Below are 72089 nucleotides of genomic sequence, written 5' to 3' on the forward strand. Positions count from 1 at the left end.
TCAAGGGTGGCTGTAGCTCAGGTGGTAGAGCAGGTCATCTACTGATTTGAAGTTTGTTGGTTTGATTACTGGCTTCTCCTAGTCTGCATACCAAAAATCCAAGATACTAACCATAAATTGCTCTCCAGTGCATCCATCGATTGTGTGTGAATGTTACTTAGAACACACTTAGAAAAATCTGCTTGGGTGAATGCACAAGTTGTGTAAATCGCTTTGAATGCTCAGAAGAGTAGAAAAGTGCTTTATAAGAACCAGTTCATTTACCATTCAAGACTTGGAGTGATACATTTTGAATGAATTTTACAAAGACATATTGTTAATAACAGTCCATAAACTTTTGTTAGAAATAACAAAATCATGTTCAATAGCTGGTAAGATCGTATGTTAAGTGTGTTTTTCTTGAATGAGGAGGTCCTGTCTTTGTGGAAGAAAAGAGACACAGAGGTTGTGGTTTCTGTGCTTCCCTCAACAAACCATGGTACGTCCATAATTATCCGCCACAGTGATCTGCGAACCCTTCGACCACACCTGTGGCTAACAGGCGAGGTATATCAATGATTAATTTAAGCACTCATAACCACAATAATTCGAATGTGTAATGTAATTAAATTAAAAGGACATTATCATGTAATTATTTATCATTAACACAATTTAAAGTATATAAATTACATAGCTTTGTGTTTATGAAAATTCTTTACGTAGGTAATTGAAGGGCTTTTTCATTGTCTGGCAAAAAAGGAGCAAAAAGGGATCTACATTATGAACCATTACACAGCGGGATTGATTCTGTTTGGTGATCGGACACAGCTTTCTCGCCAAAGCTTGCGGAACGTAAGATGACTGTCCAATGTCCATATAATTATGTCCAAATACATTTAGAAAGAATTACTGATTGAATGCTAATAGAATTCCACAAACTGTAAGAAATACATAAATTTTTTCTGACAGGTAAACTTCGATCAGTACCAGGCCATTGTCACGTTTGTTAACATTAAAAATGTACACTGGAAGTTTCTGGTAAGCAACAATATTATAACTTTAAAGTCTGTGTATTTTTTTAATGACGATATATTAATATTGTTTTAATTATTTATCTTTGCTACAGTTCATCAATGCAGTGAATCACACTGTTTATCTCCTTGATCCTTCCCCAAGTTCATCAGAGGAGGAAGACTCTAAACTCGCTGCACGTAAATTCAGGTACTTAGGCTTCAACACATTTTGTTATATGCAAATAGGCTTTACAAGTTAGTTTACTACAACTGCATTTTTGTAGAAGCTTTTTGTACCTGGCCCCACAATGCGTGTTTCTCTGTTGGCATCCTCTTGGCCAGGTCTCATTTGCAAAATAAATCAGTACGGTTAAATAAAAATTATCAGGTGAACAAATTATTAAGACAATAATTCTGATGGCAAAAGAGCCAAAAGAGACAGGCCAAAAAATAAATCAATAAAAAATAAATAAAATTCTCTTTAATTCTGTAAAATATGTTTTTTTTAAAATTAGGAAATATGACATATACCAAATTGTATAATGCTTTGTAAAATTTTGTGCAGTGATTACTTAAAAATGAGGAGAACCTGCCACGCAAAAACAGAATGGGTGGACATTAAATGGAAGGGAGGTGTCTTGACCCATCCAGTGCAGAAGGATGGCTTCAGCTGTGGAGTATTGGTGGTGATGGTAAGTGATGATAATATACATTTGTATATAATTTCTTACTTGTTTGCCATACCATCATGCCATGTTCAGAAGAATATCCACATCCATAACAGTAGCTGTAATATATATGAATACATCTAATTCTAAATTTCACATGATACTGCACAAATTAAGTATATGGTTAATACTTTGGTGCCCTAAGTCATGCAGATTTTGGGACATACTCTTTTTAGGATTTGCAAATATTAAGGCTGCACAGCGATTGCAGATAGTACTTATACTTTAAAGAGAGCAAGTCACCGTCTGGAATTATTTCCTGTGTCATAATGGTGCATTATCAGTAATCTCATTCTCTCACTGAGCACGCTCTGGTGAATGGCTAGCACATCATGATGCAGGTGGTATGTATTGTCCAGCATTGTGGTTAACTTGGAAAACATCCACATCTCTGACAGCACCTTACGAGACTTATGGGACACCCTGTGGACTCACTTTATTGAGTCTCTGTGGCACTAGCATAACACAGGTTGCGACTCTCCACACCATTTTTATAGAATATACTGAGTATTGCCCAACAGATGTTAAAAGAAGTCAGCTGCCCACACATTGGAAGCAGACTATATCTAATAACTAGTAACTAGAGATGTTCCCTATTTCAGTTATTCATCAGCATCTAAGAATATACTGGCCCTCTGGCCCTTACTGTAGAGTGGAGTGTTATTTTTAACCCTGTCCATTTTGTTCTCTATGTTTACAAGGTATATCACATAGTTATTCATCCACGATGTCCATTTCAACAACTGAGTGTTAGAAGTTACCTGGTGTTCATAAAGACTTAAATCTATTTATTGCTCTTTGTTTTTCATACTGTTTATGCAAGATTATAAACATCAGAAATTTTATATTGAGCAGAATTGTGGGGTTTTTTTTCACAATTAAAATTTTGAGTATTTCTCGGTAGATGGCACGGGCAGTGATGAAAGTATTTCCAGATTTGCCCGTCATGAAATTTAAAACATCAAAAGAGAAAATGGCAGAGGAAAGAAAATTGATGGCTGTGGAGATACTACAAGCATCAGGTTGGTTTGGGGGTGAATAAGAGAGAAAATGTGTGTGTGTATATATATATGTATTTGAATGTATATGTGTGTGTGTGTAGATTGAAATGTATTATTCTGTTAGTAGTATTATTATAGTGCACAATGGCACTTTATGCTGTGGTCTAATCGATAGAAATTTTTAAGTACACTGTTTAACATATGCATAAATTGGCCTTCAAACGAATGTCTATATAATGTGTTTTGATCCTGTATTTTAGTTTTTGACACTAACAGCAACTGTGCCATGTGTTCGCTGACCAAGCCACCTGGATCAGGACCTTCAATGATGAACTGGGTGAGTTGGAGGGAATTTGAATTTCTCAAAAATGTGTAAAAGACTTTGACTATAAATGGGTTTTTTTGCTTTGTCTGTTTAACTTTAAATAGATACAATGTGACGCCTGTCAAAGATGGTACCATGAACAGTGCCTTGACATGACCAACAATGACTTTCAAAAAGCAAAGGAAGAACCGTGGAATTGTCTCCTGTGCTGTTAAACCACAGACTTATTGGATGCTTGTGTCAAAATATTTGAAGACGTACTCTGTTGTCTCCACCAAAGTGATAATTTGAGCAACATAATACGGTGAAACGTTTTCATACATATTTCATTCACATTTCCGTGATGTTCTCATTTACATTTAAAGCACATTTAATGTTATCATGACTGCACCTTTTGTAATTTACAATTTATTCTCCTTGTATCGAGCTGTTCCCTTTTTCTGGGTTTTGTTTTCCAAGATAAACAGATTTACCTATGTTACTTTTATGAAAATAGTTATATTTCATAACATTACAAATACAAAGAAAAGATTGTGTCATTAATATGTAAAGAAAAGAAATCCACTTCAGTAAATTTTAATAAATAAAATCAGAATGACTTGATATTGATATGGTGTCACTGTGGGGTTGTATACTGTTGATCTAAGGTGGAATTACCCTGTGGAAACAAGAATTTTTCATTTTAGAGCATTTTGAATCGTTAGAAGATTAAGTCAAATATCGGCAATTTCAAAGGGCCATTACTATGAAAAGCAAAATCAGAATGACTTGATATTGATATGGTATCACTGTGGGGTTGTATACTGTTGATCTAAGGTGGAATTATCCTGTGGAAACAGGAATTTTCCATTTTAGAGCATTTTGAAATCACAGAAAGTTAGGTCAATTATGGACAATTTGAAAAGTCTTTTATTTTTGAAAACAAAATCAGAATGACTTGATATTGATATGGTATCACTGCGGGGTTGTATACTGTTGATCGAAAGTGGAATTACCCTGTGGAAACAGGAATTTTCCATTTTAGAGCATTTTGAAATTACTGAAAGGTAGGTCAATTATGGACAATTTGAAAGGGCTTTTATTTTTGAAAGCAAAATCAGAATGACTTGATATTGATATGGTGTCACTGTGGGGTTGTATACTGTTGATCTAAAGTGGAATTACCCTGTGGAAACAGCAAAATTCTATTTAAGAGCATTTTGAAATCACTGAAAGTTAGGTCAATTATGGACAATTTGAAAAATCTTTTATTTTGGAAGGCATAATCAGAATGACTTGATATTGATATGGTATCACCGTGGGGTTGTATACTGTTGATCTGGAGTGGAATTACCCTGTGGAAACAAGAATTTTTCATTTTAGAGCATTTTGAAATCACTGAAAGGTAGGTCAATTATGGACAATTTGAAAAGGCTTTTATTTTTGAAAGCAAAATCAGAATGACTTGATATTGATATGGTATCACTGTGAGGTTGTATACTATTGATCTAAAGTGGAATTACCCTGTGGAAACAAGAATTTTTCATTTTAGAGCATTTTGAAATCACAGAAAGTTAGGTCAATTGTGGACAATTTGAAAGGGCTTTTATTTTTGAAAGCAAAATCAGAATGACTTGATATTGATATGGTATCACTGTGAGGTTGTATACTGTTGATCTAAGGTGGAATTACCCTGTGGAAACAGGAATTTTCCATTTTAGAGCATTTTGAAATCACTGAAAGTTAGGTCAATTGTGGACAATTTGAAAGGGCTTTTATTTTTGAAAGCAAAATCAGAATGACTTGATATTGATATGGTATCACTATGGGGCTTTATACTGTAAATACAGAGTGGAATTATCCTGTGGAAACAGGAATTTTCCATTTTAGAGCATTTTGAAATCACTGAAAGTTAGGTCAATTATGGACAATTTGAAAGGGCTTTTATTTTTGAAAACAAAATCAGAATGACTTGATATTGATATGGTATCACTGTGAGGTTGTATACTGTTGATCTAAGGTGGAATTACCCTGTGGAAACAAGAATTTTTCATTTTAGAGCATTTTGAAATCACTGAAAGGTAGGTCAATTATGGACAATTTGAAAAGGCTTTTATTTTTGAAAGCAAAATCAGAATGACTTGATATTGATATGGTATCACTGTGAGGTTGTATACTATTGATCTAAAGTGGAATTACCCTGTGGAAACAAGAATTTTTCATTTTAGAGCATTTTGAAATCACTGAAAGGTAGGTCAATTATGGACAATTTGAAAAGGCTTTTATTTTTGAAAGCAAAATCAGAATGACTTGATATTGATATGGTATCACTGTGAGGTTGTATACTATTGATCTAAAGTGGAATTACCCTGTGGAAACAAGAATTTTTCATTTTAGAGCATTTTGAAATCACAGAAAGTTAGGTCAATTGTGGACAATTTGAAAGGGCTTTTATTTTTGAAAGCAAAATCAGAATGACTTGATATTGATATGGTATCACTGTGAGGTTGTATACTGTTGATCTAAGGTGGAATTACCCTGTGGAAACAGGAATTTTCCATTTTAGAGCATTTTGAAATCACTGAAAGTTAGGTCAATTGTGGACAATTTGAAAGGGCTTTTATTTTTGAAAGCAAAATCAGAATGACTTGATATTGATATGGTATCACTATGGGGCTTTATACTGTAAATACAGAGTGGAATTATCCTGTGGAAACAGGAATTTTCCATTTTAGAGCATTTTGAAATCACTGAAAGTTAGGTCAATTATGGACAATTTGAAAGGGCTTTTATTTTTGAAAACAAAATCAGAATGACTTGATATTGATATGGTATCACTGTGAGGTTGTATACTGTTGATCTAAGGTGGAATTACCCTGTGGAAACAAGAATTTTTCATTTTAGAGCATTTTGAAATCACTGAAAGGTAGGTCAATTATGGACAATTTGAAAAGGCTTTTATTTTTGAAAGCAAAATCAGAATGACTTGATATTGATATGGTATCACTGTGAGGTTGTATACTATTGATCTAAAGTGGAATTACCCTGTGGAAACAAGAATTTTTCATTTTAGAGCATTTTGAAATCACAGAAAGTTAGGTCAATTGTGGACAATTTGAAAGGGCTTTTATTTTTGAAAGCAAAATCAGAATGACTTGATATTGATATGGTATCACTGTGAGGTTGTATACTGTTGATCTAAGGTGGAATTACCCTGTGGAAACAGGAATTTTCCATTTTAGAGCATTTTGAAATCACTGAAAGTTAGGTCAATTGTGGACAATTTGAAAGGGCTTTTATTTTTGAAAGCAAAATCAGAATGACTTGATATTGATATGGTATCACTATGGGGCTTTATACTGTAAATACAGAGTGGAATTATCCTGTGGAAACAGGAATTTTCCATTTTAGAGCATTTTGAAATCACTGAAAGTTAGGTCAATTATGGACAATTTGAAAGGGCTTTTATTTTTGAAAACAAAATCAGAATGACTTGATATTGATATGGTATCACTGTGAGGTTGTATACTGTTGATCTAAGGTGGAATTACCCTGTGGAAACAAGAATTTTTCATTTTAGAGCATTTTGAAATCACTGAAAGGTAGGTCAATTATGGACAATTTGAAAAGGCTTTTATTTTTGAAAGCAAAATCAGAATGACTTGATATTGATATGGTATCACTGTGAGGTTGTATACTATTGATCTAAAGTGGAATTACCCTGTGGAAACAAGAATTTTTCATTTTAGAGCATTTTGAAATCACAGAAAGTTAGGTCAATTGTGGACAATTTGAAAGGGCTTTTATTTTTGAAAGCAAAATCAGAATGACTTGATATTGATATGGTATCACTGTGAGGTTGTATACTGTTGATCTAAGGTGGAATTACCCTGTGGAAACAAGAATTTTCCATTTTAGAGCATTTTGAAATCACTGAAAGGTAGGTCAATTATGGACAATTTGAAAAGGCTTTTATTTTTGAAAGCAAAATCAGAATGACTTGATATTGATATGGTATCACTGTGGGGCTGTATACTGTAAATACAGAGTGGAATTACCCTGTGGAAACAAGAATTTTTCATTTTAGAGCATTTTGAAATCACAGAAAGTTAGGTCAATTGTGGACAATTTGAAAGGGCTTTTATTTTTGAAAGCAAAATCAGAATGACTTGATATTGATATGGTATCACTGTGAGGTTGTATACTGTTGATCTAAAGTGGAATTACCCTGTGGAAACAAGAATTTTTCATTTTAGAGCATTTTGAATCGTTAGAAGATTAAGTCACATATCGGCAATTTCAAAGGGCCATTACTATGAAAAGCAAAATCAGAATGACTTGATATTGATATGGTATCACTGTGGGGCTGTATACTGTTGATCTAAAGTGGAATTGCCCTGTGGAAACAAGAATTTTTCATTTTAGAGCATTTTGAAATCACAGAAAGTTAGGTCAATTATGGACAATTTGAAAGGGCTTTTATTTTTGAAAGCAAAATCAGAATGACTTGATATTGATATGGTATCACCGTGGGGTTGTATACTGTTGATCTAAAGTGGAATTACCCTGTGGAAACAGCAAAATTCTATTTAAGAGCATTTTGAAATCACTGAAAGTTAGGTCAATTATGGACAATTTGAAAAGGCTTTTATTTTTGAAAGCAAAATCAGAATGACTTGATATTGATATGGTATCACCGTGGGGTTGTATACTGTTGATCTAAAGTGGAATTACCCTGTGGAAACAGGAATTTTCCATTTTAGAGCATTTTGAAATCACTGAAAGGTAGGTCAACTATGGACAATTTGAAAAGTCTTTTATTTTGGAAGGCATAATCAGAATGACTTGATATTGATATGGTATCACCGTGGGGTTGTATACTATTGATCTAAAGTGGAATTACCCTGTGGAAACAAGAATTTTTCATTTTAGAGCATTTTGAAATCACTGAAAGTTAGGTCAATTATGGACAATTTGAAAAGTCTTTTATTTTGGAAGGCATAATCAGAATGACTTGATATTGATATGGTAACATCATGAGGTTGTATACTGTTGATCTAAAGTGGAATTACCCTGTGGAAACAGGAATTTTCCATTTTAGAGCATTTTGAAATCACTGAAAGGTAGGTCAACTATGGACAATTTGAAAAGGCTTTTATTTTTGAAAGCAAAATCAGAATGACTTGATATTGATATGGTAACATCGTGAGGTTGTATACTGTTGATCTAAAGTGGAATTACCCTGTGGAAACAGGAATTTTCCATTTTAGAGCATTTTGAAATCACTGAAAGGTAGGTCAACTATGGACAATTTGAAAAGGCTTTTATTTTTGAAAGCAAAATCAGAATGACTTGATATTGATATGGTATCACTGCGGGGTTGTATACTGTTGATCTAAAGTGGAATTACCCTGTGGAAACAAGAATTTTTCATTTTAGAGCATTTTGAATCGTTAGGAGATTAAGTCAAATATCGGCAATTTCAAAGGGCCATTACTATGAAAAGCAAAATCAGACTGACTTGATATTGATATGGTATTACTGTGAAAAAGACTGCGGTTGGAAAGTGTTGATACAAAGTTCAAATAGTATTTGGAAATACGACTTTTGCTTTTAAGAGCATTATGAATTCATTGAAAGAGTAGTTCAAAAATGAAGATTCACAGGGCTTTTACTTTGAAATCCAAAATAAGATGGCCTTGATAGTGACAGGGCACAATTAGGGTACAAGGCTGTGTCATGTAGATGTAACATTAGAGTTTCTAAAAAAAAAAAAAAGGCCTAAATTATATGTTATTATGTTCTTAACATATCTGTTAATTCACTCGAAGTTGGCTTTTATTTTGAAATCCGGTTTCCACATCCATTCCCGTAATACTTTGAATACACAGGGAACGTAAAATCAACTGGAGGCTGGCTTGACTGCAAGTCTCGAATTGGAGGCTGGCTTGACACAAGTAAAGTGGGGGATGGTTCTTGTGAGAGTTTAGAAGCATCATGGACGAGGAACTTGAAAGTACCAGCTCTCAGGTATGAAGCCTAAAGTTCAAAAATTCCATGAATTAAGGTCTATCCGATTGTTAAGTGATGACGTGATATGGCTTTTGTGTTGTTAACATGTTTAATGTTATGTATTTTCTTCTATTTAATCTCAAAAAGCTCCTAAAACAGTCAGTGATCACTGTTGACCTCCCTCGGCTTTTATTACTGCTAATCATTTATTTAAGCTCAGTTTTTAAAACCTTACGATGTAACTACAGCCCAGCCCATGCAGCAGTATATGAATGACTAACCTCGTATTGTGGATGGATTATCTCAGTTGTTCTCCTGGCTGAAGTTTGGTCCTTTTACAGCATCCTGCCATGCGATTACATTTGTTCCTGACCACCGAGAACACTCACGTTAACTTTTATCGAGTGGAAAAAAGTTAGCTTGTTTATATTATGCTAACATAGCTGTGTCGCTAGCGGTCACGTAGCACATCATTATATACCAGCTAGCCAAACTTCAGTAACCCTACAAACGTCACTGCTGTTTAGCTTTCTGTCTTCATTCATGTTGGAAGTGATAGCGGAGCTGTACGTTTTCATTTGTTTCCAAAACCCCGCAGTCAGGACATGCTATATTGTATTTAGATAGAAGCTAGCGAGCTAACTTCCTGCTAACTTCTAACTCCGTTAAATGTCATAAATTCCGTTTTCATGGATGCCTGGATGTTAAACTCAATTGTTACACCTGGTAGAGCAGAACGCTGATCATTTTATTAAAGATGAAAGACTATAGACAGTTTTTCAACTCTCAGTAATGCCATAGTGATCATTTGATATCCGGTTGTTCAGTGATGACGCGACGAATCCTACTTCCGGGTCTAAAGTAGTCTGCGTTTAATATGGCTTTTGTGTTGTTAACATGTTTAATGTTATGTATTTTCTTCTATTTGATCTCAAAAAGCTCCTAAAACAGTCAGTGATCACTGTTGACCTCCCTCGGCTTTTATTACCGCTAATCATTTATTTAAGCTCAGTTTTTAAAACCTTACGATGTAACTACAGCCCAGCCCATGCAGCAGTATATGAATGACTAACCTCGTATTGTGGATGGATTATCTCAGTTGTTCTCCTGGCTGAAGTTTGGTCCTTTTACAGCATCCTGCCATGCGATTACATTTGTTCCTGACCACCGAGAACACTCACATTAACTTTTATCGAGTGGAAAAAAAGTTAGCTTGTTTATATTATGCTAACATAGCTGTGTCGCTAGCGGTCACGTAGCACATCATTATATACCAGCTAGCCCAACTTCAGTAACCCTACAAACGTCACTGCTGTTTAGTTTTCTGTCTTCATTTATGCTGGAAGTGATAGCAGAGCTGTACGTTTTAATTTGTTTCCAAAACCCCGCAGTCAGGACATGCTATATTGTATTTAGATAGAAGCTAGCGAGCTAACTCCCTGCTAACTTCTAACTCCGTTAAATGTCATAAATTCCGTTTTCATGGATGCCTGGATGTTAAACTCAATTGTTACACCTGGTAGAGCAGAACGCTGATCATTTTATTAAAGATGAAAGACTTTAGACAGTTTTTCAACTCTCAGTAATCCCATAGTGATCGTTTGATATATGGACCTGCAGCGGAGTTTAGACCCAGACACGGCTAGTGACGTCAGACTGAACAACCGGATAGGGCTTTGGAGTTGACGTCATACAGAAATGCATTGTGGGAGCGCAGCGCCATTTTCGGGGTCTACGAATCAAAACAAACACACTGTGTTGGAACAACGACTACAAGTTCATTTAAAGACAAGAACTATGAGCCAAGGCCGACACAAATGTGTTTTATCTACTTTATCATAAATGTAACAAAGTGTTTAGAAAGTTAGCACATACATGTGATTTTTCATTTCTTTATGTGTCCATCTATAGAACGCTGCAGGTTATATTCTAAATCTGCCCGTTCTGTCAGAAACCTGCCTGCAGAAAATGAACCTAAAGTATGTAATCAGAATCAGAATCAGAATGCAAGGATGTAATCACTTTCAAGATGGAGAAAGCATAAAGTGACAATTATGAATCACTTAAGGAGATTCTGCAGGTCATTAACGTATAAAAGTAAAATAAAATGTATTTTTAGTGACACAGGACACAAACAAGTGTCCTGTGTCCTGTTTCCTTTTTTCTAAAGCATATAGTTAGGGCTGGACCAGGTGACCCTGAATCCTCCCTTTGTTATGCTGCAATAGATGTAGGCTGCCGGGGGATTCCCATGATGCATTGAGTTTTTCCTTTCCAGTCACCTTTCTCACTCACTATGTATTAATAGACCTCTCTGCATTGAATCATATCTGTTATTAACCTCTGTCTCTCTTCCACAGCATGTCTTTATCCTGTCTTCCTTCTCTCACCCCAACCGGTCGCAGCAGATGGCCGCCCCTCCCTGAGCCTGGTTCTGCCGGAGGTTTCTTCCTGTTAAAAGGGAGTTTTTCCTTCCCACTGTCGCCAAAGTGCTTGCTCATAGGGGGTCATATGATTGTTGGGTTTTTCTCTGTATCTATGAAGCGCCTTGAGGCGACTTTTGTTGTGATTTGGCGCTATATAAATAAAATTGAATTGAATTGAATTGAAACATGGAAGCAAGATGTATAATTAGGATTATTTATAATAAATATGAATAAATTAGTGCAATTTCTTTAACCATAAAGAATAACTAAATCCTTTAGGACAGTGTCTCATCAATGCACTGAACTCACTATGTTATCCACCTAACAGTCTCCACATGTTCTCACTGTAATTTCCCCTCATGAATGAAGTTATGCTGCACTAATCTGAATGTTTGCAGGGAAATCAAACGCATTTCACACGCAGTACTCGAGCTGACTTACCTTTGTTTGAATGGCTGACTCCACAGACAAGGCATGAAAATATGTCAGGCTACGTCAATAGCGGTTGGTCTTCTGGGTTTCTACTCCACGGCCGTATTTCATACGGGTCCACATTTCCAATGCACACTATTTTCTGCAAGTACCGCTGCTTCGCCTCTGGACGCAATCGGTCTCTATACAGTTCATTCTCTTTTGAGAGGCTCTTAAGAATCTTTCTTGTAGTCGTTGTTCCAACACAGTGTGTTTGTTTTGATTCGTAGACCACGAAAATGGCGCTGCGCTCCCACAATGCATTGCGGCGTGACGTCAACTCCAAAGCCCTATATGGACCTGCAGCGGAGTTTAGGTACAGACACGGCTAGTGACGTCAGACTGAACAACCGGATACAGACACGTATACATGTGTGTGTTGATAGGCCACGTAAAACCAGAATTATGATAAAAAAAAAAAAAAATACACCCCATGTTTTTTTTTCTCTTAATAAAACGGTGGTATTTACAGCGGGAAGAAACGGCGTTTTCTGAGGACAGCACGAGCAAACACTCTGCTCTTGCCTTTCCTGTTTGTGTTATGCTCCAGTTTGCATAACTATCTTTAAATCCCAGCAGAAGTGCAACCACATAAGCTAGCGCTTTTTCTTTTTTTTTTTACACAGGAAACCAGAGGAGTTGTACTTACATCTTATGCCATCAGCTTGTCCTAGGTCACGGTTATCTTCCACATATGGTTTAGCAAAAATTGCAGAAAAAGCACTTGCAGCAACAAAAACATAAAATTGCAGAAACACGCTTTGCTAATCCGATCAGCTGTTCATAATACTTCCTATGCTAGCTCAAGCGTTCACGGTCTGCAGCCCTAAAGTACGCAGCCTTAACGGCCGGAAGTGCGAGGCTTGTAGGCTTGTGAAATGGGACGGTCTAGCTTCCGTTGCACTGCCCAGGTTGCCTAGCAACCATGATACCAACCGCTGGAAACGTTTCATACAGCTTTGTTTGACAGAAATGAAGGAGAAATTTTGTTCATTTATTTGTTTGTTCATTTGTTTCTACATGAGCTCTGTGTGATTTAATAAGTATCTGAGGCTGAGGCCACAGGATTGTAAAACATGATTATTGGGCTTCATTTCTGTACTGAAGAGTCATTTAAGATTAGCTAGTAAATAATAATTAGCTAATGTTGTTCATGAGACTAAAGTCATCTCACCTTGGTAATGTAACTATAATATGGCCAATATTATAGTTATTATATTAATCATTATTAGTTATTACAGCAGTGAGTTTGAACTCTGTGTCAAACACTGAGCTTCAGTAAAGATTCAAGTTGCAGTCATTTATATTTCCTATCACCTTAAATCTTCACTCAAATACAAGTATCTTTGACAGTGTATATAGATGTATTACAGCAGTGAGACAAATATTGCTCTTTCAGTATGTTGGCATTACTAAATTTGGCTCAATGCTTACATATATGTGTAAAAAGAAAATGTACAAGCTGTAATAACTGTCTGATAGAATGAAGAGTAGACTGATATATGAAATATTCCTTTATTGGGTGAGAAAATCAAACCATGTCATAACTGCTTTAAGTCATACAGAATAGATATCAGAGCCTTAGACAGGCTGACTTGTGCTAAATGGGTCAAACTGGGCAGAAAGTATACAAACACATAACATCCTTATAGAATATGATGTAACACTATAGATCAACTTACCTCAGAATATATAAAGCATATAAACAATTACAGCAATATGATGCAACAAACACAGCAGTACTACTAATCCAAAATACCCCAAGCTTCATAGAACTGAAACAAACATTTATTTTTAGGTCCATTCTGCCGCTGATACATACTTTAGGTTTCTGAACAGTAAACTTGTTGCTGCCTTTCATAGTGTGTAACTTGAAGGCCCTGAGTACTTTCTCCCACACTGAAAACACTGGAATGATAACATTATTTGAACAGTACCTAATAAGACTGATTCTGGACAGACAATTAGTTATTTTAAACTTTTCTAGCAGTCCTTCACAAACAGGGAACAGTCTGTCTATTCTCTCCATCTGTCAGCTGCTGCTGGCTCTTCCTCCTCCTCTTCCTCACACCCTGCTGAGTTTGTCCTGGTGGATCATCAGGGCTGCAAAGCCTCACAGATGATGTGCAGCAGTGGGTCCCTCAGTCTGTCCTCACTCTGGACACTTGCAGTTGTCACACATGGAAATCAAATGTGTGATAAGCTGCAGGATTCAAACACAAGTGTAACTTATAAACACATGTTCATAATTTTATTCCACAATCAGAGAGAAAGAAAAAGAGAGAGAGTGCAGGACAGACAGACAGGTGACAGTCTCAGGTGTATACACTGCTACAAAACAGCACCAGAGAAGGAGGATTTAGTGTTTGTGTTATTACAAGTGCTAAACAAGAAGAGTTCCCAGATGGTACAGTGGACACATGTGTGACTCCTGTGATTAAAGCATCTTTCTTTCAGCTTAACGAGTGAACCGTCAGCTCGTTCAAACACACGTTAAAGTCCGTTTGGCTCGACACCACCGAACAGAGGCAGCAATATAACATAGCTAACATTAACAGTGCAGTGAATCCTGCTTGTGCCGTGATATTCAGGACTGCAAACCGAGCAGCATTCACTGAGTTTCAGCTTGTTGTGTTTGTGGATATATGACTGACTTTAATTATCCACAAAATCATCACATTCCCTGTAAGATTAAGGTCGACTATTGTATTATTATATGTTAAAGGCTTTAAAACCAAGTTAACGCTGAAAGTACAAACATCGCTAATGTCAGATAACTTTGCCGACATGTGGCCAACAGTAATGTTTTAATGTTCTTCATTATTAAACATTTGCACATAAATAAGTGACATAACATTCAGTACTTACTTTTAACAGTTTACTCTTCGGCCGCTCCGCGTCTGCGGCGAAATGATCCACACCAACTGCCGCGCTATGAATTGTGGGATATGTTGGGCCACGAAGTCTACACCGCCACAGCCTTAAAATTCAGGGAAATGAAGGACGCATTTGAGGGCCGCATTTCGAGCAGCCTTTGAATTGGGACAGCCTTCGGCGCGCCGCTGTGACGTAATCGGCCTTAAAATACAGCCTTCAAGGCTGCAGACCCTGAATTGGGATATAGCCCACATCTGCCGTCACCTGCCGAAACAGGAAGTGACGTCATATCTCGTGGGAAAAGTAGTTTTCCCTCTCAGTGCCTTTATAAACCTATACTGGTATTTTTAAGTCGTGTTTGACGTTGTGCTTTTCTGTATAGCTTCTGGAATGCTTTAAACTCATATTACACTGTTGGAAATAGTTTTGTAGGGGGGTGGGTGTCTTTTATTTTAATGCACATGCTGTTTGGGTTTTTTTGGTTTTGTGCAAATTAGCATTGTAATATTTCTTTTCATTTATGCTGCAGTATATAAAAAAAATGGTGTATCTCAATCTCAAGAATAAAACTATAAGGACACACAACTTTGTAATTACAGTTTTGAGGGATAAACCTCTGAAATTTCTCTAACTAGAAATATTTGTTTCAAAAAAAGTTTCATTTTTTTGTAGTTTATTGCACTTTTCTTCCCGATTTATGTGGTTACTATGGTCTTAATACATACATATTATTAAAACTTAGGATATCACCGTTGTATTGATGTATAGTAACTTCAAATGCCCCCAAAAATGGCACTACAGCACGAAAATAACTTTAAAGATAAGCTCTGGCAGTCTTGGTTCTATGGTAGGTCTTAAAGGGATTAAAGTATACCATGTCGACCAATAAAATATTATATTGCAACATGCGGTATATGGTTGTTTAGGATGAGGGGGAAGCTTTAGGAGTGACGCTGGCGAGGCAGAGTGAGCGAGCGGAAGATAGAGAATGAGCTTTCACATGTGAGAGATTTGTGACGTTTAGCGTATTCTGAGTCTAAATTAGGTTTGGAAACAGGAGGGATACAACTCATGTTGTCATATCTGCAAGGGTTAGGCCTGTCGTGTTTTCCTCTGTCTTATATTGAACAAACAATTTTTTTGGAGTGGCACAAATAATTTGTGTGCCTTCTTACTTGAGACAGAACACCTGATTGTTCTGTAAATAGTTATATAAAAAACGCCTGAGGCCTTGGCTGCATTTTTAGGTAAATAGTATGATATAACTTTGTTGTTTGCAAAACTTATGCATTATTTTTCAGAAATGTATGTATTTCAAGTTGTAAAAATGATTTGTTGAACACGTTTGTGGGTTTTACAGTAAGAAATAAAATCTGAGTAGAAAAAAAGTTATGTTTTTTGTCTGTATTTAGATCACTTGTGCTAATGCAGTATGTCAAAATGAAAAAAATAACTCCAAATTCAGATATGTCAGGTTGTGCTGAAAAGAATGATACCAAACAAGGCAGAATGAACAGTTTTTAAAGGTTAAATATATAGAGGTAAAACCAAAAGTAGGCAGAATTACTAACAGTAGTGCAGATAATTCATTTTTAAGGGCATTTGTAAATATTAAGTAAGAGTAAGACAAAAAATACAACTTTTTTTAGTAGTTGTATGAATCTTGTTTTTGTGTACAGGTGGTGTTTGTGAGCAGCGAAGAGCCAAAGAGTACAGAGGAACAGCAACAGGTTGCTGGCATCTCCAAGACTCAAAGGCAACACTATATCAGAAATGGACACAAGTGTCCCATATGTGGACATGTATATGCTGATATTGTTCAGCACCTAAGAGTCACAGAGAAGGTGGTAAATAAAACTGAGCTGACTCTATTGAGCCAATTTTCTCATCGGCAGTAAGTGTCTTAATAAATTCTAAAAGAGACTAAATTTACATGTATTTGTCCGTACACATGTTTTCGAATCACTGCATTTATTTAATTGCTAACTTTTATATTAACCCAATTTCTATTTCATCCTACTCAGCATTTTATTTTGACTATTTTTACAGCTTTTCTGCAAATCTGGACTGTCCAGTCCGCTTATGTCAGTCAAAACATCTTAATCGGCTTGATAAGCACCTGGAAAAGGTCCACAAATTACAGGTATGTTATTAGTGTGAATGCTTGAAAAGCATTCACAGTATTGTTCTTCTAATCTTTATTATTAGTGTGAATGCTTGAAAAGCATTCACAGTATTGTTCTTCTAATCTTTATTATTCCATTTTATTATTATTATCTATTCCGTACGTTTTTTGAAAGCCTACTCCTTCAAAACCATTCAACTTAGAAAAACCATTCAAACATCGTTAGATTCCTATTATTTTGGACATGATTGCTTGTATTTTTCTCATTTTTAACATTTATATTTTTAATTTTATTCAACTTTATTCAACAAAAATTTCCCATGTATTTCAATGGGGAGACCCTTCAAATTCTCATTCAACTTACTAATTTTTAAACTCTTACTACTTCAACATACGTTCACATAGAGCCACCATTCAAACTTTAAAACGAAGACAAGACATTCAACTATTCAACTTGTATTTATCTTTTCAATATCTATTATACTTTTTCTTCAGTTCCAGTTTAAGTTTCATGATGTTTTTTCACCCGTTTCAGAGTTTATAATGGGTGTGTATGGGACGGAATGTTGGGGCTAGAGTGAGGCAGCTCAACTGCTAGAGTGAGAGGAGCAAAAAAATTAATCTTAAAATCTTTTTTAAAACTGCTGCTGTGTCCACAGCGTTTGCTCTACAGGTATGATTTTACCCTCAAAACGTAGCCATGGCTGTCCTCTTTCATCCAATGTGTTTACTATTGTCCTAGGTGTTATGGTTCTTTCATAAATGTCACCAATGCACAGCCTCCTCCCTCCAACTGTTCCATAGACTCTAATGTTAAAATGGCTCAGAAGGTTCGTTTGAAAATCAGAAGAGCATGGTGTCTTTCCACTGTCACCATGTCCATATAATAAACTCCACAGACATGAAAACTGAGAATTTGGTAGACTAGACATTGCTGTCGCTCACGGTGAAAGAATTTTTTCAATACGACTTTTACTTTTCATTTGGGAACGATTTGTTTCGGCCTGACTTTTCTGTTCATTTTAAGCAGCAAAAGTGAGGTGCATGTCTGTGTGCGTGTGTATGGAGCCATTGGGTGCGGTCACTATAGCAACCAGGCTCACACCTGCCTGCTTAACGAGCTCTCTCTGCCACTCTGCCAAAATTCATCTTAAACACTTCTCTTTCAACTGCTGCTGTGTCCACAGTGTTAAAGCCATCATTTTACCCTCAAAACGTCGCCATCGTTGTTCTTTTTCCAACATCTTGTCTTTCAAAGCTCAGAGATGTAAACTTTTTAAACTGTGTGGGTCCAAGTGGAGGGATCACATTTTAGTCATTCAGTGATTCAAAGAATGTGACCTTTTAATATTCATTCAGATGTTTTCTGACTCTAAATGTTCTTTTCTCATTTCTTAGGGTTTTCTAATTTACATTTAAAACATTTTCAGTTTTTTTCCAACTTCTTCTTCTGTGTAACCTTCAGCTTTTAGCAGTTCAGCACTGTTGTTTTCAGGTTAAATTCAGTTTTTTTTTTTTTTTATCTCATTCAAAATTTTTAACTCAAAATTCAGCAATTAATTCATTTCAGTCCATACATTCAGATTCAAGCATTCACACTGCAGTTTCTTCAGAAAATGCACTTTCTAGTTATTTTTTCCTATTCCGTACGTTTTTCGCCGACTATCTCCTTCAAAACCGTTCAACTTAGAAAAACCATTCAAACACCATTAGATTCCTCTTCTTTTGGAATGGTGTGCTTCTACTTTTCTCATTTTTAACATTTATATTTTTAATTTTATTCAACTTTATTCAACAAAAATTTCCCATGTATTTCAATGGGGAGACCCTTCAAATTCTCATTCAACTTACTCATTTTTAAACTCTTACTACTTCAACATACGTTCACATAGAGCCACCATTCAAACTTTAAAACGAAGACAAGACATTCAACTATTCAACTTGTATTTATCTTTTCAATATCTATTATACTTTTTCTTCAGTTCCAGTTTAAGTTTCATGATGTTTTTTCACCCGTTTCAGAGTTTATAATGGGTGTGTATGGGACGGAATGTTGGGGCTAGAGTGAGGCAGCTCAACTGCTAGAGTGAGAGGAGCAAAAAAATTAATCTTAAAATCTTTTTTAAAACTGCTGCTGTGTCCGCAGCGTTTGCTCTACAGGTATGATTTTACCCTCAAAACGTAGCCATGGCTGTCCTCTTTCATCCAATGTGTTTACTATTGTACTAGGTGTTATGGTTCTTTCATAAATGTCACCAATGCACAGCCTCCTCCCTCCAACTCTTCCATAGACTCTAATGTTAAAATGGCTCAGAAGGTTCGTTTGAAAATCAGAAGAGCATGGTGTCTTTCCACTGTCACCACGTCCATATAATAAGCTCCACAGGCATGAAAACTGAGAATTAGGTAGACTAGACATTGCTGTCGCTCACAGTGAAAGAATTTTGTCAATACGACTTTTACTTTTCATTTGGGAGCGATTTGTTTCGGCCTGACTTTTCTGTTCATTTTAAGCAGCAAAAGTGAGGTGCATGTCTGTGTACGTGTGTATGGAGCCATTGGGTGCGGTCACTATAGCAACCAGGCTCACACCTGCCTGCTTAATGAGCTCTCTCTGCCACTCTGCCAAAATTCATCTTAAACACTTCTCTTTCAACTGCTGCTGTGTCCACAGTGTTAAAGCCATCATTTTACCCTCAAAACGTCGCCATCGTTGTTCTTTTTCCAACATCTTGTCTTTCAAAGCTCAGAGATGTAAACTTTTTAAACTGTGTGGGTCCAAGTGGAGGGATCACATTTTAGTCATTCAGTGATTCAAAGAATATGACCTTTTAATATTCTTTCAGATGTTTTCTGACTCTAAATGTTCTTTTCTCATTTCTTAGGTTTTTCTAATTTACAATTAAAACATTTTCAGCTTTTTTCCAACTTCTTCTTCTGTGTAACCTTCAGCTTTTAGCAGTTCAGCACTTTTGTTTTTAGGTTAAATTCGGGTTTTTTTTTTATCTCATTCAAGATTTTTAACTTAAATTCAGTAACTAATTCATTTCAGTGCATACATTCAGATTCAAGCATTCACACTGCAGTTTCTTCAGAAAATGCACTTTCTAGTTGACTTGTGGTGTCTCTATGTGGTTTTTGTGTGTTGGTGAGGCAGCCTTGATCTCTGGAATCAGATGTTTATGTTAAAGGGACTTACATTTAGCACCTTGCATTTTACATATTTGTTACTCTGGTGAAATGAAAGTCTTCCAGTTTCCATAGAAGAATACGGTGGTTCTTTCTTTGTCCGTATGCTGTATTTATATAATGTTCCTCGAGCTCTAGAAAGCATGTTGTGTGCATAGATAAAAACATGAAGGATGCCCAAATAAGTAAAATACTGACAGTTTTGATATATGGTTACACAGAAAACTGTTTAAATTTAATCCTAATCACATCTAATACCAACTTTTTCAGAAACCTATGATTAAACTTTACATGCAAAAGGCCAAGGACAGACACGTTGCTAAAGAACTGGCACTTCTGAGGGCATCAAATCCCACACCGCAAATGGTCTCACACATGGATGAAGTGGATGATGCTGTAATTGAGGAGGGCATCTTTAGGGCACTGGAGGAAGGGTCAAAGGTTGCTTCTGCTATAGCCTCTTCCAGCGAGGCTCCCAGTGACCATGATACACTGATCCACCAGCCTGCTCCTCCCTCTGACAGCGAGGCTCACAGTGACCATGCTGCACTGATCCACCAGCCTGCTCCTCCCTCTGACAGCGAGGCTCACAGTGACCATGCTGCACTGATCCACCGGCCTGCTCCTCCCTCTGACAGCGAGGCTCACAGTGACCATGCTGCACTGATCCACCGGCCTGCTCCTCCCTCTGACAGCGAGGCTCACAGTGACCATGATACACTGATCCACCAGCCTGCTCGAGACGATTCCGTTGACTCTGACAGCGAGGCTCCCAGTGACCATGATACACTGAACCATCGGCCTGCTCCTCCCTCTGACAGCGAGGCTCCCAGTGACTCTACCAGACCAAACCTACAGCCTCCTCTCTCTGCCAGTGACACTCTCAGTGACCACACCATCCCAATTATGCAGCCTCCTTCTATCTCCAGCAGCAAGGTTACTTGTCATTCAACAGTGGTATCTCCTGATGTGTTAATCCCAAGCAGTGCACCTTACTATGCAGTACAGCAATGGAGGGGAAGGCCTCTCCTGAGGACACCTGCTCCTGGTTGCAAACACTGTCAGATACTGTTCACTGAGCTACAGGTGGTGAAGCAGTTGCTAGAGTGTGAAATTGAAAGGAATCATGAGCTCAAGCAGATACACTCTTCAACCAAGCGTGCAAATGTGAGTATTGTTTACCTCGTATGATTGTACACCTCATTGTAAAACATTCTTTCATTTACTTTTGATAAACAAATCTGCTTAATGATCCTTTTTATTTCAGGTTAAATATAGCAGATGTAAACGGTTTTCACCCAGCAAAGCCCCTCACTATGGTAAATAATATATCTTATCAAACTTACTACTGTAAAATGTATTAACTGGAGATAATCTTACATAGTATGACTGACCATCCTCGGATAGCAATCCTTACTCAGTTCATTTGTGAAGAGTGAGTTCTTCTAAGAATTGCTCTTCATTGAGGTTTTCTTTATGCATTGAGAAGCTTGAAAAAAGATTTGTCTTTTGTCAATAAAATCCCCCTGATGTAAAAGACCTGAGGCCTAAAAATGAGTGCAATATAACTTTACTTTGATATGATGTCTGTTCTTGCCTCATCAGTAAGACTTGTGGAGGAATTTAGGGCCCATGCAGAAGGTGTGGACCCTAGCAGAAAACTATGTCAAAATGCAAGGCAGCGAGCCACTCATGTCATCCATTTTCTGGAATTCATGGCAGACCCAGAAATTCCAAATGTTGACCTTCTGTTTCTGAGGAACCATGGAAAAGTCCGTGAGTAAGTGCTTAATTTGAATGATTATTAGTTTCTATATACATGTGTGCATATACAGTTTAACACATGAACTAATTTGTATTTTTGACTTTGGAGTTTTCTAGCACACCTGCAAGCAAAAGGGTTTAAACCAACAACTCAGAAAGCTTATCTCATGGATGCTGTTGCTTTCACGAAATATATATTAAACATGTCACCACCACAAGTCAGACTTGGAAAAAAAAGGTTCAACACCCTTTTGGTCGAACTGAGGGCACGTAACAGAGATGTTGGCCGTGAAGTAGTCGTGCACCAGCTGAATGTGCAGAGATCTAAGTCTAGTATGTCTATAATACATATCTCTACCTCTTTTATTAACATTATGTCTTTAAAGTAGGTAAACTGTCTAAGGGATTGTGCTTACATTTGTTTTCAGACAGACTTGTCCAAGCAGAAAAACATGCTTTGTTCATTGAAGAGGCTCCCCAGAAGATTGCTGCCGCACTGGGTATGGATCACTGCAACGCTTAAATCTGTAAATAGATTGTATAATCCCTCTTAAGTAAAATTGTTTGTGGTCTGGGTTAAGACATAGCCCCTACAGTTCTTTACATCACCGTGATTCAATTCAATTTTATTTATATAGCACCAAATAACAACAAAAGTTGCCTTGATTAGGTGGTCATATGATTGAAAAACCCAACAATCATATGAACCCCTATGAGCAAGCACTTTGGCAACAGTGGGAAGGAAACACTCCCTTTTAACAGGAAGAAACCTCTGGCAGAACCAGGCTGAGGGAGGGGCGGGGCCATCTGCTTCGACCGGTGAGAGAGAGAAGGAAAACAGGATAAAGACATGATGTGGAAGAGAGACAGAGATTAATAACAGATATGATTCAATGCAGAGAAGGGAGTATTCAGGGTCACCTGGTCCAGCCCTAACTATATGCTTTAGCAAAAAGGAAAGTTTTAAGCCTAATCTTGAAAGTAGAGATAGTGTCTGTCTCCCGAATCCAAACTGGAAGCTGGTTCCATAGAAGAGGGGCCTGAAAACTAAAGGCTCTGCCTTCCATTCTATATTTAAATACTCTAGGAGCAACAAGTAGGCCTGCAGTGTGAGAGTGAAGTGCTCTAAAAGGGTGATATGGTACTACAAGGTCATTAAGATAAGATGGGGCCTGATTATTTAAGACCTTGTATGTGAGGAGCAGGATTTTGAATTCAATTCTGGATTTAACAGGGAGTCGATGAAGGGAAGCCAAAACAGGAGAAATATGCTCTCTCTCTCTAGTCCCTGTCAGGACTCTTGCTGCAGCATTTTGGATTAATTGAAGGCTTTTCAGGCAGTTTTTTTGGACATCCTGATAATAATGAATTACAGTAGACCAGCCTAGAAGTGAACTAGATTTTCAGCGTCACTCTGCCGACAGGATATTTCTAATTTTAGAGATGTTGCGCAAATGGAAGAAAGCAGTCTTACATATTTGTTTAATATGTGTGTTGAAGGACATATCCTGGTCAAAAATTACTTCAAGGTTCCTCACAGTGTTATTGGTGGCCAAGGTAATGCCATCCAGAGTAAGAATCTGGTTAGATGCCATATTTCTAAGATTTTCAGGGTCAAGTACAATAACCTCAGTTTTATCTGAATTAAGAAGCAGAAAGTTAGCGGCCATCCAGGTCTTTATGTCTTTAAGACATTCCTGCAGTTTAACTAATTGGTGTGTGTTATCTGGCTCCATGGATAGATAGAGCTGGGTGTCATCTGCATAGCATAGCATAGACATAGCTATGTCTTCTAATGATACTGCCTAGGGAAGCAGATATAATTCAAACAGAATTGGTCCTAGCACCGAACCCTGTGGAACTCCATAATTGACCTCAGTGTGTGAAGAGGACTCTCCATTTACATGTACAAATTGGAGTCTATTAGACAGATATGATACAAACCACTGCCGTGCAGTACCTGTAATACCTACAGCATGTTCTAATCGCTCTAATAGGATATTATGGTCAACAGTATCAAGCGCTGCACTAAGGTCTAGCAGGACAAGCACAGAGATGAGTCCACTGTCAGAGGCCATAAAAAGATCATTTGTAGCCTTCACTAAAGCTTTTTCTGTGCTGTGATGAACTCTGAAACCTGACTGAAACTCTTCAAATAAACCATTGCTCTGCAGATGATCTCCTAGCGTTTTGACAACTACTCTTTCAAGGATTTTTGATATGAAAGGAAGCTTGGAGATTGTCCTATCATATTTAAGATTGAAGAATTAATTAATGGCAGGACTTCTTTGAGCAGTTTTGTAGGAATGGGGTCTAAAAGACACGTTGATGGTTTGAAGTAAGTAAGTAATTATTGAAGTTAACTCAGAAAGATCAATTGGAGAAATAGAGTCTAACATTCAATGGTACTAAGAGTTGATTATATTCTTAAACATAGTTACAGTGCTTTGAGAAAGACATCTACTGTGATAAAGTCTACTCTCCTCTGCTGTGTAATCAATTATTGTAAATGTAAATGTTATCAGGAAATGATCAGACAGGAGAGGAAACACTGTTAAATGTTCAGTTTCTATGCCAGTGTGATTAAAGTGGTGGGTGGGTTCTTTTACATTTTGAGAGAAGCCAATTGAGTCTAATAACAGATTAAATGCCATGTTGAGGCTGTCATTTTTAGCATCTACATCGATGTTAAAATCACCCACACTAATTATTTTATCGGAGCTCAGCACTAAATCAGATAAAAAGTCTGAGAAATCAGAGAGAAACTGTGTGTAAGGCTCAGGTGGGCGATATATGATAACAAGTAAGACTGGTTTCTGAATTTTACAGCTGGGGTCGACAAGGCTAAGCATCAGGCTTTCAAATGAATTAAAAGTCTGTCTTGGTCTTTGGTTAATTAATAGGCTGATGTGAAAAATTGCTGCCACACCACCCCCTTGGCCTGCGCTTCGAGATTTCTGGTAGCTAGAATAACTCCGGAGTGTTAATTCATTTAAACTAACCTAATCATCTTGCTGCAACAAGGTTTTTATATAAGGCAGAGTAAATCAATTTGTTGATCAATTATTAAGTCATGTACTAACTGAGACTTGGAGGAGAGAGACCTAATATTTAATAATCCACATTTCACTGTTTTACTCTTTGGTTCAGGTATGGATACTGTATTGCTCTTTCTTTGTGATTTTTTTTTTTTATGTTTTAGTTGTTTATTGCTGGTTTTTAGTTTGTTTTTTGTCTGTTTGGGAGCTGACACAGTCAATGTGAACCACACATTGAAATGGATTTCATGTCTTTTCTGTCTGATGACTACGTTTCTCTGATGCCCAGTTTAAATTGAAGAATAATGTGCAGCTTGGTCAATGTAATGCACATGAAGCCAGAGCTAAAACACATCACCATCGCAGTGAAATATGTGCAGCTCTGCATTAAGATGGAGCCCTGCACATTTTGATCTTGTTATTTCTGGAATGATTGGAAAGATTATTTTCATTATTATGGCTAGAGCAAAGTGTAAGAGCTATTTGCACTTATAAAGAATAATACTAAGACTTTTACCTTTATTGTTTCATAAAACGTGTCCACAATTTAGACATTAATGGCAGGAAATTTTATTAAAGGCATAAGAGAAAAAAAAATCCCCCCAAAATAATCAGATTACTTAAACTCTACTTATACAACTAAGCTGCTCTGAGGTAATGTTGAGTTTGTTCTTTTCTTTGGTGAGGAGAGGTTGGAGGAAGGATGAGCAAGCAGCTGGGCATCCACTGGAAGTATGATGTAAATCAAAATCCTTCTAAATTAACTGCCTAACACAGCAACAATGAGCAGAAGAAAAGGAATGAATTCACAGGTTGGACAGGTTTTCAACTGTGAACCCCTTCGATCCAATCTTTTGGGCTGCTCATCTTGCAGAAGACAAAAATCTTTTCTTTACCTCACTTTTTCACCTTCTCACCCTTCCTCCCCCCTCTCCTGCCGGACGTCACATCTTCCCACACCTCATCTATCAATGTCTATCTATCTGACAAGATTTAACAAAAAGTAAAAAATGTTTAAACTTGTAAAACACTTCATTACATTTTCATTGTTATTCTTAACATAAGGAATTTACATTCTATCACATCTGGATGTAATGCCCTTTGTTTCATTCAGTTTATGTGATTATACTTCAGTTAGATTTGTCTTTAGGACATTTTCACATGAACATTCATTGTAACATAATCCAATTTTCAATTCAAATGCTTTTTAGAATTCAGTTAATTGCCATTTATTTCTTTACTTTTTATGCAACCTTTTTTTTTATGAAAACATACATTTTGTTTATCAGATATTCTTTGAGATTAGTTGCTCCACTGTGTCACATCATACATCACACACACCAAGGTCAGACACTCTGAGGCCTGTTATTAGAATCACTGTTATTCTATTCTCTGATTCATTACACTGGTTAACTTACACATTTCATTTGTTTTATGTATTCTGGATTATGTGTGTGACGAGGTGGTGGCACAGTTCTTACTTTCCTGTTGTCCTTCAGACACACACACAAAACTGCCTAGCTTGAAGTTGGATCATGTGTACACACACACACACACACACACACACACACACACACACACACACACACACACACACACACACACACACACACAGAGGACTCAGTCATTATAGCAGCCATTTGTACTACTCAAACACTTTTGCATTTGTTATCTATATATTGATCAGATTTACATTGTGATTTCTCTTAGATTAAGAATAAAACTACTTTATAATTAGGAAAAGTGAGAAAAGCTCTTTTTACCACTCTGATCATTTTTTATTACATATGTTTTATATTTTAAGACCTTTGGTCCTTGAGACATGGTGCTTGTAAAGTCCCTCTATAATCGGCACAAAGGGACTGAACATGTAAATGTAAATGCAGTGTATGTGTTACCATAGCATATTGATACATACAGTATTCTCTTTGTGCTTTTACAGATTACCTCGAGAAGCAACCCCAGAACAGATCAATAGTAAAAAATTTTTTTGGACTGTTGGGCGGATATATTATTGCCATAACTGGCCACCGAAAGGGAGTGATCATCAACATGACTACTGAGGAGGTTGACATGGCAGAAAAAGCTAAGCAGGGTGCCCGCATCATCCGTGTATGTACTAAAACTATATAAATCTAAGTATACATAGACATTTTTTTATTCAGCTGAATAAACATGTTGATAGGTTTGTAGCTTGAACCTATTCTCTGGAACGTTGAAGACAATATAATTACACAGCAAAAGCATTGAACACCAAGTAGGCAAAGTTCTTCGTGTTACTCATGCATGAGGGAGACCTGCCTGGAGTCAAGTGTCGTTCCACCACTTGACCCCCGTCAGACTCTCAGCCAGGTTCCCCATAGCACTCCTTTTATTGTGGTTACATGAATATGCATAGGGTCATTAACATATAACATCTTACATAGGTATACATGTGAACAAAGAATACTGTGTGTGTGTGTGTGTGTGACTTCCCTAAACCTGCTGGTCTGGAAGTCCAACAGTTCATCTAAACAAAAGGCACTTAGCCTAAAACATATATAGCCACGTTTATCCTACCATAAAACAATAAGAGAAGGTACGACCTCTCCCATGCTCCCAGAGTGCTCTCTAATGCACACAAAGTTTGCAGACTATTAAGGATCAAACCTCTACCAATCTAAAACTAATTATAAAACTCTAAGCATACATAAGTAAATATTTCTAAGCATAAATGACAATAAACAATACAAAACCTAACACATGTCTTTTCATGTATTAGGTTAAACAGCACCAAACTCAAAGATACCATGGGCAAGCAGCTGTCCCCCTGTACAAGAATGAGTATACCTGGTTGCAGCGTTACAATCATATCAGAGAGTATGTTGAAGGCGGTTCGGAGGCACCGACTTTTTTCCACAGTTCTAGTGGAGATGTTCTTCATAGACTACCGGTATTTTTCAAGGCAGCCTGGGAGATGATGAATCTGGGGATTGCCCCCACCTTCAACATGCTACGTTCCTCCTGTAGCACTTCCGTGAGAAAACCTTTCATTTTTATTTTTTGACACACAATGAAGTAGGTTGAAGTGTCATGGGTTTTATTCATGTGGTTTCTTTTTAAAACATTATTCTTTCAGGCCAAGCGACAGTTGGGACGTAAATCTTACGACAGAGTGGCAACATTTATGTGCCATGCTGCCATCACAGCCAAAAGATTTTATCAAGGTTATTTAAATAAGCTAAAGTGAAGTCATATATTTATCTATACACTTACATTTACTAATATTTAGTGATATTGCTTTGTACAGCTGAGGACCCTGCAGAGGACACACTCCAGAGCCGAGCACTGACCACCAATGCAATTGCAACATATGCAGCAAATAAAAGGAAAAGGAGAGAGGACAGAGGATCTGTGCAGGACGAGGACAGTGAAGGATCTGACAAGGAAGAGCAGCAGTCATCAGGAACAGAGGAGCTTTTAGACAGAACGCTCTTCCAGTGTAGCAGTAACAAGGTATGTGTGCCCTGATTCCCTTGGTAAGAGTTTTGATTGGTTGCACTTCTTTCATATATAATCATTTACTCCATCATGAACAAAACATATTTAATTTGTACCATAAACAGATGGTGAGCCCAGGTCAGGGTGAGGGTGCCGGTAGTGCCGGAGCCACAATAAGAGAAACTAAACAGGATTTGAAAAAGGGGGTGGAGCATCTACAAAAAGTGACATACCAGTTGCGCAAGAGAAAAGTATGTAATGTATGTTCTTGTGCTTGTTTTTAGTGTTTTCACTGATTACTAATCTTTTACCTTTTTACTTTTACTTTTCTAAAATCAGATGGTCATCTTTTACAAAAATGATAGGACAGATGTGGGGAAACTCACACAAGAAGACAATCCAGAAGAGGAGGAGGAGGATGAAGCGAGGGAATGGGTTCCTAAGGTGGGCAGGAAAAATCCAGCAGAGTTTCTTCTCCTGCAGTTAAAGGTGTAAGTGTTTTGTTTCCAAACATCCATGAAAAATGAGTAAAATATATTTTTTTCTGCTCTAAAAGCAGTCTGTTAGCTCATCTGACGATGATGGGACAGATGACTGGAAACCCACACAGGATGAATCTGAAGGCTATTCAGAAGAGGAGGAAGAACAAGAACGTAAAAGGATTCCTAAGTTAGCCAAGAAAAACAAAACTGGGTGTCCTATGCCACAAAGAGAGGTGAAATTCATCCTCAGTTTAAGTGCTTCCACAATCTATCTATCAAAAATGACCAAACATATTGTTGTCTTCTCTGAAAACAGATGGCGGCAGCATCTGAAGAGGATGGGACACATGATAGCAGACCCACACAGGATGAATCTAAAGATGATTCAAAGGATGAAGCAGAACATTTGGGACAAATGATTCACAAAGTGGCCACGGAAAAGGTAAAATTTGTTCTCAGTTTCAATGCATTCAACAAAATATGTCTTTGTATTCTTTGACGTCAGATGGTCAGCTCATATGAAATATGCAAGGAGTAAAGGTATTGAAGGTACATGATTTTAAATACCTGGAGTCAAGCATCCGAAGCAACAAGCAGTGCAAAAGGCCAGGCAGGGGATGGCAGGGCTCAAGCTAGGATTTGTTTGGGAGTGACCAGAATGGAGAAGATTAGAAATGAGTGCATTAGAGAGACAGCTCATGTTGAGCGGTTTGGAGACAAAGTTAGAGAGGCAAAGCTGACATGATTTGGACATATGTAGAAGAGGCATAGTGAATATATTGTTCCATATGGAGCTGCCAGGCAGGAGGGAAAGAGCAAGCCCTTAGAAGAAGTTTGTGGATGTAGTGATGGAGGATATAGATAGGGTTGGTATGAACGAGGAGGCGGCTATGGATAGAATAAGATGGAGGCAGATGATCCACTATAGTGACCCCTAAAGGGAGGAGCCAGAAGAAGAAGAAGAACTCAGCTTATTCGAAGAGGATGGAACATGATGGGAAACCTTCACCAGATAAATTCAAAGACAATTCAGAAAAGATGTGTTTGAGGAAGAGGTGAGTTAGCTGCAGTCCATTTTTAGTGAGGTCATGAGGAGGAGTAGAAAGCTGCAGTAAATCTAATGATCGTGCTGGTGTATGTATAATACCAGCAGTGAGTTCTGAGGACTTGGACGGTCCAAAAACTATTTGCTAACAAATCAGCACAGGCACTTATAGTGGTGCACTATTACAAAATGCTTTTACTCACAAATAGGGGGCTAAAGTTCATTCCTTGCAGTTTGATTTGTTTCTAAAACCATAAATACCAACATGAAACTGATTTATAATTTTTTTCTTCTTCTTGCATTTCTGTGTTTTATATGTACAGGACAGGGAAACGGCGATGAGCTCATTACGATTACAACACCAAATTCCAGTTGTTACATAACAAATCTGAACATTACATCTAGATGAGCTAAAGTAACCTTGTTTTTCTTTGTCGATCATCATTTTTCAGATGCAGCAGGCCTATGTAAGCCAAGACAAAGCAATGACTGTGAATAAGAGTTCAGAAAAAAGGGTGATTCACCAAACCAGATGCTTGAAGAGGCTCACTTTTCATCAGTCAACTCTCTTTGAAGACACAATACCAAGATCTGGTAACCGGAAACCAGCAGCTGTAGTAAAAATACACAAGTTCAAAGAACTTTAAGGTGAAGTGGTATTTATTTATTTCTCATATGGTCTTAGATAACAACAAGAAAGACCAAAGTGGAATGTCATCTGCAGCAATAGTAACCTCAGGTAAATATTAACATTATATTGCACAATATGAACAATGTTAAGTTAATCAGTAAGTAAATGATTATTTTCTTAAAATAAAGAACAACTGGAGGAGAAAGAGATACAAGAAGAGTCTCTGGAGAAGATGAAGAGTGAAGACAAAGAAGGGAAGAGAAAAGAAAAAGTACAGCAGGAGCCTCTGGAGAAGATGAGCGGCAAAAGGCAAAGGAAGGAAGAAAAGATACAGGCAGAGCCTCTGGAGAAGATGAGCGGCAAAAGGCAAAGGAAGGAAGAAAAGATAAAGGCAGAGCCTCAGGAGAAGATGAAGAGTGAAGCCAAAGTAGGAAAGAGAAAAGAAAAAGTACAGCAGGAGCCTCTGGAGAAGATGAGGAGCAAAAGGCAAAGGAAGGAAGAAAAGATACAGGCAGAGCCTCTGGAGAAGATGAAGAGTGAAGCCAAAGTAGAAAAGAGAAAAGAAAAAGTACAGCAGGAGCCTCTGGAGAAGATGAAGAGTGAAGCCAAAGTAGGAAAGAGAAAAGAAAAAGTACAGCAGGAGCCTCTGGAGAAGATGAGGAGCAAAAGGCAAAGGAAGGAAGAAAAGATACAGGCAGAGCCTCAGGAGAAGATGAAGAGTGAAGCCAAAGTAGGAAAGAGAAAAGAAAAAGTACAGCAGGAGCCTCTGGAGAAGATGAGGAGCAAAAGGCAAAGGAAGGAAGAAAAGATACAGGCAGAGCCTCTGGAGAAGATGAAGAGTGAAGCCAAAGTAGAAAAGAGAAAAGAAAAAGTACAGCAGGAGCCTCTGGAGAAGATGAAGAGTGAAGCCAAAGTAGAAAAGAGAAAAGAAAAAGTACAGCAGGAGCCTCTGGAGAAGATGAGGAGCAAAAGGCAAAGGAAGGAAGAAAAGATACAGGCAGAGCCTCTGGAGAAGATGAAGAGTGAAGCCAAAGTAGAAAAGAGAAAAGAAAAAGTACAGCAGGAGCCTCTGGAGAAGATGAAGAGTGAAGCCAAAGTAGAAAAGAGAAAAGAAAAAGTACAGCAGGAGCCTCTGGAGAAGATGAGGAGCAAAAGGCAAAGGAAGGAAGAAAAGATACAGGCAGAGCCTCTGGAGAAGATGAAGAGTGAAGCCAAAGTAGAAAAGAGAAAAGAAAAAGTACAGCAGGAGCCTCTGGAGAAGATGAAGAGTGAAGCCAAAGTAGAAAAGAGAAAAGAAAAAGTACAGCAGGAGCCTCTGGAGAAGATGAGGAGCAAAAGGCAAAGGAAGGAAGAAAAGATACAGGCAGATCCTCAGGAGAAGATGAGCGGCAAAAGGAAAAGGAAGGAAGAAAAGATACAGGCAGAGCCTCTGGGGAAGCGAATTAAGATTATGAAATAAAAGAAGGAAAAATCCACAGAGTCCTCAAAGAAATGGCGAGAGAAAGTCTCAGAAAATAAGGTGCATGAAAGAGTTTTTAATTAAAAGTGATCATCTAATGAGTTACTGTCACCTTTATTTTCTGGAATCACTGGTGCTCTCAGACTTGACATTATATAATTCCACCATATGTGAGATCAGTCAAATTAAGAAAGGAGACATGCTTCTTGAAGAAGTAAAAATCAAAGCTTAAGATATAATGTCAGTATGTAAATGTTGAAGTTTTGGGGTATGTTGTACTATACAGTCAAACCATTTGATGCCATTTGGTCCTATATCTACACAAGTTTCAGTTGTAAAATCATAAGGCTAATAAGTTCACATAAACTTCATAACTTAATCAGAATGTACATAGATGTCCTACCACTGGGGGAAAGACCAAGCACCACAATCTACCACATCTTCTGAACCACTTGCTCTCATCCACATAGGGAGCCGCATTGAACTTGTTAATCTAACAAAAGAAAAAGTGACCTCAATTTTGCAGCGGTTTGCACATTTGTTCTCCCCCCTGCCTGACATTACTTTGCTTATAGAGTGCTATTTTGAAATGCAGCCTGGGGTGATAATGCATTCATAGCCTGACTCGAGCACAACAGGCAAATTGTTCAGAAGAAAATGGGCAAAATGTTGAAACTGGGAGTGATAGAAGAGTAACACATTGTGTAGTGTTTCCTCATAATTCTTGTAGGGAACAAAGATGCGTCTATATAATCTATAATTGTTAATCAGTTCTTGATAATCCCCTTTCTGAAACACAGTGATTACTACCACCTGGACTATTGAGTCTTGTACTAAATTAATCTGGATTAAGTTAAAACCACTAGTGCTAGGGTGACTTAACCAAACTCAGATTGCCTATAAAACATGGGGTGGAATCAAATTAGCTATACCAATGGCTGCAGAAAAGTGACAGTGGTCAAACAACATCATTGAGCATGACAAAACACTTTTGAAGACAGCAGTCTCCAGATACCTCATCATTGAAGACAAACGACACACATCTATTGTGGAGAAAATTCGGTTCAAATCAATTTTATTTATATAGCGGCAAATCACCACAACATTCGCCTTAAGGCACTTTATATTGTAAGGTAGACCCTACAATAATACATACAGATGTAAACCCAACAATCATATGACCCCTATGAGCAAGCACTGTGGCCAAAGTGGGAAGGAAAAACTCTCTTTTGACAGGAAGAAACCTCTGGCTGAACCAGGCTCAGGGAGGGGCGGGGCCATCTTCTGCGACCGGTTGGGCTGAGAGAAGGAAGACAGGATAAAGACAGAAGAGAGAAAGAGATTAATAACAGATATGATTCAATGCAGAGAGGTCTATTAATACATAGTGAGTGAGAAAGGTGACTGAAGAAGAAATGCTCAATGCCTCATTGGAATCCCTCAGCAGCCTACACCTACAGCAGCATGACTAAGGGAGGATTCAGGGTCACCTGATCCAGCCTTAACTATATGCTTTAGCAAAAAGGAAAGTTTTAAGCCTAAACTAAATAAAGTTGAGATAGTGTCTGTCTCCAAAATCCAAACTGGTTCCATAGAAGAGGGGCCTGAAAAGTGAAGGCTCTTCCTCCCATTCTACTTTTAAATACTCTAGGAACAACAAGTAGGCCTGCAGAGTGAGAGCAAAGTGCTCTAAAAGGGTGATATGGTACTACAAGGTCATTAAGATAAGATGAGGGCCTGATTATTTAAGACCTTGTATGTGAGGAGCAGGATTTTCAATTCAATTCTGGATTTAACAGGGAGTCGATGAAGAGAAGCCAGTACTGGAGAAATATGCTCTCTCTTTCTAGTCCCCGTCAGTACTCTTGTGCAGCATTTTGGATTAAATGAAGACTTTTCAGGCAGTTTTTTTGGACATCCTGATAATAAAGAATTACAGTAGACCAGCCTAGAAGTAATGAATGCATGAACTAGTTTTCCAGCGTCGTGCTGAGACAGGATTTCTAGAGATGTTGCGCAAATGAAAGAAAGTAGTCCTACATATTTGTTTAATATGTGCATTGAAGGACATATCCTGGTCAAAAATTACTTCACGGTTCCTCACAGTGTTACTGGAGGCCAAGGTAATGCCATACAGAGTAAGAATCTGGTTAGATACCATATTTCTAAAATGTTCAGGGCTGAATAACCTCAGTTTTATCTGAATTTAAAAAGCAGAAAATTAGAGGTCATCCAGGTCTGCCCTGGGACAAACCTGTTGGACTTACAACAGATAGAGCACCCGCAATGTGTGGTGAAAAAAGAGAAGTATTCGGCAGGATTCGAGTAAAAGATGCAGGATGTGAAACATACGGGTGAGTTAACAGCATATCACTGCATCATACACCAGCAAACGCTGTGTAGTAATGTCCTAAAAATGGAGCATGTAATGAGTACTGTAACGCAAAAGGTCAATTGTATTCTAGCTAAAGGTTTAAATTACCGTAAATTTCAGTCTTTTGTGCAGGAAATAGATTCAGAGTTTGCCGACATTCCTTATCATACAGAGGTCCATTGGCTGAGTTGGGGAAAAGTTCTCTTTTTTTTTTTTTTTTTTTCCTGTCCCGTTTGGCTCTTTTTGCCATCAGAATTATTGTCTAAAGGCAAAGAAAGATGCCCAACGGATTTACTTTACCAAATTGACCATCCCAGCCTTGCCATAATGGTCCATTTGATTCACCTTTTATTGTTTATTTTATTTTCACTTGCTGAATACGGGACAGACTTGACTGGAGGAAAGAAGGGGAGAAAGAAAGAGGGAAAGAGAAACAGCTGAGAAGAGGGACGGGGGAGAAGGGCAAAAAACAAAAACCAACAGAATGGGCAGAAGAAAAAAAAAAGAAAAAAAATGCATATATCGATCACCTGGATCACCTGTTGAGAAAGAAAAAAGAAAACAAGCAGAAGAAAACAAGAGTAATAGAATAAACAACATCACAATGATATATGGGAATATGACAGTAAATACTAAATATTAAACATTATTGTGCAGCACATAAGATCAACAGAACACAGTGTGCTTTGAGGTAGGAGCCAAAAAGGGTGTAGTTTGTGTGTGTGAGCACCCGTGTGTACACCTGTGAGCATGGACGCGCTTGTTTTTTTAAAAGGTTCCTTCATGTAATGATCTGCTAGAGGGTGTGGGGGGGCCACAGCCCCGTCCCCCAGGGCATGAAGCAGGTATGGAGGATATCAAAACTCCAGACATCCAGAGGCCCTCAGAACACAAGAGACCAAGGAAGACCAACAGAGGGGCAGCCGCGCCACTGTCCCAGAAAGAGCTGAGGAGAGTCCCAGATGAGGGCTCACTCAGCAGCCGCGGAGCAGAAGCCAGGGGGAGTTGCAGTGACGCGCCCGTGAGCTCCGCCGGCAGCCAGCTGTGCCTCAGTGACCGAGCCCCAGGCCGAGAGGCCGGGGGCACCCCACCTCCGAAGTGGCCCGAGTGAGCCCCAGGCTCCAGGCCCCGACAAGCGGCCACCAAGGAGTGAGCCGGTGTGTACCTGGACGCCCATCCCCAGATACAAAGAACCACCAACGCACCGATGTCTGAGGGAGTCCGCCACTGGCAGGGGAAGTGGTGGTGGGGGGAGATAGGCCTCCAAACCTTGGTGTCTGATACCCAACCTGACATATAGACACAGACATACAGGCACACACAGACACAAACATCCATTCCCCCCCTCATGCTCTCATATACACTCACTCCACACTCAACCAACGTGGAGACAGACATAAAGAGACGCTGTACACACGATCACACTCCCCAAGCGTACTCTACGAACCGGGTCTACGAACCCTGCGGTGGGGAGAGGCAGACCGCCCCGACTCCGCAGCAGCAGGGAGGCCCCACACTCCAGACCGCAGTCGGACGGCCAACTCCTCCTCCTAGCCCCCCTGGGGGCTTTGTTGAGGAAAATAACTCAAAATGTTAGAAATATTCCAGTGTTAGAAAATCAGCACTGCTCAGTGTTAGCCATTGTTAATCTTCAAAACTGACTAGGTTACTTTTAAACATATAACACTGTCAAAAGTGTTAATTTAACACTCAACAGTGTTGTATTTAACACTCAGAGGTGTGGACCCATATAGACACTCTCTAGTGTTAATTTAACACTGGAGATTTTGCTGTGAAACACACACAAAGTAACTCCACCACAGTGCCTATTTCGGGTCACTTTTGCCAGTCCAAGCCCGGGTAAAGGAGCAGGGTTGGAATTGTGACATTAAAAAAAACAATAATTGCTAAAAGAAATTTAATTTGTAGTTCTAAATAAACTCTAAATGCATTTAGGACGTTTTTTACTCACATTATGTCTCTTCCATGATGTTATTTCTCTCTCCAACAACATAGGTTACAATTAGATTAGCATGACCAATTATGCAAATTAGACAATGACGTCATTTGACTTCTAGCGACTTTTAGGACAACCAATAGCAATTTTCCTTACTGAGGAGTTGGCAACACTGCCTCTGTCTTTGGTTCAGCTGACTGGAGCTACTTTTACATTTAAAACAGTAAGAGCTAAACTCACCCTCAGCTTTTATGTGAATGGAGATTATTATTAACCACTGTGGTGTAATTTTGTGGTGAAGACTGTATTTCTCTGCATACAGGGAGTACCACATCTTGCTGGTTGATGATTCAAACGCTGATCCAGCAAAAGTCGGCCAGAAAAGGTGAGGTGGCTACAATAAGTGATGAGTAACTCTGAAAATTGTTTTGAGGGAAATATTACTAAAAGATTGGAATGAATCATCAGGACACTAGAAAGACTACAAGAATTGACTTTCTCCTGTTTTTTCTTACAATTTTGTTGTGTTTTGATTAATAAGCTATAATGTTTAGCAAGTTACTCAGGTTTGCTAGCAAGTTCGGTTACCTGGTTGCAGATTTAGTTAGCCGATTATTTTGCAGGATATTACACTGCTGTAATTTCACAAATGTTGTTTGTAATAATTCAAATATTTAAAAAGTGTGTACAATATATTTGGTGACTCCCCCCCCCCCCCCCCCCCCCCCCAAAAAAAAAGAAAACCCTATCTGAAACTTTAATATCTTATTTTAGCATTAGCATAAAGTTAGCATAAATCCCTTACACTCCTGTTAGGAAAATTTTATTTTAGTCTGTATGCAGCGGAAATATTTTCGTTTTCCTGAATAACTCTTTTTTTTTCTAACATGTGGATCTTCTTCAGCAACTAAGAACCAAATTAGTAGTTGGATGAGCATGCTGTGTGGGTCTAAATATTACTATTTTAATTTAAATTCGTTTGTTTAATGAAAGACAGTTTGGTTCTCTGGCTAGGCAAGGCACAGTTATAGGAGCTAAAAACATAAACACAGATATGTGAAAATATTTTTTAAAAAGACTAAAAACCTTTAACTACACTCAACAAAAATATAAACGCAACACCTTTGTTACTGCTCCTATTCCCTATGGGATGGACGTAGAGACCTAAAATTCATTCCAGATACACAATATAACCATCCCTCCCAAACAGTGGTCACAAATCAGTCCAAATGTGTGGTAGTGGGCACATCTGCTATATTGAGATAATCCATCCCACCTCACAGGTGTGCCACATCAGGATGCTGATCTGACATCATGAGTAGTGCACAGGTGTACCTCAGACTGCCCACAACAAAAGGCCACCCTGGAATGTGCAGTTTTTTGCGCTATCGGGGGTCTGGGGACCCAGAACCGGTCAGTATCTGGTGTGACCACCATTTGCCTCATGCAGTGCAACACATCGTCACATGGAGTCTATCAGATTGTCAATTGTGGCCTGTGGAATGTTGGTCCACTCCATTTCAATGGCTGTGCGAGGTTGTTGGATATTCGTGGGAACTGGTACACGCTGTCGTATACGCCGGTCAAGCACATCCCGAACATGCTCAATGGGTGACATGTCCGGTGAGTATGCTGGCCATGCAAGAACTGGGACATTCTCAGCTGCCATCTGCCCTGAACAATGTGAACCATGATTCATCCGTGAAGCGCACACCTCTCCAACGTGCCAGACGCCATCGAATGTGAGCATTTGCCCACACAAGTCTGTTACGGCGACGAGCTGGAGTCAGGTCAAGACCCCGATGAGGACGACGGGCATGCAGTTGAGCGTCCCTGAGACGGTTCCTGACAGTTTGTGCAGAAATTGTTTGGTTGTGCAAACCAATTGTTCCAGCAGCTGTCTGGGTGGCTGGTCTCAGACGATCTTGGAGGTGAACCTGCTGGATGTGGAGGTCCTGGGCTGGTGTGGTTACACGAGGTCTGCGGTTGTGAGGCCGGTGTGATGTGCTGCCATATTCTCTGAAACGCCTGTGGAGACGGCTTATGGTTGAGAAATGAACATTCAATGCACGGGCGACAGATCTGGTTGACATTCCTGCTGTCAGCATGCCAATTGCACGCTCCCTCATTGCTTGTGGCATCTGTGGCATTTTGCTGTGAGACAAAACTGCACATTCCAGGGTGGCCTTTTGTTGTGGGCAGTCTGAGGTACACCTGTGCACTACTCATGATGTCAGATCAGCATCCTGATGTGGCACACCTGTGAGGTGGGATGGATTATCTCAATATAGCAGATGTGCCCACTACCACACATTTGGACTGATTTGTGACCACTGTTTGGGAGGGATGGTTATATTGTGTATCTGGAATGAATTTTAGGTCTCTACGTCCATCCCATAGGGAATGGGAGCAGTAACAAAGGTGTTGCGTTTATATTTTTGTTGAGTGTATATTGGCAACTTATGTTGGGGAGAGAAGTGTGTCATGACTTAAGTCTCAAGAAGAGGTTCCCAAAGTGTGGGGCCCGCCCCCTGGGGAGGGGGGGGGGGGTGCAGAGCCATTGCAGGGGGGGGGCATGGTAGCATAATGGACAGGTTTTTGGCGGGGCTTCCACACATATGCAAAGCAGGGTATGAAGCATCGCCAAATATGTTTCCAAACCAACTGCCTTCCAAGCCAAAGACTAGAAAATATTGTGAAGCATATCTTCCCTTTGGCTTTACCTGCACAAGGCCAAGATAGGCCTCCCCTGCAGAATTGGTTTTCCCTGCGTCGGGAGCACGAACTGGGTTCTCCAAATCACAGACAAACAGTATCCCACATTCTTGATGTTTAGGTCACAAACACTTCTTATAATGACCAACTATATGGGCTCAAATTGTGGTCATAAATATTTTGTATTTGTAAATCAGGATTTGTATGTGTAAAACGAATTCGTATGTGTGTAAAAAAGGTTTGTGTGTGAACTGAGCCAAAAATACACGTGAAACTCTGCACTCAAGTTTCAAGTTACAAGTACGAATTTTGACCCTATTTTTCTTCCTTTCATCTGATTGGCCAATGTCATGTCAATCACAAATTTAACTATCCAATCAGAGAACAGATAGGTTTGGCTATTGGAGGGGTGCTTTATGGAGCTTCAGGTCCTTGAAGGGAATAAATGCCCTTTTACATGCCAGCCCAGCGTTTTCCTTCATCACCACAAGGGAAAACAGTCTGTGGTCGTCCGAGTTTGGTGATTTTTGTGTGACAGGTTTACGTGCTTAATACAGGGACCTCTAGAGCCTTTTCAACAGCGCTGCGGACCTCGGGGTGGGGAGGGGGGGCAGTGTTGTGGAAATGACAGTCTTCACTAGTGGGGATAGTTACAAAGCATTCTTCGTTATGAATTAGCATACATGTTTTTACTGAACATTTGAAGGACCAGCAAAAAAAACCCAAACTCTTGTAGAGGACATAAAGTCAGAGATAGAAACGACAAGGAGCAGGTGCATCTAGTACAGGTAGAGCTGCTGCAAAAACCCACAGAGCTCAACAGCCAGCGCAACAAATTCTGGATCCTTGGCCTTTAGTTAGCATTAGCAGCACATGCTGCCGCCGATGTGAAAGGACCTTTAGGCTGCGCACTGTGACTCACAGCAATGCTCCCAGATCAGCACTAACTTTGTGTTAAACTAATCCCAAAGTAATAATGGTATTTATAACCACTGATATACCACAACTTTATCCTTTCAACAGCTACTGAAAGTTAGGGGTAGTGATGTGTGGATCGATCCTGAAATATCGGTTCCTCCAATACCAATCATTTCTGTTCTAGAATCGATTTTCACATTAAAATATCGATATTTTAGTAATTTAGGGTGATAAATGCATTTTACAGTGTTTATTTATCAGATAAAATACGTTAAATGTCACCGTTATTATTGGCCAGCCCGGAAACAGCGGGGGTGTCCAAATTCAGAGGCTGCTTCCACCTGAGAACCCGGCCTTCGCGGTCTAAAGAAAGCCGGGTAGTGACCATCTCCCCCACCAGTTGTAGAGCCCTCCAGGTGGCTCGACGCACCGGCGGCACCCTGCTCCAGGGCTGGGCCCCCATGCACCCACCCGCCCACAACCCCGGCAACACACCAACCAGGACCCAAGCCCCCGAGGCCCGGCCCGGGCCCCAGCCCAGAGAGGGAGCGCCCCCAGAACCTCACGCCCGTCCCGGACCCACCCAGGGGCAGCCAGGCTACCAGGTCAGTAACCCACGTCCGTCAGCACAGACCCTCCCCTAGCCCCGCTGCACGCAGCCGCGAGGAAATAGTCACCTGAGAGCCAACAGAGCCCCTAACCGGACATGACCGCTACCCCGGGTTGAGCCCCCCAAGGAAGATGCCTCCGGGGAACCCCCCGACGCCCTAAGCCTGTCCCTACCCCCACACCAATCACAACAGTGAAGGCGGGACCAAACTATGACCCCCCACCCCCACTAGGTGATGGAGCTGATAAAAGGAGCCCAGAGCAATTGATCTGATGTGGTGGCAGAGGCTGTATCAAGACTAATATGATCTAATAGATAATTTCTATATTGGTTAGAATTAAGATTATTTTTATTTTTCCAGTTCATGAGGACAGTTTTCTTGGCTATGCATAGGGCAGTGAAAACCATATGGGCTATATTCTTTTCTGAAGTGACATTATCTAAGCTGCCCAACAAACACACTAAGGGGGAAGTTGGAATGTTACATTTCTGACACTTTGATAAGTCTTCACATATCTCGCGCCAAAACTTTTGCACTGGTGGACAGAACCAAAGAGCGTGGATGTAATTGTCTGGTGTATTGCCTTGACAGTGTGAGCAGTTGTTGGAAGATGTAAAGCCCATCTTGAACATCCGATGACCTGTATAGTGCACTCTATGTAGTATTTTGTATTGTATTAATTGCAGACTGGGTTTTTTAATTAATTTAAAGGATTTTAAGCAAATCTGAGACCAGAAGTTTTGGTCTAAGCTGACTGATAAATCTGCTTCCCACTTTGCAATAGGAAGGGATATTGATTCATCTAATTTAGAAAGTGTTCTGTATATTTTAAATAATAATTTGGGGAATTTAAGAGTAAGAAAATATGCCGCACTTAGTGGTGTTTGTAATTCAACTTGACTGAGGTTAAATTTCTTTTTTACTATGGATTTAATTTGTTGATATTCTAAAAATCTTGTCGATCCCATATTGTGCAACTAGTCTGTCAAATGGAATAAATTCTGTTCCCTCTAATATATGTTCTAAGTATTTAATTCCTTTACAACTCCATTCTGGGAAATTAATCATATTATTGTTTTGTAATATGTCTGGGTTATTCCAGATAGGTGTACGTTTGCATGGGATTAATGAAGATTCCATTATTTTTAGAAACTCCCACCATGCTGTCAGAGAAAAGCTGATGTTGATACTTTTAAAGCATTCATGTCTTTTGATGTTTGAGCTAATAAATGGTAGGTCTGAAATCTCTAGATCCTTGCATAGTGCCTGTTCAACATCTAGCCAGGGCTCATCTAAGAAGGTATATTTTAACCATTCTGAGATGAACTGAAGCCTGTTGGCTAAGAAGTATTGGTAAAAATTAGGCAGATCTAATCCTCCTCTATCCTTGGTTCTTTGTAGCGTTTTTAAGCTGATACGCGGGGGTTTATCTTTCCAAAGGAATTTGGAAATATATGAATCCAGAGATCTGAACCAATCTTGTGATGGTTTGTTAGGGATCATCAAAAATAAGTAATTTATTTTTGGCAAGATCATCATTTTTATAGTGGCGACCCTTCCCATGAGTGATATGGGTAAAGATTTCCATCTAGTCAGATCGCCTTCTACTTTCTTTAGAAGTGGGATGTGGTTTAATTTAGTTAAGTCTGAAAGCTTAGGAGAGACATTAATACCTAAATATTTAATATTTCCGGATTGCAGTGGGGCAGAGGAAGAATTATGGAAGGAGCAGTTAATGGGGAGAACTGTAGATTTTGGCCAGTTAATTGAATAATCTGAAACTCTTGAAAACCAGTTTATTAAAGTAATTACCTCAGAGAGGTTGGTTTGTGTGTTTTGCAGAAAAAGCAACACATCATCCCCATAGAGACTGACTTTATGTTCTATGTTCTTACATTTTGTTTTATGCCCTTAATTGTTGTAGCCTGTCTAAATGTTGCTGCTAGAGGTTCGATAAAAATTGCAAAAAGTGAAGGGGAGAGTGGGCATCCCTGTCTGGTGCCCCTCAGGAGACAGAAGCTGGAGGATGTCTGGTCATTTGTTCTGATACGAGCTGTTGGGGAATTGTATAATATTCTTATCCAGTTTATGAAAGAGTTTCCAAAACCAAATTTGTGTAAAGTTGCGAATAAAAATTTCCAGTTAACTCTGTCAAATGCTTTTTCTGCATCTAGAGATAATATTATGGTTTCGATGTTTTTATCGTATGAGTAGTCTATTAAATTAAGTAATCTACGAGTGTTTGTTGAGGAGTGCCGACCTTTTATGAAACCAGTTTGGTCAGGATGAATTAAGAGGGGGGTCATTTTCTCTAATCTCTTTGAGAGAGCTTTGCAGATTATTTTAAGGTCTACATTTAAAAGAGAAATTGGACGATAGCTTGAGGGAAATAAAGGGTCTTTGCCTGGTTTTAGCAGGAGACTAATGTTGGCAGAATTCATATTTGGTGGTAGTCTGTCATTTTCCTCGATTTCCTGCAACATGCCGTGGAATACTGGTGCCAAAATTGTCCAGAATTCTTTGTAGAATTCTGCAGGGAAGCCGTCTGGACCTGGAGCCTTATTACTGGGCATACCTATCAGGGCTTCCTGGAGTTCACTTGGCGTCAGTGGCGAATCCAGTTCCATTGCTTCACTGTCTAGTAATTTTGGAAGAGTTACGTTGTCAAGAAACAGATCAATTTCATTAAAGTCTAAATATGAAGTCCATTCCTTTTTAAAATATTTAATAAAGTCTTCATCTTTTAGTAGTGATATATTAAATCTCCAGTTTTTTCTTGGCGTAGTGTTATTCTTGTGCATTAGTGTTAAAGATACAGGAGCATGATCGCTGACAGCTATAGGATGAATCTCAGTGTCTGAAATGTCACACAGCAGTGAGCTGCTGACCAAAAAATAATCCAGACGAGAGTAAGAGTGATGAACATGCGAGAAAAAAGTATATTCCTTACTGGTGGGGTGAAGAGAGCGCCATGCATCGCAAAGACCAAAGTCGCTCATATACTGATTGATTATATTTGTGGACTGCCAATTGCGCTGAGTTCCTGTTGTGTTGAGCCTATCCATGTCTTTATTTAGTCCAAGGTTGAGGTCACCGCCAAGAATGAGTGTGCAATCAAGGTGTTCAGAGAGTGCACTAAAAAATCCGTGGAAGAATGAGGGTTCATCAACATTTGGACCATATATACTTACAATACATAGTTTTTTGTTCAATATTGATAGTTTAATAATTAGAAATCTACCCTCTGGATCTATAACTGTATCGAGTACTGTAAAATTAACATTTTTATGTATTAAAATTGCTACTCCCCGTTGTCTAGAATTATAACAGGCTGCAAACACGTTAGGAAACTCAGGTGTTTTAAGTTCGTTTAAACCTGTGACAGGTTTGTGAGTTTCTTGTAATAAAACAACATCTGTAGTTTTGTAGTAGCCTGTAGTTTTTTAAGCTGGTTAAATATCTTTAACCTCTTTCCTCTGGAGCCAGCTCCATTTACATTCCATGTGACAAACCTCAGCATGCCCATAATTGTGTGTGTATGTCTAATGATGTACGCTGGGTGTTTCGTTTAGACAGGTGGAGAGGATGTGGAAACATCACTTGTTTGTAAAATAGAAAGAGAAAAAGAAGTGTGGTGAGAGGCTCCATAAGTCTGACTATGTGTGTGAATATTCACTAATATGAACAAGCGTGGCTTGTGTTATGTGTCCTGCAAATCTGTGCGTGCTGTGAGGCTGTTGTGAATGTGCTGCCATTGAGCTGATGTGTTTGCGTGATCGTGGTGTGAAAATATGGAGAAATAGAGGGTGTTGTTTGTAGGTGAGTGGGGAAGTGGGTGATCACAGCAGTGAAAGACAAGAGAAAGAAAGAAACCACATGAACTGTGAGCAACACCAAAAAAAAAGAAACGAAACGGAAACATTCCAATTAAAGCAATGACGGAGGGTGACGGTGTTATATCTGCTATGACATCATATTGATATTACTAGGTTAAACTCATGTTAAAGGAGAGAGTGTGAATGAATAAGAAAAGAGTGTAGCGGGTTCTTATCTGGAGTGCAGTCAATATAACCACGGTGTGGTGCCGGGGTCGCTGTAGAGCTGTCCGTCCACGTAGAGCCGGTCCACGGCGATGACAGCACGGGAGCCTTTCTGGATAAAGCTACGTCGAACTGGGAACAGGACCTTGCGTCGTTCCAGGATCTCTTTGGGGAACTGGTCGTTCACGCTGAAGTCAGTTCCTTTCAGCTCTCTGCCGCGACTCTTCACCTGTTCCTTTTGTTTGAATTGACCGAATTTGGCCACAATAGGCCGTGGTCTCCCGGTCCGCGACCGCACGCCCCCCAAGCGATGCACTCTATCGAAATCGATGTTCTTTACGGTGTCCTCCGGCAGCTTCAGGTGGATTTTAATGAAGCTTTTCACCGTTGCCTCTGCGTCCTCTCCGGCAGATTCTGGAATACCAGAAAACACAAGATTATCTCTCATGCTACGGGCTTGTAGATTGATAACGGATTCTTTTATTTTTTTATTTTCAATGTTTAGCTGGGTCACGTTATCGGTGAGAGATTTAACCGACTCCCGTAGCGTGGCATTTTCAGCGGCAAGCGTTTCCACCTGCTGCTGGCTGAATTCCAGGGATTCTCTCAGAGATTTAGATTCCCGGTGTAAGATCTCCACCAGGGCCAGCCTCGCATCGAAACTGGACAATCGCTTGTCGATTGACTCCAGGATGTCTGTGATGTCTTTGCCGGCAGGCGATGATGTACCGGGGGAGTCTGCTGGGCGACATCTCTTCGATGACGGCGTCTCAGTTTTAGCCGGGGAAGATGCACTCAGGGCCTTCTTCATTACTAAATCTTGAAAACAGCGGTCGATGTAATCTTGGAGAGCGTCTAAACTCTCCCCGTTGTCATCCAGGGTGATAAAGGTGATAGGACAGATGATGTTAGTTATATGACAATTGATTAGTATATTTGGTAATACTGAAGCTTGAAAAACCTTTGTTAAACTCTATGCTACCATTTGCTTTTTTTTTCTCCGCCAAAATCTCTGGCGTCTGACGTCACCTACAACATGGGTCGCTTACCTTGTCTGTCACTTCCCTGATGGACAAGGGACTTTCTCTGCAGGAGGGGAAGATACAGGAGAGGTGGAGGAAGATCTCAGCCTGGGCGTTTACTGTCTTATGTAGACTGGAAGATGAGTGGATGGTGGGGTGGGTGCAGTTTTCTCTGTGGTGGGGTTGGGTGGACTGTCCCGGGCTCTGTGGGGCCGGGAGGCGCTGCTGCACTGGGCCCCGGTCTGGATGGGCCTGGGCCCCCTTTCCCTGGTGGGTCGCGGAGTATGGGGGTGCCTACTGGGGTCAGCGGGGGAGCAGGCCCCAGGGAGGGGTTACCTGCCCCTCCCTTCCTTCCCTCCCCATCTCCAGCTGCCTCCCTCTTCCCGCTCCACCACAACCACCCACACATGTAGGGCCTTGGAGTAGGGGTATGTCACCAGGGTGCAGAGGAGGCTACCCCCCCCCCCCCCTCTGTCCCCTTCCGGCTGCCTCTGCCTCAATTTTATCCCACAACTTAGACATTCACATTATTCACACTCTCATTACACATACATATAGGATCTTGGGGGTGGGCACAATCACGGAGTCCATATTACCATCAGGGTGTACACCTCACCCCTGGCGTCGTTGCCCACCTCTCAATTTTAAATACACTTAGACATTGAGGGCTATCAGGAGGGACTATGCGCTTACCTGCTGCTCCTTGGCAGGTAGCTCCATGCCCTCCTGGGTTTTAATTGCACCTTAGAACACACATGCATCAACACTACAATGAGCGGGTGGAGGGAGGTTTGGAGTCTTCTCCCACCCCCATTCTCTGCGGCCTGCTGGAGCGGGAGGGCTAGGAGGAGTTGGCCGTCCGACTGGGGAGGAGTGGGGCCTCCCTGCTGCTACGGAGTCGGGGTGGTCTGCCTCTCCCCACCTCAGGGAAAAGGGTAACACCACCTGGGTCTGGGTGCAGTTCCCCCCACCAGGGGCAAGGGTACCTAGACCCGGTTTGTAGAGTACGCTTGGGGAGTGTGATCGTGTGTACAGCGTCTCTTTATGTCTGTCTCCACGTTGGTTGAGTGTGGAGTGAGTGTATATGAGAGCATGAGGGGGGGAATGGATGTTTGTGTCTGTGTGTGCCTGTATGTCTGTGTCTATATGTCAGGTTGGGTATCAGACACCACCTCTCTGGGGACACCTCAGGCCCTCCAAGGTTTGGAGGCCTATCTCCACCCACCACCACTTCCCCTGCCAGTGGCGGACTCCCTCAGGTGTCGGTGCGTTGGTGGTTCTTTGTGTCTGGGGGTGGGCATCCAGGTACACACCGGCTCACTCCTTGGCGGCCGCTTATCGGGGCCTGGAACCTGGGGCTCGCTCGGACCACTTCGGAGGTGGGGTGCCCCCGGCCTCTCGGCCCGGGGCTCGGTCACTCAGGCACAGCTGGCTGCCGGCGGAGCTCACGGGCGCGTCACTGCAACTCCCCCTGGCTTCTGCTCCGCGGCTGCTGAGTGAACTTGTATTTGTTTAATTGTTTACTAAACGTAAAAGCAAAAAAAGCTTGGGAACCACTGATATAGGGAGTGATTTGATATCAGGCTGTACATACCTCTATCTCACACTGTTAGTACTTCCAGCTACAGTTGCTAGGAGGTTAAACCTAGTGTCTAATAAATTATTCTAGACAATATTTTTTCTGTTGGTTTTCAATCATACTTTGACTTCTCACCCCCTCCTTTCCAAACAGCTAAGAAACAAGCTGAATCAGGATCATAGTGGCAGGCTGCAGCAGCAGAGAGACAGCTTGAACAAAAGGAACTTGGAAGTAGCTGCGATGGACCGTCGGTTGGTTGAACTCCGGGAACGGCTCTGGAAGAAAAAGGCTGCTTTGCAGCAGAATGAGAACCAGCCAGTGAGTTTATATAGGAAAAAAATATCAGCAAAAGTAGATTTCTACAATTTCAAGGTTTTTTTGTTTGTTTTTTGTACAAAACATTTATTTTTGCTTTGTTGTTGTTTGCTTAATATACAAGTACTGATCGAAAAGGCTGCAGCAGTCAAACATTTCTGCTCACTCTAGGTGGCTTCAGACTGTACAGCCCCACAATATAGCATGGGCTCCAGAGTGGCAGCGGTGGGGCCGTACATCCAGTCATCCTCCACATCAAGCTCTCAGGGGCCACCTGTGCCGGTCCGCCAGGAGATTCTGGTGAAGCCAGCATACCCAGATGGCACTGTCACCCTGCCCATGGCTGATTCATCACTGAAGCCACCTCCTAGGCCTGTCAAACCAGCCTCAGGTACATGTTTCCGTGATGTAAGAAATATATTTTTCTATGTTTTGAGTCTGTCCTAGCATGCTGAAACACTATTTGAGTCTGAGTTAGTCACTTCTATTTCTAGTACCAAAACTCTACTTGATGTAGTTATCTCTGCCTCACAGGTTTCAACACCTTAAAAACAAGCAAGATCTTTGACTGGGAAAGCTCATTTTCCGAATCCAGTAGGGGTTACGAGCATGCCTCCACTCTGCCTCGCATGTCGAGTCTAAGCTGCCGCAACTCAGGTCAGTTAGGTCCTGTTTCTGTTTTACCTTTTGCAGAAAGAGGATTTAAACTTTCTATGCCTTTACAATCATTTGTTACTACATTTCTAATCTGACACATAAACGTTCAGGCACGCTGATTCTTTGAGACATTGAGACATTCACTGAAAACCTAATTTAAGGATGGTCTATCCATGCATTCATAGAATACCATGTACAAATGACAGGCTAATCAACCTGAGAATAGAAGGAATGAGATCTGGGAGATAGAAAATTGTTTAAACAAAGTCCCATGGATGTTAGAGTTACTTTCTCTTTTCTAGGTGGTGAGACCGCCATAGACAAGAGCTACTCTGGGTCCGACATTCCTCCTCCCATCCCCTCACGATCTAATCGTTCCACAGAGAACCTGCTCAGGGACAATCAGGTATCAGTGGGCTTCCATTTAGTCTCTACATCTCATACAGCTAAAATCAGGAGAAAATCCTGTTTTGTACATACATTAGCCGCACCTGACTAAAAGCCGCAGGTGTTTCAATGTTGACTTATCATATGTAAGAGAATATGCACAAAGCGAATTGTCAGGAAAGAGATGGCTGTTTGGAGACACACCCCTTTTATTAATATTTTGAAAAACAAGTTATGGGTACATATTTGCATAACTTTTTAGGTATATGTACAAGTAGCGGTAATTACAAGTACGAAACATATACTGTGCTTCATAAATGAGTAAGAAATGTAGTACATAACAATAACCTACAGCACACCAGAAAAATAGCTTCGGACTACCTTTTAGGCTCAGGTGCAGTGACACGGCTTTAACAAGAAGAAAAGTCAGTCATTCACCACCATCTTTCTCTTCTTCCTGCGCACTAAAACCACCAAAGTCCTCTTCTCCAGTGTCGGAAACGAACAGGCTCAGGGTGGCTTCGTCATCCACTCTCAGCTTCTCTCCTTTGTTGTCACTTTCAAAACCAAACAAATCCTCGTTGTCAGTGTCAGAGTCGAACACCCTCAGAAGGGCCGTGGCGGTGTCCTCCTCTCCATCATGCAGCAGTCCAGCCCTTCGAAATCCGTTGGTGATCGTGGATGTTTTCACACTTTTCCACGCTGTCAGAATCCACCGGTGGAGTTGAGCATAACCTGCTTTTCGCAAGTTTATCGCCGCTCATCATCCACGCCTCCCGCTGAACGCGTAGTGCTACTTTGAAGTTTGTTTTTCGCGCTACTTCGTACGGCACTACGTTGCCTGGCGGACGGACATGTGACCAACATACAACTCTTGAACCCCGATACTGTGTGTCTGATCACATGCCCTTTCGCCAGGCAACGTAGTGCCGTACAACAGCGGAACAAACAAAACAAATCCTCTTACGATATCACAAAAATCATGGACAATCCATAGAAAAGCTGCACCTGACTAAAAGCCGCAGGGTTCAAAGCTTGTGCAAAAAGTAGCGGCTTATAGCCCGACAATTACGGTACAATAATTGTAAGGCTAAATATGAAAAGTCAAACTCAAACCGGTTAATAGCTGCTGAGCACTTACAATTTTAATGTAAAGCCATTTTACATTTCAGCTCATTTTGATATTTGATTTATTGCTTCATTTTCTGTATTTTGCAGTTATATCATCAATCTCTGAGTATAACCCTGTGTTTCCACGTTTGCTATATTTTACTTTCAGGTCTCATCCAAAAGTCTTTCCAAGTTGACAGCACCTCCTCCAGTTCCCAGCAAGCCCAAACCATTCCGATCTTCTGGCCTGTCAGCCTTCTCCAAAGCCCCCTATAACACTGGCACCTTCCCAGGTAAGGTGAAGCCAGTTGGGGCCCCCCTCAGGGCTCCAGGAATTCTATCCAGTCATAGCAACACCCTCCCTTTGCCCAACAAGCAGGAGAGTCCTCCAGCTGCTGCTGTGCGACCCTACACCCCAGAACTCTCTGATTGTCCCCCACCTGTGCTTCAGAAACCTCAGACCCTGGCGGCTTCCTCAATCTACTCGATGTACACCCAGCAGGCTACACTGGGGAAGGGATACCAACACAGTGGCCAAGGAACACTGCCTCGGAGCCAGCCCCGAGGTAATCCACTGATACGATTGCCCGTGTATTAGAATACTCTTCCTGTTAAGATAGGGCTGCACAATTATGGCCAAAAGGATTTTTCTGATTATTTTGATCAGTGTAAGATTGGTCCTTGGAAGCACTGGTCCTCCTTATTCACCAAAATGTAGTATATGTCTTAGTAGAAAAATATGAATTTAAAAAATTTCACCAAAACACCAAAATTCAGTCAACAGGGGAGAGGCTTTTGCATTTACATCGTTGCAGAAAAATAAGGTGTGTGCGACAAACTTGCCAACACTTGGTCTTGGGGTAGAGCATCACTTCCTGTTCCTGTTACAGCACACAGTGGTGTTTTCTGTAGCTTATTTCGATTCAAATTTGATCTAAAAACTTATATTATTACATAGTGTAATCCTTAAATGCTTTATCCAAAGCACACTTTCTGTTGAATAACCTGCTAATTATATTCAAAGTATTCATTCATCTTTAGGGACTCACTACCTTAGCTTAGCTCGTAGCCGACTGACTAGTACCTTGGCCTCTCCACTCTTCACACCACCACACCACCAAACTGTCCATGTCTCTAATAATTTCCCCCCCACAAAAAAAGCGTGACTATCGAGAGTTGGGATCAGGAAGCAGAGTCGCAGTCTTACACGCCTCTCCACAGCTTCTCTCCCCCTGTTATCCCCCAAAACCCCTTAGAGACTGTGTCTGTTCCCAAACCAAGAAAAAACAAACCAAAAATCAGCAAAATAATGACTTAAACATAAAAAATAACAACAAAAGAAAAACATAGTATCCACAAATGCACCAAAGAGTAAAATAGTGTCTATTATTAAATAATATAAGTCGGGGTGTGACAGCAATCTTCCACTCCAGCTTATTAATCAACCAAAGACACAGGCAGAGTTGTAATTTATTTGAAATTACAGCCACACAAACAGCTTTATTTGTTATTGTTCACTTGGGCCTCGTGGTTTCTGGCTGTTTTCTCAGAATTTTTATCTGATTTAGTGCTCAGCTCGGATAGGATAATTATTGTAGGTGATTTTATCATCCATGCATTTAATCCGTTGTATTCAAAATGAAAAAATAACCCACCCACCACTTTAATCATACACTAGATCTTGTTATGACATATGGGATCGAAACTGAACAGTTAACAGTATTTCCTGAAAACCCTGTTTTGTCTGATCGTTTACTAATAACATTTCAATCTACAATAATGGATTACACAGCAGTGAGGAATAGATTTCATCACAGCAGATGTCTTTCTGAAAGTGTACAAGGGGAGGAATTATATCCTTAATTTAAGGATATTATTCATCCCGTTGTCTTCTTCAATGTCATGTGCCAACACAGTGCAGATCAGCAGTAAAAAATTACTCATAACAATCTCACAGATGTAACATCATGTACTTTCAGAACCACTGATATTTATTTTGTCTCTTTTTCTCCAATTGATCTTCCTGAGTTAACTTCAATAATTACTTTATAAAAAACCATCAGTGGTCCTTTAGACACCATTTCTACAAAACTGCTCGCAGAAATCCTGTCATTACACTGAGGACACTGAGGTGAGACCAGGCATGAACAGGACCAGATACCAGACAACCTAGGCTAGAAATACAGGGAGTGCAGAATTATTAGGCAAGTTGTATTTTTGAGGAATAATTTTATTATTGAACAACAACCATGTTCTCAATGAACCCAAAAAACTCATTAATATCAAAGCTGAATGTTTTTGGAAGTCGTTTTTAGTTTGTTTTTAGTTTTAGGTATTTTAGGGGGATATCTGTGTGTGCAGGTGACTATTACTGTGCATAATTATTAGGCAACTTAACAAAAAACAAATATATACCCATTTCAATTATTTATTTTTACCAGTGAAACAAATATAACATCTCCACATTCACAAATATACATTTCTGACATTCAAAAACAAAACAAAAACAAATCAGCGACCAATATAGCCACCTTTCTTTGCAAGGACACTCAAAAGCCTGCCATCCATGGATTCTGTCAGTGTTTTGATCTGTTCACCATCAACATTGCGTGCAGCAGCAACCACAGCCTCCCAGACACTGTTCAGAGAGGTGTACTGTTTTCCCTCCTTGTAAATCTCACATTTGATGATGGACCACAGGTTCTCAATGGGGTTCAGATCAGGTGAACAAGGTGGCCATGTCATTAGTTTTTCTTCTTTTATACCCTTTCTTGCCAGCCACTCTGTGGAGTACTTGGACGCGTGTGATGGAGCATTGTCCTGCATGAAAATCATGTTTTTCTTGAAGGATGCAGACTTCTTCCTGTACCACTGCTTGAAGATGGTGTCTTCCAGAAACTGGCAGTAGGACTGGGAGTTGAGCTTGACTCCATCCTCAACCCGAAAAGGCCCCACAAGCTCATCTTTGATGATACCAGCCCAAACCAGTACTCCACCTCCACCTTGCTGCCGTCTGAGTTGGACTGGAGCTCTCTGCCCTTTACCAATCCAGCCACGGGCCCATCCATCTGGCCCATCAAGACTCACTCTCATTTCATCAGTCCATAAAACCTTAGAAAAACCAGTCTTGAGATATTTCTTGGCCCAGTCTTGACGTTTCAGCTTGTGTGTCTTGTTCAGTGGTGGTCGTCTTTCAGCCTTTCTTACCTTGGCCATGTCTCTGAGTATTGCACACCTTGTGCTTTTGGGCACTCCAGTGATGTTACAGCTCTGAAATATGGCCAAACTGGTGGCAAGTGGCATCTTGGCAGCTGCACGCTTGACTTTTCTCAGTTCATGGGCAGTTATTTTGCGCCTTGGTTTTTCCACACCCTTCTTGCGACCCTGTTGACTATTTTGAATGAAACGCTTGATTGTTCGATGATCACGCTTCAGAAGCTTTGCAATTTGAGACTGCTGCATCCCTCTGCAAGATATCTCACTATTTTTGACTTTTCTGAGCCTGTCAAGTCCTTCTTTTGACCCATTTTGCCAAAGGAAAGGACGTTGCCTAATAATTATGCACACATGATATAGGGTGTTGATGTCATTAGACCACACCCCTTCTCATTACAGAGATGCACATCACCTAATATGCTTAATTGGTAGTAGGCTTTCGAGCCTATGCAGCTTGGAGTAAGACAACATGCATGAAGAGGATGATGTGGACAAAATACTCATTTGCCTAATAATTCTGCACTCCCTGTACAGATAACTAAACTAGGAACGATTGACAGAGAAAACTGGTGGTGGTCAGAAGGCCCGGTGGCGCGGTGTCCGGCAGCCTCGCCTGTGTCAGTGCGCCGGGAGTGCGCAGGGTGGCTGTGGCTACAATGTAGCTTGCTATCACCAATATGTGTGAATGTGTGCGTGAATGGGTGGATGACTGAATGTAGTGTAAAGCGCTTTGGGGTCCTTAAGGACTAGTAAAGCACTATACAAATACAGGCCATAAGCCTGTCTCCTAGAAGTAAAATACGGAGTATTTCACTCCATTAATTATACCTGCATGATGGATGTAAATAAAACTTATAGCCCAGTACTTGATAGCATTTCCTCTGTGATGTTGTACTTGTTCAGACTATATTTTGGAAACTTCACCATGTGAGGTGAAGGGAACAGCTGTGACTGGTATTTACTGGCATGTTGTCAGGGACTGATTTAGATACCACTTGATTTGCCTTTGCTTTGTAGTTTATTGGCAAAGCAAGCTTTTTCAGTATCAGTATTTAGGAAAAACAGGTACTTATCTATCAATAATGAAGTTTTTTGGGGGAGTTTTTTTTCCTCTCACCCCAAACAATAATCAAACATGTAATTTGTAATCTGTGCTTTTGTTTAATGGAGGTCAAATAGAGCTTGCTGTGAGAAATGTCTTGTGAATCCATGTATTCTCTTTCTTTTCTTAGTGTATGGAAAACCAGTCCTTCCAGCCAGCAGCAGGCAGCAATCAATCAGCTCAGAAAACCATTCCTTCAATTCTGAATTTTGTGCACCTGACGGAAGTGAAGCTGACAACAGTTGCCCAGGTAACACTGAAGGTATCGGAGGAGAAACAGCGGAACACAGTATCCCTTGCCCGCTCAGACCCACCAAGCTCCTCCCCTTCATATCAAACTCTCACAGGAACCCCAGTGATGCTGACCTGGATAATCTGCGTCGCTGGCTGCAACATGCACCCCGACCCCTGAAGAAACGCAACTCAATCACAGAGCCCGAAGGCCCAGCAGGACCCAACATTCAGAAACTGCTCTACCAGAAAACCACTCTGGTTGCTATGGAAACCATCCCCATGGAGACGGCTAATTCTGCAGGGATCCATATACAGCCTACAGTTCATGAGGACAGGATGGGTGGCATAGATGGAGTAGCCAGGGTTCAGGATGAAAGTGAAACTGACTTGAAAGAGCCACTCCCTGAGAAAAGTTTGACCCCACCCCCACTACCCCCTTGCTCACCCATCTCTGATCCTACTTCCTGCCACTGCATGCTATCACTGCTGGAAGACAAGGACAAGGAGAAAGAGAAATGTCCATCAACCTTAGCTCACCAGGAACCGTTTCTAGAGGAGTTCCCTCCTTACCCACCCCCACCTTACCCCAGCTGCGGGGAGTTGGAAGAGGGAGATGATACTGTTCCCCTGCAGCCACCAGAGGTTGCAGGACAGGTCACAGTTCTGCCGGTGAGTGAGGTGACTCAGATTTTGAGAGGTTATTAAAAATCCAGTTTGCCTAAAATACAAACACAATTTTTTTTCTAATTTATTGCAGTTCTGTTTTCTTCTTAGGGTAAGAAATCAAACCTCCATAAAGCTGGCAAAGAGCGAGCCAACCACAATTTGCGGGTCAAGTTCAACCCTTTGGCCCTGCTACTGGATTCATCTCTGGAGGGCGAATATGATCTTGTCCAGAGGGTTATCTATGATGTGAGTCACACAAAACAAATAGAATAAAATAGCCCATTATTATCATTGTACATGTACCAAAAAATTGTGGGAGCTACACACTGCTATACTTATTTTATAGATCCACTAAAAAGATTTATACTTGCAAATTCCTTAATTGTTCTTCACCCCAGGGTATATGGTCAGTATGTTACTGTGTGTCTTTCAGGTGGATGACCCTAGTATGCCGAACGACGAGGGCATCACAGCTCTGCACAACGCAGTTTGTGCCGGCCACACCGAGATTGTCAAGTTTTTGGTTCAGTTTGGTGTCAATGTTAATGCTGCCGACAGTGACGGCTGGTGAGCCTATGTAGGAAACAGTAGAAAACATGGGCAGTATAAAAGATGGACTTAGCCATGGTGACACCTCCGGACATAACTTCCGGATGTTATGTCTGTCTTTTACATTGTCTATGGTAGGAAGAAAACAAATTAATTTGGCACAGCACCAGTCCTTATTAACTAACTACTCATTCTCCTTCTGTTCGTGTCTCCAGGACGCCCCTTCACTGTGCTGCCTCCTGTAACAACGTTCAGGTCTGTAAGTTCCTTGTCGAGTCTGGAGCAGCTGTATTCGCCACAACATATAGTGACATGCAGACAGCTGCTGACAAGTGCGAAGAGATGGAAGATGGCTATGTCCAGTGCTCCCAGTTCCTCTATGGTGAGACAAAACCTGTTAACATATTAACAAAAGGGGTTCAGGGAGATAAGCCTCATAGTTCATAACACATTTGTTGATTTCAAGGACAATTTCGCAAATCTTTCAAGGGGTTGAGCGTGTTCTGTAGCAACAAGAGATTTACTGATTTATGATGGGTGTCTGTACAGGTTACAGGTGAGTTTGGAATTTGCTTAATTGTTCTTTAGGAGATTTAAAAGATCTTGGGTGCCATAAGGATCTTGTTGTGATCTGCCTGGATTTTGAGGACTGTTGAATAGGTTCATGCATTTTAAGGGGGTTTGGTTCAGACCAGTTATATCAAGGAAGTAAATCAATTTTGTAAAAGTTTTCTAGACTTGTGAGGCTTGTGTTTCAGCAAATGGACTTGGACTTAAAGTAGTTTAAATTTGTCTCAGGTTATTACATTTTCACATAAAAGCTTAAAGAATATCAGACTCATTAACTTTTAATCTATTTTTGTCTTTTTAGGTGTTCAGGAGAAGATGGGTGTGATGAATCACGGTGTAGTGTATGCCCTGTGGGACTATAAGCCTCAGAGTGACGACGAGCTTTGCTTCAGTGAGGGTGACTGCATGACAGTGCTGAGAAGGGAGGATGAGGTGGAAACGGAGTGGTGGTGGGCACAATGCGGTGACCATGAGGGATACATTCCCCGAAACCTTCTGGGGGTGAGCCGCCCATGCCAAATTTAGCAGAGCTTGTATAAACATTTTAGACTGAAGCTACTCATAAGGAAATGTTCAGATTTCTGGGTTTAGGGTCCCATTACATCAGCATTTAAAACTTTCTTGTTAAAGTAAAAAAGCATCCCAGGAGAATATCAGAAAAATGTAATAAAGAATAAGACGGTAAGATTTCCTAATGTGCGGGAATTAAACTGTCTAGTCTGCCAATCTGTTGCTACTTCAGGTTGGCCTTAAATCACATGTTTTAATCAGATTTAAAAACTGCTTTGAGAATCCTGTTACTTAACAGTCTTAAGTTTGACGTTTCAGTATTTAATGTTATCTTAATGGTGTTTTAATGAGAAACTCTATCTTTCATTCCCAGCTATATCTGAGGATTAAGCCCCGGCAAAGAAGCCTGGCCTAAAAGACGGCTTGTGTCTCTTTCAGAGGACTACATGTTTCCACGAGAGAAGTGCATCATGGGAATAAACCTCTGGGTTCTTATAGTAGAGGAAAAAAAGTCAGATGTTGTTGATTTTTAAAAAATAAATGTAAAAAAGGAAATGTTTCTCAATCTTTCATTGAATGTGAAAAGGATTTAACCTCATCTGGATTTCTCAGGAGCTTTTTTGCATATTTGTCACACTTAAACATTTCAGATTTCATGGTTCCAAATTACAGTCGTCCATGTCTTCAAGCAGCAAAACAGCCATAGACCATCACATTACCACCACCATGTTTGACTGTTGATATGGTGTTATATGAAATGCTGCATTATTTTCACAACAGTTGTAATAGGGTTAAATTTAAATTTAAAAAAAAAATGCAATTCTTTTTCTTGGCAGTTCGCATTTCAGCGATTCCTGAGATTAGGGACAAAACAGGTAAAAAAGTTATTTTTTGATTTTTCAAAACATATTTACATATAATTGTTACACAAAGTTTTGGCTGTCTGAGTATGTTTTGGTACAATCTCCCAGGTGTTTTTTAATTTATGTTTTTGCTGGGGAAGTGCAAGGTTTTTGTCAACACCATCAGACACAAAGAAATGTAAGTATATATATATATATATACACTCAACAAAAATATAAACGCAACACCTTTGTTACTGCTCCCATTCCCCATGGGATGGACGTAGAGACCTAAAACTCATTCCAGATACACAATATAACCATCCCTCCCAAACAGTGGTCACAAATCAGTCCAAATGTGTGGTAGTGGGCACATCTGCCATATTGAGATAATCCATCCCACCTCACAGGTGTGCCACATCAGGATGCTGATTTGACATCATGAGTAGTGCACAGGTGTACCTCAGACTGCCCACAACAAAAGGCCACCCTGGAATGTGCAGTTTTGTCTCACAGCAAAATGCCACAGATGCCACAAGCAATGAGGGAGCGTGCAATTGGCATGCTGACAGCAGGAATGTCAACCAGATCTGTCGCCCGTGCATTGAATGTTCATTTCTCAACCATAAGCCGTCTCCACAGGCGTTTCAGAGAATATGGCAGCACATCCAACTGGCCTCACAACCGCAGACCTCGTGTAACCACACCAGCCCAGGACCTCCACATCCAGCAGGTTCACCTCCAAGATCGTCTGAGACCAGCCACCCAGACAGCTGCTGGAACAATTAGTTTGCACAACCAAACAATTTCTGCACAAACTGTCAGAAACCGTCTCAGGGACGCTCAACTGCATGCCCGTCGTCCTCATCGGGGTCTTGACCTGACTCCAGCTCGTCGCCGTAACAGACTTGTGTGGGCAAATGCTCACATTCGACGGCGTCTGGCACGTTGGAGAGGTGTGCGCTTCATGGATGAATCATGGTTCACATTGTTCAGGGCAGATGGCAGCTGAGAATGTCCCAGTTCTTGCATGGCCAGCATACTCACCGGACATGTCACCCATTGAGCATGTTCGGGATGTGCTTGACCGGCGTATACGACAGCGTGTACCAGTTCCCACGAATATCCAACAACCTCGCACAGCCATTGAAGTGGAGTGGACCAACATTCCACAGGCCACAATTGACAATCTGATAGACTCCATGCGACGATGTGTTGCACTGCATGAGGCAAATGGTGGTCACACCAGATACTGACCGGTTCTGGGTCCCCAGACCCCCAATAGCACAAAAAACTGCACATTCCAGGGTGGCCTTTTGTTGTGGGCAGTCTGAGGTACACCTGTGCACTACTCATGATGTCAGATCAGCATCCTGATGTGGCACACCTGTGAGGTGGGATGGATTATCTCAATATGGCAGATGTGCCCACTACCACACATTTGGACTGATTTGTGACCACTGTTTGGGAGGGATGGTTATATTGTGTATCTGGAATGAATTTTAGGTCTCTACATCCATCCCATGGGGAATGGGAGCAGTAACAAAGGTGTTGCGTTTATATTTTTGTTGAGTGTATTTAAAGGTGTCAGAATAATCATATTGTGGAGGTAAGCATCAACGATACAGAGCTCTCAGTTCTCACTCCTTCTTTATTCGTCTCCAACATGAACTGCGCATATCGCGCCACAAAACACAGGAACACACTTCCTATACACTGGGTGTGAGTGGAGCCCTCTAGTGGTCCAACACGCTCCACTCACACCCAGTGTATAGGAAGTGTGTTCCTGTGTTTTGTGGCGCGATATGCGCAGTTCATGTTGGAGACGAATAAAGAAGGAGTGAGAACTGAGAGCTCTGTGTCGTTGATGCTTACCTCCACATTGGTGACCCCGACGTGATTGAGGAGCTTTTTGGCTCGTTCAGTGTCGGAGAAGGCGTAGCGCCGAAGAAGCAGCTCTTTGATGGCAGCGTATTTCCCTTGGGCGGGTGGGTCCCGGAGGAGCGCCATCGCGCGACGGGTGGCCAGCGGGTCGAGCGAGGCCACCACATGGTGATACTTCGTGTCGTCAGCCGAGATGCCGCGAAGGGCGAACTGAGCCTCCACGTGTACAAACCATGACGGGGGGTCATGGAGCCAAAAGTCCGGCAGTTTCAGCGCCACAGCGAACGTAGCTGTAACAGGAGGCGGAGGTCCGGCGGCCGCTGATGCATCCATAGCGGAGTCTGTGTTATCTGCGGCCCGTTGCATGCTCGAGTCAGGGGTCACCAATGTGGAGGTAAGCATCAACGACACAGAGCTCTCAGTTCTCACTCCTTCTTTATTCGTCTCCAACATGAACTGCGCATATCGCGCCACAAAACACAGGAACACACTTCCTATACACTGGGTGTGAGTGGAGCCCTCTAGTGGTCCACCACAGTATGATCTTTCCTTGCAGGTGTAACCATGATCATTTTTATACATATTGCAGTTTGTTGCTCATTATAGAGTTGTGCTCAAGTTAATAAGGGTTAAAAGCTACAGTCAGCGCGATGTTTGGCTGATCTATGGACTGGAGTGACTTTGAGCATAGAAGGCCGCACGCGCTTACATAACACTGATATCATGCTTTTCTTTGTGATTTTTTATTCAGTTATATCTTTTAAGTTTTAAGTAGTGGCAGTTAATTAAACAACATTCATTTACAGTGTTGGGACTAACGCGTTATTAAGTAACGCGTTAAAGTAACTACGTTATTATTGTGGTAACGAGCACGGTAACTAGTTATTATGCCAAAATCAGGAACGCGTTAGTCGTTACTGGGATTTAGATAGGGTCGTTACTCGTTATTTCGTGTGGTGGCTATTGTGGAGCTTCCACAGATTCAGTAACATTAGCAAGTGGTGGAGGCCAGCAGGTGGATGAGAGAAAGCAACATGTTCTCGGGCTGGAGAAAGGGGACGCAGAAGGAAAAGAGACCCGAGGCGGCCGCCGGTCCAAGTGTGAACTGAACTTCAGGTAAGAAGTTATGACCTGCAGTCTCTCTGGGTCAGATATGAACCAAGTTTAGGTGGAGTTTATTTTCGTTATTCTGACTTTTTCCGTACTGCGTGCTAGCTAGCATGACGGAGTTTCTATACAGCTGGGTGGGTGCTATGAAGTTAATGATGTTGAACTTACAGGTCATCGGATGTTCAAGATGGGCTTTACATCTTCCAACAACTGCTCACACTGTCAAAGCAATACACCAATTACATTCACGCTCTTTGGTTCTGTCCACCAGTGCAGAAGTTTTGGCGCAAGATATGTGAAGACTTATCAAAGTGTCTGAAATGTAACATTCCAACTTCCCCCTTAGTGTGTTTGTTGGGCAGCTTAGATAATGTCACTTCAGAAAAGAATATAGCCCATATGGTTTTCACTGCCCTATGCATAGCCAAGAAAACTGTCCTCATGAACTGGAAAAATAAAAACAATCTTAATTCTAACCAATATAGAAATTATCTATTAGATTACATTAGTTTTGATACAGCCTCGGCCACCACATCAGATCAACTGCTCTGGGCTCCTTTGATCAGCTCCATCACCTAGTGGGGGTGGGGGGGTCATAGTTTGGTCCCGCCTTCAATGTTGTGATTGGTGTGGGGATAGGGACAGGCTTAGGGCGTCGGGGGGTTCCCCGGAGGCATCTTCCTTGGGGGGCTCAACCCGGGGTAGTGGTCATGTCCGGTTGGGGGCTCATTTCTGACTATTTCCTCGTGGCTGCGTGCAGCGGGGCTAGGGGAGGGTCTGTGCTGATGGACGTGGGTTACTGAGCTGGTAGCCTGTCTGCCCCTGGGTGGGTCCGGGATGGGCGTGGGGGTCTGGGGGCGCTCCGTCTCTGGGCCGGGGCCCTGGCCGGGCCTCGGGGCCTTGGGTCCTGGTTTGTGTGTTGCCGGGGTTTTGGGCGGGTGGGTGCATGGGGGCCCATCCCTGGTGCAGGGTGCCGCCGATGTGTCGAGCCGTCTGTGGGGCTCTTCAACCGGTGGGGGGGATTGTCACACCTTGCAGGAGCTTTCCTCTCCTCAGGAACTCTCTGCAGGAGGGGGAGATACAGGAGAGGTGGAGGAAGATCTCAGCCTGGGCGTCTATTGTCTCATGTAGTCTGGAAGATGAGTGGATGGTGGGGTGGGTGCAGTTTTCTCTGTGGTGGGGCTGGTGGACTGTCCCGGGCTCTGTGGGGCCGGGGGGCGCTGCTGCGCTGGGCCCCGGTCTGGATGGGCCTGAGCCCCCTTTCCCTGGCGGGTCGCGGAGTATGGGAGTGCCTACTGGGGTCAGTGGGGGAGCTGGCCCCAGGGAGGGGTCACCTGCCCCTCCCTTCCTTCCCTCCCCATCTCCAGCTGCCTCCCTCTTCCCGCTCCACCACAACCACCCACACATGCAGGGCCTTGGAGTAGGGGTATGTCACCAGGGTGCAGAGGAGGCTACCCTCCCCCTCTGTCCCCTTCTGGCTGCCTCTGCCTCAATTTTATCCCACAACTTAGACATTCACATTACTCACACCCTCATTACACATACATATAGGATCTTGGGGGTGGGCATGATACACGGAGTCCAAGTTACCATCAGGGTGTACACCTCACCCCTGGCATCGTTGCCCACCTCTCAATTTTAAATACACGTAGACATTGAGGGCTAGCAGGAGGGACTATGCGCTTACCTGCTGCTCTCTGGCAGGTAGCTCCATGCCCTCCTGGGTTTTAATTGCACCTTAGAACACACATGCATCAACACTACAATGAGCGGGTGGAGGGAGGTTTGGAGTCTTCTCTCACCCCCGTTCTCTGCGGCCTGCTGGAGCGGGGGGCTGGGAGGTGTCGGCCGTCCGACTGCGGTCTGGGGTGTGGGGCCTCCCTGCTGCTGCGGAGTCGGGGCGGTCTGCCTCTCCCCACCGCAGGGAAAAGGGTAACACCACCTGGGTCTGGGTGCACTTTCCCCCTCCAGGGGCAAGGGTACCTAGACCCGGTTCGTAGAGTACGCTTGGGGAGTGTGATCGTGTGTACAGCGTCTCTTTATGTCTGTCTCCACGTCGATTGAGTGTGAAGTGCACATGAGAGCACGAGGGTGGGAATGGATGTTTGTGTCTGTGTGTGCCTGTGTGTCTGTGTCTATATGTCAGGTTGGGTATCAGACGCCACCTCTCTGGGGACATCTCGGGCCCTCCAAGGTTTGGAGGCCCATCTCCACCCACCACCACTTCCCCTGCTGGTGGTGGACTCCCTCAGGTGTCGGTGCGTTGGTGGTTCTTTGTATCTGGGGGTGGGTGTCCGGGTACACACCGGCTCACTCCTTGGCGGCCACTTATTGGGGCTCGCTCGGGCCACTTCGGAGGTGGGGTGCCCCCGGCCTCTCGGCCTGGGGCTCGGTCACTCAGGCACAGCTGGCTGCCGGCGGAGCTCACGGGCGCGTCACATGCAACTCCCCCTGGCTTCTGCTCCGCGGCTGCTGAATGAGCCCTCATCTGGGACTCTCAGCTCCTACTGGGACAGTGATGCGGCTGCCCCTCTGTGGGTCTTCCTTGGTCTCTTGTGTTCTGGGGGCCTCTGGATGTCTGGAGTTTTGATCTCCTCCATACCTGCTTGATACCATAGAGGACAGGGCTGTGGCTCCCCACACTCCCTAGCAGATCATTACATGGAGAAACCTTTGGAATGCAATCTACAGCAGGCGGTGCTGGACCAAGGCCAGGAAGATCGTGAAGGACCTCAGCCATCCCAACAACAGACTGTTCTCTCTGTTGAGGTCAGGAAAGCGATTCCGGTCCCTGAAGACCAACACAGAGAGACTGAGGAGGAGCTTCTTCCCGCAGGCAATACGGTCTCTCAATCACACCACCACACAGTACTGACCCACACATATGGTTCTTACACACACACTGGACATTCTGGACATTGTTTTCACTTCATCACTTTAAGCATATTTGCACTGCACAAGACACTTACAAATGTGGATTGCACAACATGGACATTATATTCTTCATTTCCATTTAATACTTGTACAGCTGCTGTTATTGTGTATATATATTTATATTTCTCATACATTCTTATATATTTCTATACTGTGTATTGTGTATTTTGTTGTACAGTTATTTTATTTTCAACTTTAATTTATATATTTTTATTTTATTCCTTCCTAGTTAAATTTACCCTTTTCATATTTATTTCCTATCTTATTCATAGCCTTTTCATTTTTCTTTAGGTCACGAGCAGTTGTGTAAGCATTTCACTGCATATCGTACTGTGTATGACTGTGTATGTGACAAATAAAAATTTGAATTTGAAATAGAATTTGACGGTCCAGGCGTGGGATTTCTCTCGTGGAAATATGAACATTATCTTTTCCTTTCTATTGGTAGGTGGCACAGTGCACTTGTGGCAAGTAAGCAAGCTAGAAGACTGGCAAAGTTATGGAAGCAACACATTAACAAGAGAATTCTGAGTAAAACCAAAGTTACTTTCCCTAGTAACTAGTTACTTTGAAAGTAACGAGTAACTTGAAGTAACTGAGTTACTTTTGAGAGAAGTAACTAGTAATGTAACTAAGTTACTATTTTAAAGTAACTTACCCAACACTGTTCATTTAATATTACATACCTGATTCAGAGCATTACACACAGATCAACTTAACAATCTGCAGAACCTTGTAGCTGCAATGTTGTGTCTCCATAAGGGACAGTTGGCTCCGGGAGATAAGTGGGAGTCAGTGCCTGTCTTCGAGGAGGAGAGAATCTTCCTTTGCCGTGTCAAAAGTAGTCAACAGGTTCATATTGAAGTGAATTTCATATTAATACAGGTTTTGTTTCTTGGCAATTCTGCGGACGCAGGCTCTGGGCGGAGCCAGGAGTTGAACAGATCTAACATGACAATTAAATTGATTTCATTCCCTGGCACAGGATGACAGGACTGGAGCAACGACACTGGATAGGAGAATGTCTGATACTTTCTGAGGTATGAGGTCACTAACCTTTTCCTTTAATTTTCTAGCTCCGTTGAATTGACACATGGGAATGTGTCAGAAGGGGGGGAGTTGAGTTTTAACATCAAACAAGGGTTATATGAACATTTTTATGACTTCATTTGTGTTTTTAATAACTTAGGTATGGTAAAACTTAAGCCAATAATGACCCAAAAGGTTTCCAGACTTTTTAGAGAACCAGGGAGAAGCATAAATCATTATTTCCATGTTTAAGCATTAATCATTAAAATGAACTGAATAGCGTTTAGAAGATAAAATGCCTGTGTTCATGAGAAGCTGAGTACCACACCGAGGAAACCGTGGAACGGTAGGCGGAAGGAAACACATGATTTTTGTGAAAGGGGGGGGGCAAATGTTAGAATTAAAAATGGCTAATTTGTTTTTTATGTCTTTTGTTAAAATGAGTGGTTTTAATAATTTTCATACACACCCTGCAAATGTGCTTATAATGAGTTGGCACTCGGTCTTTTGAAGGTCATAAGCTTCGTTCGGCGTGATGGTCCGGACTGATATATTGCAGGTATTGACTTTGAGTGCAGAGGGCTAAATGCAAACACGCTTACACACACTTAAATTGTGATTAGAATAAGTTACTGGTCAGGGGGTCCTGAACATGATGTGCTAAACCGATTTTGAATCACTAGAGGAACAATGGATAACAACATTAGATTATTGGAGCTAGGAAGAGAGGTGTTTTGGTTTTCTGTCTGAGTACGTCTGAAGGGTATAAGGTAGCACCAAAATAAAGCTGTGGGAGAACTGGGGAGTGATGGGAGTGTCATCTGTACCTGCTATTGTTGTTGTAATAATAGTTTTTCTTGCATCTGAACTGCGCAAACACAGAGGTCATCTCACATATGGTTCACCCAACAGGGGGACAAAGGGCCTCAGGAGTGAGAAGAAATGAACCCGGCAACTCTGGATTGCAGGGTGTAGGTGATCTCTTTATTCTAAAGAGCTCATCAGGGGGAGTGTGGGATTATAATATTACTTTATGCCATGTTAGACCCCTAATTAAAAATTGTGAATTATTATGTAGTTTTAGTTTGCATTATTCTCCTGAATTAGAAGGTGATAACTATTGCATTTGTTAAACTGATTTGCATTACATTAGACTGCTGATTTATTGTGAATGAATGATATTGTTTTATGATGCATTATACTGCTGAGTTATAAGAAATACTGTTCGCAGAAAGTCATCGCCTTATTTATCTAATTAGAAGAGAACCGAACATGCTGGAGTTTTCTGCCCCATCTCAGCAGGAGCAGGTAAACAGGGAGCCAAGGTCGTAGCTTAGGCGCTGTGTGAGAGAAAGAATGTGAATGTTTAGGCTTTTATGATTAGGTGGGGGCCACTAGAGGCTATAAGAGTTTGATCAATGCTCCACCATTTTGAGATCTGATGCTGTCTGCGTACGGTGTCCATCTCCTATGCGTGTGATCATTAAAATCATCGTTTGACTCAACCCGGCCGGACCAGTGTTGTTATTGTCAAGTCAAGTCAACTTTATTTGTCAATTCTGCCACATGTACAGGACATACAGAGAATAGAAATTTCGTTACTCTCAAACCCTAAATGAAATAGCAAATGAACATTTAAATATAACAGAATGATTAAAAAATGCAAGTAAAATAATTAAAAAGTAAAAAATTTAAATAAATACAATACAATTTTACATATAACAAGAAAGCTATACAATATACAATATACAATGTTCAAGTAAGGGTAAATGAAATTGAGTGTAAACCAGGCAGAGTAGTGCAAATAGGCAAATAGTGCAAATGGAGATTTAGTAATGTACGGTAAAAGATAGTGTAACAACAAAGTCTTATGAGGTAATGGCAGTCCAATGCTCCACAAAGTGACTTGTAACTGGTGCAGGCCAGTGAGTGAGTCAGAGAGAGAGAGAGTGTGTGTGTGTGTGTGTGTGTGTGTGTGTGTGACAGAGTTCAGTGAGACCATGGAGGAGAAGAGGGGAGAGGGGGCAGAATCGGGAGGGAGTTTAGCTTCCTGACAGCCTGATGGATGAAGCTGTCCTTCAGTCTGCTGGTCCTGGCCTGGAGACTCCGCAGTCTCCTCCCTGACGGCAGCAGCTTGAAGAAGCTTTGAATTGGGTGCATGGGATCAGCCGCTATGCAAAGGGCTTTTTTTAGTGAGACGGGTGCTGTAAATGTCCTGGAGGGAGGGGAGAGAGACACCAATGATCCTCTCTGCAGCTCTCACTATGCGTTGGAGGGTTCTATGACAGGACGCATTGCAGGCTCCAAAACACACAGTGATGCAGCTCGACAGGATGCTCTCGATGGTGCCTCTGTAAAAAGTGTACATGATGGGGGCTGGTGCTCCTGCTCTTCTTACACTCAACAAAAATATAAACGCAACACCTTTGTTACTGCTCCCATTCCCCATGGGATGGACGTAGAGACCTAAAATTCATTCCAGATACACAATATAACCATCCCTCCCAAACAGTGGTCACAAATCAGTCCAAATGTGTGGTAGTGGGCACATCTGCCATATTGAGATAATCCATCCCACCTCACAGGTGTGCCACATCAGGATGCTGATCTGACATCATGAGTAGTGCACAGGTGTACCTCAGACTGCCCACAACAAAAGGCCACCCTGGAATGTGCAGTTTTGTCTCACAGCAAAATGCCACAGATGCCACAAGCAATGAGGGAGCGTGCAATTGGCATGCTGACAGCAGGAATGTCAACCAGATCTGTCGCCCGTGCATTGAATGTTCATTTCTCAACCATAAGCCGTCTCCACAGGCGTTTCAGAGAATATGGCAGCACATCCAACCGGCCTCACAACCGCAGACCTCGTGTAACCACACCAGCCCAGGACCTCCACATCCAGCAGGTTCACCTCCAAGATCGTCTGAGACCAGCCACCCAGACAGCTGCTGGAGCAATTGGTTTGCACAACCAAACAATTTCTGCACAAACTGTCAGAAACCGTCTCAGGGACGCTCAACTGCATGCCCGTCGTCCTCATCGGGGTCTTGACCTGACTCCAGCTCGTTGCCGTAACAGACTTGTGTGGGCAAATGCTCACATCCGATGGCGTCTGGCACGTTGGAGAGGTGTGCGCTTCACGGATGAATCATGGTTCACATTGTTCAGGGCAGATGGCAGCTGAGAATGTCCCAGTTCTTGCATGGCCAGCATACTCACCGGACATGTCACCCATTGAGCATGTTCGGGATGTGCTTGACCGGCGTATACGACAGCGTGTACCAGTTCCCACGAATATCCAACAACCTCGCACAGCCATTGAAGTGGAGTGGACCAACATTCCACAGGCCACAATTGACAATCTGATAGACTCCATGCGACGATGTGTTGCACTGCATGAGGCAAATGGTGGTCACACCAGATACTGACCGGTTCTGGGTCCCCAGACCCCCAATAGCGCAAAAAACTGCACATTCCAGGGTGGCCTTTTGTTGTGGGCAGTCTGAGGTACACCTGTGCACTACTCATGATGTCAGATCAGCATCCTGATGTGGCACACCTGTGAGGTGGGATGGATTATCTCAATATGGCAGATGTGCCCACTACCACACATTTGGACTGATTTGTGACCACTGTTTGGGAGGGATGGTTATATTGTGTATCTGGAATGAATTTTAGGTCTCTACGTCCATCCCATGGGGAATGGGAGCAGTTTATATTTTTGTTGAGTGTAGTTTGCGGAGAAAGAAGAGACGCTGCTGTGATTTCTTGGCCAGTGCTGTGGTGTTGTACGTCCAGGAGAGATCCTCTGTGATGTGCACACCCAAGAACTTGGTGCTGCTCACTCTCTTCACAGACGCTCCGTCAATGGTCAGAGGAGCATGTTGGGTGTGCATTCTCCTGAAGTCCACAACAATCTCCTTCATCTTCTCCACATTCAGAGAGAGATTGTTGTCAACACACCACGTGGCCAGGCGTCTCACCTCACTTCTGTAGTCGGTCTCATCCCTGTTGCTAATGAGACCCTCCACCGTTGTGTCGTCCGCAAACTTGATGAAGAGGTTGGAGCTATATGATGGAGTGCAGTCATGGGTCAGCATGTGGTTTTTCCTCTTGTATCCATCCCCAATATTTGAATCCGTAACAGTTGCTAACCAAATTTGACATGTCCCCTGAGACGTATCAGCAGAAGTTCCGGTCCAATACAGTTCCACCTGGTGAGAGCCCCACTGAGACCTATTATCGCCTGAAGGGCCTCTATCGGTGCTGGATCCGACCAGAGTAGCATACTAAAGAAGAGATGGGAGAAGCTATCATCTTGGAGCAGTTAATCCGGGTACTTCCAGGGGAGGTGAGGGAGCATGAGCCAGCAGATGGACTGACCGCTGCTAAGCTGGTGTCACAGTACTTCAATGTGCGTAAAGGAGCACCACCTGCACGCTCATGTGGGACGCCACAGCGACCACCACTCCCATCATCGGGTCTTCTGAAGAGGGAGAGCATCCCAGAGCCACCAGAAAACCCCAAGGCATCAAACTTACGAGCAGCGGGTAAGGACTTTCTTTGTTATTATTGTTACAGGTCATAAAGCCTCGATATGCCCTATCCGGAAGGCTACAGTCACTGGTGCCTGCTATGCACCCCGGCTGGAGATGGAGCCCACAAGGGTCCAGCCAGTGGATGTGCAACGCTATAAAAAAGTAAAGGTCAATGGTCAGCAAGCTACTGCTTTGCTGGACACTGGTAGTTTTATGTCTTTTGTAGCAGTCCCTTGGACCAAGGAAGAAATAGAGAGAGCCTCGACGGGTGCAGTAATTTTTACTTTGAGATTCATTCAGAATCTAACAGTGCTGAGGTGCACCAATGCACCGTGAAAACTAAACAGAAACACAAAATACATTTTCTTAGACGCTTATTACAAATATGAACTCAAATAAAGCAGAAAATACAACAAAATATCAGTTAAGCAAAGAAATACAACTTAAAACATGTACCTCGCTCCGCATTCCAAGGGCTGCAAATTGTTAATTTCGCTAGAGTCCGGTATCACGCTGCTTCACGCTTCATTGAGAGCTGCCTACTGGGACATGTGCTCCACAAAAACCGGTCTGACCTGGAAGTGCAGCTTGCCGCTAACTAAACAACAGAGCCCTCTACTGGACACTACGCGTAGCTGTTCAGGCTTAGATCAATAAACAAAACTGGACATTTACATCTTTAATTAAGCATAGTTTCGTACCAGTGAACAGTGTGGACTATAGCAGATAGGAAGAAGTTTTGTGTGTGCATGGTGATAAACATCCATACCCAAAAGTGGCGGTAACAGTGACTATTAATGAACAGCCCTACCTGTTGTCAGTTGGGGTGGTGCAGAACTTGCCTGTAGAGGTTATTCTGGGGATGGACTTGCCTGTACTCATGGACTTGCTGCAATAAAAAGAAGAACAGTGGACAGAGACTGATGTGGGGGATAAGGGGAATGCTAAATTAAATGTGTCTGGCCCAGTGGTCACTAGAGCCAAGGCGAAGGCTGAATGCCAACCCTTGCCAGACTTTGACAGTAGTCTGTGTGAGGGTGGCACTAATGGGCCAAGAAAATCCCGCCGCCAACGCCGCTTTGAGAAGCAGCTATGGTCAAATGGGCCGGACACTAAGAGCATGAAAAGGGATGTACCAGAAAATATCACTTTGTTGCCAAGGGAGGATGAAACGTTGAAAGTTTCGTTTGCTAATGTGACTGAAGGGAGAACTGGAAAATGGGGAGGGAAAGAGAAGTTCATTGTTGACAAAAATGTGTTGTATGCAGTTGACGGTGACCACCAACAGCTTGTGATACCTTCTAGTTGTAGACCCCTCATTATGCACCTAGCACATACCCTCCCCTGGGCAGGTCATCTGGGTCGCCAAAAAACCTATATGCGAGTTAGCTCACGTTTCTTTTGGCCGTCAATGTACACAGACATACAAAAATATTGCCGTACATGCCCTACCTGCCAGAAAACTTGTCCAGCTCGCAAGTCTGACAGGGCCCTGCTACAGCCACTTCCGGTCATCTCCACCCCCTTCCGTAGGATAACTATGGACATTGTGGGTCCTCTGGTAAAAAGTAATCGGGGTCATCAGTACATCTTGGTGGTGTGTGATTATGCGACTCGTTTCCCAGAAGCTTTCCCTCTGCGTGCGCTCACGGCACCCAATGTTCTGCGTGCACTGGTACAGCTGTTCTCCCGGGTGGGGATACTAGATGAGATTTTGACTGACCAAGGGACTAACTTTGCCTAGAAGTCGGCACTCAAAGTGTGGCTTCAATCCCGCAGCGATGGCGACTACCAGCAATACAGGGCCCTACGATCGGCCGCAAAGAAGGCGGTAGCAGCGGCAAAGGCATCGCACTATGACCAACTGTATGAAGAGTTGGACACACCCGGAGGAGCGAACAAAATCTACCGCCTTGCCAGTAGCCGCCATCGAGCAACACAGGATATTGGCCAGGTCAAACACATCAAGGATGCTAACCATCAAACCCTCCGCGACCCACCCGCCATCCTCAATCGCTGGAGCGAGTATTTCTCCGATATCTGCAACGTGGAGTTCCCTCACCAGCCAATCCACAGTGCCCCGCCCGTCCCAGGACCTGTCCCGCCAATCACCGTCAAGGAAGTGGAAACAGCCGTTAAAAATATGAAGAATGGCAAAGCGACTGGACCAGACGACATACCAGCCGATGTCTGGAAACTGCTCGGGCGCCAAGGCGCCTTAGTCCTCGCCATCCTGTTCAATAGCATCATCAGAGACGGGACCGTCCCAGCAGCCTGGTCAACCAGCATAACGGTGCCCATCTGGAAAGGGAAAGGCGATGTGGCTGAATGCTCCAACTACCGCCCGATCCGACTCCTAAGCCATACCATGAAGGTTTACGAACGGATCATCGACGCCAGGATGCGAGAAATCGTCAACTTAACGCCCAACCAATGTGGCTTCATCAGGGGGCGTGGCACGACAGACGCCATCCATGCTGCCCGCCTGCTTTTGGAGAAGCACCGAGAGAAGTCCAAGACCATCCACATGGCCTTCCTCGACTTGGAAAAGGCGTTTGACCGTGTCCCACACGACCTCATCTGGCACTCCCTGCGATCACATGGAGTTCCTGAAGCCTACGTCAACTGGACAAAGCTCCTCTACCGACAAGTCACCAGCGTGGTCAGAAGCCCAGTGGGAACATCGTCGCCCTTTAACATCAATGTGGGCGTCCACCAAGGTTCGGCACTCTCCCTGCTGCTCTTCATCCTTTGCATGGACACTGTGATGGCGGATCTCCAGTCACCCCATCCCTGGACACTTCTCTACGCCGACGATGTCTTCCTGGCTGATGAATCGCGAATAGAACTGCAATATCAAACGCAGCAGTGGAAGACTCGCCTAGCTGACTTCGGCCTGAGGCTTAACACCAACAAGACCGAATACTTAGAGGCTGGCCCCCAGACCGACGGCACGGTCAACGTCGATGGAGAAGATCTGGCGAAAGTACCTCATTTCAAATACCTCGGATCGATGATCAGCAATGACGGCGATATCCTACTAGATGTACGAGCCAGGATCAACGCAGCGTGGATGAAATGGCGCCAAGTCACTGGCGTCCTGTGTGACCGAAGAATGCCCAATCGCCTCAAGTCAAAGATCTACAAGAGTGTAGTGCGCCCTGTCGCCCTCTATGGATCCGAGTGCTGGCCA

At 41.9% G+C, this 72089-nt stretch overlaps 2 protein-coding genes, 1 long non-coding RNA gene and 1 pseudogene across 3 annotated transcripts in view; 3 read left to right on the forward strand and 1 right to left on the reverse strand.

Annotated features, from left to right (window-relative positions):
* Positions 1-3261, forward strand: part of LOC146649003 (uncharacterized) — a 4337-nt gene extending 1076 nt beyond the window's left edge. The window contains exons 2-9 of the mRNA XM_085387543.1: positions 412-546; positions 703-831; positions 949-1017; positions 1106-1200; positions 1558-1684; positions 2625-2742; positions 2982-3058; positions 3151-3261. Coding sequence (XP_085243669.1) covers positions 412-546; positions 703-831; positions 949-1017; positions 1106-1200; positions 1558-1684; positions 2625-2742; positions 2982-3058; positions 3151-3261 — 861 coding nt within the window. The remainder of the gene's footprint in view (positions 1-411; positions 547-702; positions 832-948; positions 1018-1105; positions 1201-1557; positions 1685-2624; positions 2743-2981; positions 3059-3150) is intronic.
* A 21036-nt stretch (positions 3262-24297) lies between these two features.
* LOC146649004 (uncharacterized) lies at positions 24298-27918 on the reverse strand (annotated as a pseudogene).
* A 469-nt stretch (positions 27919-28387) lies between these two features.
* Positions 28388-29086, forward strand: LOC146649005 (uncharacterized). The gene is made up of 3 exons (XR_014908076.1): positions 28388-28658; positions 28747-28851; positions 28964-29086. It is a non-coding gene; the product is annotated as an uncharacterized LOC146649005 (long non-coding RNA).
* A 16276-nt stretch (positions 29087-45362) lies between these two features.
* LOC146649006 (apoptosis-stimulating of p53 protein 2-like) lies at positions 45363-56971 on the forward strand. The gene is made up of 13 exons (XM_085387550.1): positions 45363-45412; positions 45520-45529; positions 47394-47558; positions 47727-47946; positions 48090-48212; positions 48515-48618; positions 49879-50275; positions 54158-54930; positions 55036-55173; positions 55361-55494; positions 55692-55858; positions 56348-56547; positions 56930-56971. The coding sequence occupies exons 1-13, from the start codon at positions 45363-45365 to the stop codon at positions 56969-56971; spliced, it is 2523 nt and encodes an 840-aa protein (XP_085243676.1).
* Positions 56972-72089: the final 15118 nt, after the last annotated feature.

This window comes from Rhamphochromis longiceps, linkage group LG17 (assembly GCF_057381845.1).
Source record: "Rhamphochromis longiceps isolate RC_006_pf linkage group LG17, R_longiceps_female_GT1.1, whole genome shotgun sequence".
NCBI classification, from domain to species: Eukaryota; Metazoa; Chordata; class Actinopteri; order Cichliformes; family Cichlidae; genus Rhamphochromis; species Rhamphochromis longiceps.

Excerpts from the sequence above, each read along its gene's own strand:
- LOC146649006 (XM_085387550.1), top strand. The coding sequence starts at position 45,363 with ATGTACCGGGGGAGTCTGCTGGGCGACATCTCTTCGATGACGGCGTCT. Across the intron at positions 48,213-48,514 it reads TCTAAGCTGCCGCAACTCAG|GTGGTGAGACCGCCATAGAC; the intron begins GTCAGTTAGGTC and ends TCTCTTTTCTAG. Across the intron at positions 55,174-55,360 it reads TCCAGAGGGTTATCTATGAT|GTGGATGACCCTAGTATGCC; the intron begins GTGAGTCACACA and ends TGTGTCTTTCAG.